Source organism: Rhododendron vialii, chromosome 7a, assembly GCF_030253575.1.
Source record: "Rhododendron vialii isolate Sample 1 chromosome 7a, ASM3025357v1".
NCBI lineage: Eukaryota > Viridiplantae > Streptophyta > Magnoliopsida > Ericales > Ericaceae > Rhododendron > Rhododendron vialii.
This window is the reverse complement of record NC_080563.1, coordinates 13,376,977-13,449,065: the sequence shown is the minus strand read 5'-3', so window position 1 is coordinate 13,449,065 and position 72,089 is coordinate 13,376,977. Positions and strand designations below refer to the sequence as shown.

Genomic DNA, 72,089 nt, shown 5'->3' with positions numbered 1-72,089 from the left:
CCTCCCCCCGCGTAGCTTGTTTATTTCCGCTATGTTGACCCAGTGATCCGGCCTTCCGCGATAGAATCATCCGTTTTGTCTGGCGTTCTTCTAGTGCAAATTAGAGCAAGGTAGCCGGTGTGTGGTGGTCAGCCTAGCAATGGACGTCGGTGCGGCTAATAAAGGGAGAGGTTCTTCTAGTGCAGATCAGAGCAAGGTAGCCGGTGTGTGGTGGTCAGCCTAGCGGTGGATGTCGGTGCGGCTAATAAAGGGAGAGGTGGATCGGGAAGTGAGTTTTTACTATTTTTTCTAGTTTTTCCTCCCAGCGGGTTTTCCTTGTCCGATGTCTGTACTAATCTAGTTTTTCCATTTTAGACTGTGTTTCACATCGCTCATTTAAGCCACCCAAGCTTAGTTAATATAATCTAGAGGTTACTCCACCTATAGTCAATTGGTTATAAGTTGAAACCCTCTGAGAAATTTAACATGGTATTAGAGCGCTATAAAGTTTAGGTCCTGTGGAATTTTCACTCTTGGCGAGCAGCCTAAATTTTTTCGCCATCCACCGGACACTCATAGTAATATGTAGTCGCTCAGGGTTATTTTTGGCTCTCCTTGCTTCTCCTGATTTCTCTTAGCTTAGCTTGGCGTGGCTGCTCCTGGTTTCTTTTTACTTGGATGTTCCTGGTTTCTATTGGGTTTTTTCAAACTCATGTTGGTAAACCTACTTGAGTTTGAAGGAGATGTTAATATTATGTTACCATGTTTTGTAGGGTCTATTATTCATGTTTCCTAGTTTGGTTGATTTCTTTATAATGTATGTTTTCTATTTGGTTTAAATTTCTTAGTGATCAAGAACATTATAGCATATATAAAGACATGTTAAAATTATGGTTTGACACAATTAATAATACATCTTTTCTCATATCTTCACATGGTATCAGAGAAGTTTTTAGTCAATTTACTGCAGTAGAATGACGGTAATTTGCTGAGAATAAACAAACAGTATTTTGACTGGTTTCTTATACCGTTTTAGCTTAAAAATTGCTACAACTTTACCTTCAATTATTAATTGATCTTTCAAAAACTTTATGTAACTTGTCAGAAGTGAAACTTAGTGCTATAATTGTACACTTATCGTATGTGTCAAGAAGGCAGGAGCGAAGTTGGTCCCGCAGTAATCTAATTCTTCTCAAAGGTAGTAATCTAATCCACCGCAGAATTTGTCAGCTCTCTCTGGTGGGATCAAGACTTTGAGTATGCTGATGTGGACGCTGAAGGCTCTGCAGGTGGATTGCTAGCTCCGTCTTACTCAAAGGTGTTTTCTTTGGTGCTGTTGCGATGGCCCACGGCGGTTCTCAGCGGCGTTTCTCTGCTGCGGGCTTCCATTGATCGTTTCTGGGGTCCAAATCGGCGGGTTCACGCGGCAGTCTTCTGAGGGATCCAGCTGTGTTTTGCGGTGGCGAGGGCCGCCGACAGGCTTCTTGCAGTTCCGCCTCCGTTGGTGGTAGAATAGTTTGGGTTTGGTTAGGGGGTTTGGACTTGACCCATGTCTTTTATGTGATGTGTCTGTAATGATTTGAATATGAGGGACAAACAATTGACCGTTAAAGTGTCAATAAACGGCTCAGATTCAGTGTGCAGTGCATCTGAGCCGTTCATGTACACTTTAAGGGTCAATTCTTTGTCTATTTTCTTTATACTTAGCATTTCTCTTTGAATATTTTAGACTCACATTGGGGGGATGGGCTTCGGCCTATTTAGATGGACTATGTTTTATATGGGTGTCCTTTGATTGGTTTCTTGTTAATCTTAGGTTTTGAATTTCGGACTGGGCATAAGTATTCTTTTGAATACGGATGTTATTTCCTTGTCCTATTAGTCATGTAACATCTTTAAGATTAATGAATTTTTTCACCTTTCACAAAAAAGAAATCTAATTCTTCTAACATACTAATTAACATCCTACAGTGTGACAAAAAAAGAGAGACAGAGAGAGGAGAGAGAGAGGGGCAAGTGTGAGTGCTAAAGGAATGGCACTTCATCACCTCTTCCACGTGGAAGATAAGGGTTCCGTTCTTGTCAAGAGCGTGAGTACTTGGTATAGTGGTAGATGCCCTTTGGATTTGGCCCACCCGTATGCAACTTTTTAGTACCCTTATGCCATCCCTTTAGAAATAGACTAGACATTTGGATTTGCCCCACCCGTATGGCACTTTGCGATACCTCATTTTCATCTCTTTAGAAGTAGGCTAGACATTTATTGAGAGGAAAAAGGAGAAGAAAGCTGGTGTGAATGAAGGGGTCTTTCAGAGCTTTATTTTTGCATTATGAATTTTGTCTTCTCAGCTGATAAGTGTTTGGCGACCACACTGAAATTGCATTTTATCCCAATTAAAATTTTCAAAACTAAGGCTCCGTTTGTTTTCATGTAAAATGTTTTACAATATAAAATGTTTTTCATGTAAAATATTTTTTCAAAAAATATACTTTAAACTTTTATTTTTTGGTGTTTGGTTGGCACTTAAAAAATATTTTTAGAAATCGACAAAATAGTGTAGAATTGCAGTGGAGAAATTTGAGAAAATTGGAATTGAACGTGAGTCAGGACTGACGATCGAGGAAACTGAGAAGTGAGAATTGCAGTAGAAGGCAACGGGTTCATTTCGGAAAATAACTTACAGAATATTTAAGGGTAATTCATTTTCATCCAATTAATGAAAAATATTTTACATGTAAAATGTTTTCCTCATTTTTACACTACCAAATACTAAAAAATAGGTAAAATATTTTACCGAAAAATATTTTACGCCCAAACAAATGGAGCCTAAAAGTAATAGGGCAACAATCCAAAAATCAAACCAGAGAAGAGTTTTTTGGATTCTCATTTTACATTCCAAAAGACAAAATTACTGTTACTCTTACATAATTGTTTTTTAACTTTGATCCAAATCTTGTAAAAATTAAGAGAAAACAACTAAGAAAATCATATTCAAAACCCTTAGAAAATTAGGTCAAACTCATCATCCTAAGGGACTTGGTTTTAGCACTCCACTTTTTGATGTTATCATTCTAATACTTTTCCGTGAATGTTCATGTTATGTGTATTTTTTATACTAGAAGAAAAAGTGAAATAATTTTTATACTTTCTTTTTTGATAAATACACTCTACTTCTTATCTTTTATTGAAAAAATATTGCACATAAAATTTTCACAAAATAACAAAAAATGGAGTGTATTTGGCAAAAAAGAATGTGAGGAATTCACTACCAAAGACAAATAATCTTTTTGTCTTAGATTATTAAAGACAAAAATTGGATCGCAGAAACTATTTTCCAACACATATACATATATATAGTAAGGGTCAAGATTCAATTCTAACAACATTTTAATGATGTTAATTAATTATACTCCAGCATTTGTTTAGGTTTGTGGACCCGTTTCCCTCCGTATGTTTAGAGATGCTATTAGTCAGAAGATGGGATGACGGCTGGCAGGTGAAAAAAGGGTCAAGAAGGTTCAATTTGATTCTATTGTGGGATTTCCATTTGTTTGTGGGTTTGGGATGAGGTGGGTTTTGGGAGATTTTATATACTGTATATATACCACGTGACCATATGGGCTTTCGTTTTTCTTCCAATGGAATCACTGCCACACAATGGAATCAGCAACATCCCCTACTATTTTCTGGTCCCATATGTTAGCAATTTCTTATGATCACACCAATTTTTTTTAAGCGGAAATTCTAATTGTAAGAAAGGTTTGCAGGGAACTATCCATAAAAAAATGCATTTGGATTTATTTCGGATCTCACAAAAATCTAGAAAAATATTCATAAATTTTTGAATATTATTTTATGGGGCCCTGTAAAAATCAGCTGCAACAGACATTGGTAAGTATTACTTTTAGATTCGTAACGGTGAAATTGTCCAATTCGCCCTTACGAATCCAAAAGTAATACTTATCGATGTCTGTTTGTGTTGATTTTTTACAGGACCCCATAAAATAATATTCAAGAAGATGGGATGACAGCAGGCAGGTGAAAAAAGGGTCAAGAAGGTTCAATTTGATTCTATTGTGGGATTTCCATTTGTTTGTGGGTTTGGGATTAGGTGGTTTTTGGGAGATTTTATATACTGTATGTATACCACGTGACCATATGGGTTTTCGTTTTTCTTCCAATGGAATCACTGCCACACAAGGGAATCAGCAACATCCCCTACTATTTTGTGGTCCCATATGTTAGCAATTTCTTATGATCACACCAATTTTTTTTAAGCGGAAATTCTAATTGTAAGAAAGATTTGCAGTGAAACACCCATAAAAAAACGCATTTGGATTTATTTCGGATCTCACAAAAATTTAGAAAAATATTTGTAAACTTTTGAATATTATTTTATGGAGCTCTGTAAAAAATCAACTACAACAGACATCGATAAGTATTACTTTTAGATTTGTAGCGGTGAAATTGCCCAGTTCGCCCTTACGAATCCAAAAGTAATACTTACCGATGTCTGTTGAAGCAGATTTTTTACAGGGTCCCATAAAATAATATTCAAAAATTTATGGAAATTTTTCTAGATTTTTGTGGAACCTAGAATGGATCCAAACGCGTTTTTTCTTGCGTGATTCCCTACAAATCTTCCTTGCGAATAATAGGGCTCGAGCAAAATCTGAACCATTAATTGCTCAATAGACAGTTTAGATTTTGACTGTCGCTTCCAGTTTATATTATATTAAGGACGGGAAATGATCACATTCCTTATATGAATTAAGTTGTGCAGGCTTTCTACCATCCTCTGTAAGCACAAACTATTTCCATCGGAATAATAGTAGCATTTTCTTTTACTTTCATCACTCACGATGCCGGCAAGGAAAAAAAAAAATGAAAAAATGAATACGTCCACTAAAATAGGGAGTGTGAGTTTTATTTATCTTGAAAGTTTCACATTTTCCTTAAAGCCAATTTTAATTAGAGGTCTTGTTTCAAAGTGGAAGAAAATATACACTTCTCCTACAGTTCTGATGAGTTGTTTGTTAAGGTTATGATATTTGTTGACAATTTGAGTTGCCTGCTCATTCTTAAAGTAAATTGGAGTATATTTTTGCACTTCTCTTTTTAGATTCACCCTCTTTCTCTTTGAATAAAAACCTCGGACTTAGACAACCCACCACCATAGAACAACATAAAATAAAATAACCTTTGTAATTCGACAAGAACAAAGAATTAGAAGCCCAACAAAAAAATAGGGCAACCCCAACTATGGCAGAAGTTTCTTTTTTCTTTTTTTTTGTATGACTTAAAAATAAAAGGGTAATCATGCTTGGAAATCGAACTTAGGCAACCCAAATATCAAAGCCGATACTGCTAACTAGAGATGCACTTGAAGCCGGACGAAAGTTCCATATGATCTAACCCTTGAGAATTGATAGCTCTTGAGCAGTTTCGAACTTAATACCATGAGGGGCAAATTTTTAAGTCTTAGACCTTAGACTAAGGGCTGTTTGATAAAACTGAAAACTGAAACTGAAAGCTGAAAAATTAAGTACTGAAAACTGAATGCTGAAATTTTTAAGCTGAAAAGCTGTTTGATAAATATATTAAGTACTGAATTAAAAAAATGATGAATTAATTTTGTTCCAATTTTATCTTAATTTAATAACGGTCACAATATACTTTTGGTAATGGTGGTGGAGTGGTGGGGGGGAAGTGGTGGAGGTAGTAGGAGTGCTGGTAGTGGTGGTGGTGGTGTAGTGATGGTAGTGGTGGTGGAGTGGGAGTGGTGGTGATGGTGGTGGAGTGGTGGAGGTGATGGTAGGAGCGGTGGTGTGTGGTGGTGTAATGATGGTAGTGGTGGAGTGGTGGTGGTGGTGGTGGTAGAGTGGTGGAGTTGGTGGTGGTGGTGTAGTGATGGTAGTGGTGGGGGAGTGGCGGTGGTGGTGATGGTGGTGGAGTGGTGGAGCGGTGGTGGTGGTGGTAGTGGTGGTGGTTGTGGTGGAGTTGTGGTGGTGGTGGAGTGGTGGAGCTGGTGGTGGTGGTAGTGGAGGAAGTGGTGGTGGTGATGTGGTGGTGGCGGTGGTGATGGAGGGAGTGGTGGTGGAGGTGATGTGGTGGAGGAGGAGTGGTGGTAGTGGAGGTGGTAGTGGTGGAGTGGTGGAGGTGGTGGTAGTGGTGGTGGTGGTGGTGGAGTGGTGGAAGTGTTGGTGGAAGTGGTTGTGGTGGTGGTATGACGATTGAATGTAAATACACAACAATTCAGCTAGAATTAAGTACCTCAAAACTACTTAATTTTTTTCAACTTTTTAGCCTATATTTTAAGTGGTACTTAATTTGTTAAGTAATATGAATTGTGGTTATCAAACCTGCTGAATCACTTATTACTTAATTGATTCAGTATTAAGTGCCGAATTTAAGTTATCAAACAAGCACATATCAACTCTTTTGGGATTAAAGAGAACGAAGAAGCGAATGCATAAATTACAAGAACAGTGGAAAAACTACCTCAGTAGATAAGCTATATCGGTAAATATCTGCTAGCTCAGATCGGAGACAACCCCACATACATTTGTACGTAAAAACAAAGTAAAAACAGAGAGGGTAAAGCAGGGGAGAAAAGGAAGAACAGAGAGGCATCTAAACAAAGCTACGACACATGACAAAATTATCAACTGCCTGAGTCTCTTACAGTGGGAGTAGGCCTCCCCTGTTCACAGGGGCGGGCATTACGATCGACCGCCGGTTGACCAACTGTGTTTCACGCAGAGGATCGGCGATCGTTTTCTGATGGATCCAGCTCCAGAACAATTCAATACAGGAGCACAATACCTCCCTGTTGAAAAACAGGACGTACAGAAAATACAGAGCAAATAAAACAGAGTTCTGGAAAAGAAGGGCGGCCAGAGATACCGATAGAATCGAACCAAACACCCCCATTCCAACCCGACCCAATTGGGCAAATCTCGGTTCGAGCTCGTACCAGAAGCAATACAAGAGCAAACTGGAAACTGCGACCCACATCGTTTTGCGGTGCGTTTGCAACGGAGAAACGCTGTCGTTCCCCTGGTACTGTAGGTCAAGGAAGTTAAACAAGACAGGAATGAGAAAGGCGAAGACCGTGTGACAGGAAGCGGGCACGGGCCGCCGTTGCGATATGGTGTATGATCTTACGTTGATGAACGCAACATTGATGTTTCCATTGAAGGTTGTACCAGTGTTTGGTCCGAACATTATTAGAAAGTTGCTCAGTCTATAGGAAGAAAGATGAATTGGGAATGAGAGAGTGAGAAGGAAGTGAAGGAGGTGGGTTGCTGTATTCCTGGGTGGATTATGCTATGCCTCTCCTTTATAGGAGTTGGGATGGTGGAAAAGTCATCATAGGAAATTGTATTGTATCTTCTGAATTGTGGGTTTTGTTTTTTTCAAGATGATGATGAAGTGGGTTTTGTAAAGGGGGGTTCATAAGGACTATTACAAAAGCAAAACCCCTAACGGCTTACTGGGTTTTGAGGCTATATCTTATTCTTCCAGAAATATAATTAATTTTAGTTGAAACAGTACTCCAGTGAAGTGGTATCACTATTAAGTATTAATATCAAATTCAGACAAGAAAACTTTCTGATAGAAAAGACTTTCCCCTTTCACGAAAGCGCATTGTATTTGCGTGATCTAAAAGTCTAAACACAGTATCCAAAAGATGGGAATGGGCCAATGGGGCGAAAAGGAGGAATAAAAAAATAAAGAAAGACATATCTGTGTATACAACTACAAAGAAAGACATAAGAGAATATCTATACAACTACAAGGAGAAATTTATTACTAGTACAATGTAGATCAATATTTGCTTAGTCTCAATAAAAATAATTCATAATTATTAACATCCTATAATTTCGTAAGTGGTCAAAAAAACTTTGTAACATACATGAACGTACCATACACAGCTATTCGTAAGTAACTACATAATCCGTGACAAACACCATAAAAAGTTTGACCATAAAAAATGCATGACACATGAATCGTGAAATCCGAAACCCAAAAGGTTAATTTGTCTGGTGGTCAAGGGCTGAGACTTAAGATTTCACTTACTCAGATTTCAGGTTAGGAACTTCACATGTGCTATCAACTCTTTTGGAACCAAGTCATACGGAACTTTATTATAAAATGTGAAGTCCTACTAGCTAGCTGCCCACATCCAAACACGAGTCGGCCTACATCAGAGTTCAGACAAACATGTAGGTCCGGAATCTGTTTATTTATTGAGAAGATTGGGGATGAGGAAAGGGATCAGAACTTTGGTCCAGAAGGTTCAATTTGGCTCGCTAATCTGTAGTAGAATTACTTGTGAGTGGGGGATGCCTTTTTTGCTGGTCGAGGTGATTTTGGATTGAAGGAATAAATAGGAAATTGTGGGATGTGGCTACTTTGACAAAAGGTGGGATTTTGTAGGAACCCATCAGAAAGGGAGGAAACCATGTGCAACTTGTTTACCTCTTTTGAAGTTTACAAAACATCCAAAGAGGGATCTCCATACAACTACAATATCGAGGGTAGCTCGAGTGGCAACAGGAAAGAACTGCACATTCAAATATTTTGAGTTCGAAACTTGACGATATCGGGTCTGACCGAAAGAGACAAATCTAGTGTGAATTCCCAAATTCCCGCATGAAAAGACCTGGGAGAGAAATAGTCGAGGTGTATGTAAGCTGACCCCGAACACCCGGTCATCAAACCAAAAAAAAAAGTTCGCAATTACAAAAAATTCTTATACCTTATCAAATTACTACAGAATTTCGTGGCGAAAATTACATATATATTATGACTTTTCTTATGGTACTTGTGCGTAATTACACAACAATTTGTGATATTTACCACAAATTCCACAACTTCGCTTTATACTCACTAGAAGCGATATCCTTTAGAATCAAAAGGAAACTCTCCACGTATCTAAAGATCACAACTTATATTTCCGTTTGACCCAAAAAATGAAAAAATCACAACTTATAGACTAAACGTGGGAACCGCCCCTTGAATACCTAAAGTAACACTGACACATAGTTACGAGATATAATCTCACACTGCTTGAGTATAAAATGACAAATCACGGTGTAATATTGGATTGCAACACCAAACCCTTAAAACTTTTTGAGTTGAATATGAAATTTTTAAATAGTATCCGAGCATGTTACATTCCACGGCACATTTTATAATAAGTTTACAAATCACAACTAGCTAAAATGACAGGCACAACAACAAGAAAGCACGATGATAGACTAACAAAGAGCTATACGTGTCAGATCTCAATAGCAAGTGTTACTGACATGCAAAGAATGTTACAAAATACAATCCCATATTGTTTGGATGTGAAGTAAGTGACCACTTGATATAATTTTAAAATCTATGTACCTAACGCCTACAACTTTTGGTTGGATATAAAATTTGTACATACTCCCTCTATCCCATTTTCTTCGGACTTTTTTGATATTCGTGTTGTTTTCAAACTCTTATAACTTCTAATATGAATCTTCAAATATATGCAATATGGATCTTGATTGTTAGTTTTCGATTATATCTATAATATAAAGTTTTTTAAATTATGAAAAATATTATAAATTGAGAAATATAATAGTTTGAAAAACGACACGAATATCGAAAAAAACCAAAGAAAATGGGAAGGAGGAAGTATATCTTTGAGTCATTTAAGTAATAACCCAGCATTTTATTTAATTTTCTGGGCCCCCTTTCTTGTGTTCGGCTGATAAGAATCACAGCATGAAATGAGAATTGAACACAAAAAGGAGGATTCAGAAGGCTCAATTTGCATCCATTAATGTTTGACCATGAGTTTTTCCTCCTTCGCAATCCAAAGTAATTACACGTGGAGGCTCCATATTCAGCAACATCGCCTATATATATATTGTGGTCCCATATGTTAACAAATTTTTTTTATGGGTAATAATTTTCACACTTTTTTTTTTTTTAAATAACAGCTTGTCTATGTCATTTTATCATTTGTATAATCATTTATATTTGAAAGGAAAGGACAACGCTGTATATTCTCATTGTAAGAGGACGGAAAAATGGAGCGTATTTGCACAAAAAGAAGTGTGAAAATCAATTACTACCTTTTTAATTTTTAGGAGCTTCGTGTCATATAATAATACATAAATATTGTCGAACAAAGTGTTAGATATTCAAGTTATACCCATTGATTTGTGATTGTTACCAACATAAGGTCATGCATTTGATTTGTCTTTAGGAGCACAAATTTTCAGTGGAAAGGGATCAGAACTTTGGTCCACAAGGTTCAATTTGGCTCTCTAATCTGTAGCAGAATTACTTCTGAGTGGGGGATGCCTTTTTTGGTGGTTGAGGTGATTTTGGATTGACGGAATCAGAAATTGTGGGATCACTGCTTTGACAAAAGGAGGGATTTTGTAGGAAACCATCAAAAAGGGAGCTAGAGGAAGCCATGTGCAACTTGTTTACCAATTTTGAAGTTTACAAAACATCCTTAGAGGGAGATCCATACAACTACAATATCGAGGGGTAACTCGTGTGGCAACATGAAAAAACTGTAAACCTAAATATTCTGAGTTCAAAATTTGACGACATCTTTAGAGTCCGACCGCAAGAGACAAATCTCTTGTGAATTCCCAAATCCCCGCATGAAAGGACCGGGGAGAGGAATAGCCAATGTGCATGTAAGCTGATCCTAGACACGATCATCGAACCAAAAAAAAAAAGTTCGCCATTACAAAAAATTCTTGTACCTTATCAATGTTACATAATTATGACTTTTCTTATGGTACTTGTGCATAATTACACAACAATTTGCGATATTTACCACAAATCCCAGAACTTTGCTTTAGAATAAAGGAAAAATCTAAAATCAGCCCACTGGACTGACAATAAGAAGTGTGAATGTGTATTAAAAAGTGTAAAAAAAAATAGAAATAAATGTTTTCCTTATTCTCTTGTGTGCTTATTGTCAACCCAGTGGGTTGACAATAGAAAGACCGTAGAAAAAAAAAGGAACTCTCTCATTTTTTTTTTTTGGATAAGGTGGAACTCGCTCTCTCAATCTTAATTTAATGGTACGTTAATTTACTCTAAGAAGATCGCAACTCATGGACTAAACGTGACACTTGATACATGTTACTTGAATATATCTAAAGTAACACTTGATACATAGTTACAAGATACAATTCCACGCTACTTAAATATAAAATGACAAATCACGGTGTAATATTGGATTACAACACCAAACACCTTAAAACTTTTGAGTTGAATATGAAATTTTTAAACAGTATCAGAGCAGAGCATGTTACATTCTCCGGCACATTAATTTTATAATAAATTTACGATTCACAACTCGCTAGAATGACAGGCACAACAACAAGAAAGCACAATGATAGACTAAAAAAGAGGGACGCGGGGGCTCTGTTGTGCCTGAGGCATAGCACCCCCTACCCACACCCAAAAAGGCCCAAAAACGGTACCGTTTTCTAAAGGAAAAAATTTTAAGTTTCCTATTTGCAATCCTATGGAGTAGAAACGTGATTATAAGAATCTTGGAGATAAAATTTAATTATGTCTCTTTAGAATAATTTGATCAGAATAATAAGATCTTCACACTGGTTCAAACGAATTGAAAATTGAAACAGATAATTTTTTAACTGTATTTTTAATGTATAAACAATCTAAATGTATTTTTAATGTATAAACAATCAAAAAATGTATAAACAATCTAAATGTATTTTTAATGTATAAACAATCAAAAAATGTATAAACAATCTAAATGTATTTTTAATGTACTCCCTCCGTCCCTTTTTAAATGTCCTGCTTCGTAACTCCAACTTATTAAAAAGACATCATCATTATATCTTTCACATCAACTTTTTCTTCCACTTTCCCAACTTACCCATCATCATTACATTTTTACTCACTTATTTTTCAAAAAAGAATCTACTTTTAGGGGCAATATAGACAATGTATCAACTTTTACCCACTAACTTTACAAAATGGACACTTATTAAGGGACAGCCCAAAATGGAATACTGGACTCTAAAAAAGGGACGGAGGGAGTATAAACAATCTAAAAAAATTAAGTACTCCAATTTTTAATCAATTTGAATATGTGCGAAGATCTTATTATTCTGAACATATTATTCTAAAAAGACATAATTAACTTTTGTCTTTAAGGCTCTAATAATAATGTTTCTGCTCCACAGGATCCTAAATAAAGAACAAATACTTAATTATGAGAGTCCTAGAGACAAAAGTTAATTATGATCCTTTAGAATAATATGTTCAGAATAATAAGATATTCGCACTTATTCAAACAGATTAAAAATTGGAATACTTAATTTTTTAGAATGTTTATATATTAAAAATACAGTTTAAAATTTATTTGTTCCCATTTTCAATCCGTTTGAACCAATGTGAAGATCTTATTATTCTGATCAAATTATTCTAAAGAAGCATAATTGAATTTTATCTCTAAGACTCTTATAATCACGTTTCTACTCCATAGGATTGCAAATAGAAAACTTAAAAAAAATTTCCTTAGAAAACGTTACCGTTTTTGGGCCTTTTTGGGAGTGGGTAGGGGTGCTGTGCCTCAGGCACAGCAGAGCCCCCGTGTCCAAAAAAGAGCTACACATGACAAAACTCAATCACAGGTGTACCTAACATGTAAATAATGTTACGGAATACAATCCCATATTATTTGGATGTGAAGTAAGTGATCACTTAATATAATTTTAAAATCTATATATGTACCAAACAGCCTACAACTTTTGGTTGGATATAAAGTTTGTACGTAAATCTTGGACTCATTTAGTAATAACCCAGCATTTTGTTTAATTTTGTGGGCCCCCTTTCTTGTGTTCGGTTGATAAGAATCACAGGATGCAAAGAGAATTGGTGAAGCACCAAAAGGAGGATTCAGAAGGCTCAATTTGCATCCATTAATTGTTTGACCAAATGAGTTTTTCCTCCTTTGTAATCCAAAGTAATTACACGTGGAGGCTCCATATTCAGCAACATCGCCGATACATATATATATTGTGGTCCCATTTGTTAAACAAATTCTTTTATGGATAATACCTTTCACACTCTCTTTTTTTGATAATAGCTTGTCTGTGTCATTTAATTATTTGTATATTCATTTACATTTGAAATTGAAAAGGCAATACCCTATATTCTCATTGTAAGATGACCAAAAAAGGTAGCGCATTTGCATAAAAAAAAATGTGAAAATCAATTAGTACCATTTAATTATAGGAGCTACATGTTGTATGATAGTAATATATAAGTAAATATTGTCGAACAAAGTGTTAGATAATTCAGGTTATACCCATTGATTTGTGACTGTTACCAATATAAGGTCATGCATTTGATTTGCCTTTAGGAGCACAAATTTTCAGTCATGTAATTCGTATAAAATTGTGCGGGTTAGTTTTATGATTTTATCGTTTAAAGACCATTCCTAAGGGTCTAATGAAATTTTGAGGGTGTTAAAGTTTTACACGTTGCGATATGCAAAATAATAATAATAATAATAATAATAATAATAGTTGGCGCAACACTTATAAATGTACAGTTAAGGTCATTACTTCAGGTCTTACCGTCCTACTGTAGGTCATTATTTTGCGAAACAAGTCTATAAAAAGATAAGAGTAGTGAACGTGATATATTCTGACATTCTTTTTTTTTTTTTCTTCGGAAAGGAATAGGACGTTATTCACGTCTACAATTATGGATCAATATCTTAATGATTTACCAATTAATGTTGGGTTGAAGATTTATCCTGAAGGAAAATTCTAACACCACACCCAATCACACATCCACACTCACAACAAGGGTGGGGCCCACACACACTGAATGTGTAGTGTGTGCGGGCTCCACCCTTGTTGTGAGTATGGATGTGTAAATAGGTGTAGTAGTAGAATGATTGTTATCCTGAAATCCATCACCATAATACGAAAAGAGAGACTTGCTTGCGGATTTGGCCAGTCAAAAAGGCCGCATAACGACAGAAACTTCTGGTTCCTGAAGGTTTCCAAAAAGGGCCGAAGGGCCAAAAGGAAAGGACGGGTTTATGACTTTGTGTTGCCTCGTGCGCTATGGATGTTGGCCATTGAATTTTTTTCTGAAATTCATGCACTAAACCCTTTTATATGTGTTTAACTTCATGCACTAAACCCTTTTATATGTGTATTATCTCGGCTTTTAGACCATAAGGTGTCTAGGCTTCAGCCTATTTAGATGGGCTTTGTCTCAATGGGTGTCCTTGATGGGTTTCTTGCCAATCGTAGGAATTGAGTTTTGGATTGGGCAGATAATTGCTCTTTGAGCATAATGTTTTTTCCCTACTCCTACTAGTCTTATATTGTAATAATTTTAAGATTAATGAATTTTTTTTTGCGCTTAAAAAAAATAACTTCGAGATTTGAAACAAGTACCGGATGGGTGGGTCGGAGAGTCCACCTCCTCTCCAATTCTTCAAATGGATTGGAGAGTAAAATTTCAGACCGGAAAAGGTTTTTCTGAGCACACTTCAATAAAACGTTCTTTTTTTCTTTTTTTTTTGAACTCATTAAAATCATCAAATATGCCAAAAGTCAAGATGATCGCATATCATTTGACATTATTTTGAAACACATTTAATCTAGGATAAATATTTGAAATGGGTTGTCATCTAGTGTTGCAATCTAATTTTCTTTAAGTTAAAGTCCAAAATATATCAAATGGTATCCAATCAACTTGATATTTGCTAGGCTTGATGTTCTCAACTAGCTAAACAAAATGAATGGTCTCAATCATTAAAGTTGGCTCGGTAAAAACTTTTTTCGAGTTGAAATCGCATTCTCCAATCCATTTGAAGGATTGGAGTGGAGCTGGACTTCATGAATAGTGTCGCTTCTCTTTAGTTATGGCAACGTAAAAGTTAAAGAGACTGTTGACCTCTTATTATAGAGTGGAAATTGATATTTGTGCCCTGCTTTTTACTGATGGCACTCTACTTTGTTCATGAAGTTACCACGTTAAAATTGAAACGCCATCAATAAAAAGTGAAGCGCAAAAATCAGTTCTCAATAAGGAATCTAACAAATTAGAGTAGCTTCGATTAATTGATGGTTGGAAGGTTTCGTAATAAACTTCTGCATAACACGTTTTAATGGTTTTAATCTGTTGTTCAATTAAACAGAATTTTTGAAAAACCCAAAAAAAAAAAACAGGGAACCCAATAGTAGCTACTATTCACTCTTTAGTGTTGTGGCACCCGTGCGAATCAAGAAAGTCCATCAATTTTCAAAACCAGCATACTCTTTTATCTCTCTATTTACTTTTAACTCTTTACTCCTACTCCCAAGTTACCACTAAAAAAAAACCCCTCAAATCCTATGTCTTGAGATATTCGTGTCCCATGATTCTTGGGTCGTTAGATTTTGTGAGAATTTTTTTACTTTATGAAATTCTTAATGTAATCCAATGGCTGGAAATACACCGGTATAGAGGAATTTCGGCACCGAACTCCTAAAAAAATCAGAGTCTTGCTAGCCGTACCAACCAAAGCCCATCGAAATCGTACCGACGTCCACCATCGGGCCGTCTCTGGCCACTGGACGGCCGATCCGAGCCGTCCAAAAATTATATAAAAAAAAAACAGAGGGGGCCCGCGTGAGAATCAACGGCATCCAATGTGTATAGGATGGTTGGATCAAGCATCCTATTTTTCATGTATTCGTGTATATACATATATACACGAAAAATTAGGTGCTTGATCCAACCACCATACACACATTGGATGCCGTTGATTCTCGCGGTGGCCCCCTCGGTTTTTTTTTATAAAATTTTTGGATGGCTCGGATCGGCCTTCCGGTGGCCGAAATGGCCCGACAGTGCCGTCAATACGATTTCGGTGGGCTTTGATCGGTCCTCATAGGATTTCTGAAAAAATCACCACGTAAACAGAGATGTTCAATCAGCATGCACATATTGATCTTTCATGCGGTAAAAATGAAAAAAAGGAAGAAGAATGTCAAATCACCACCATAGATAAAAGTATAATTTGAGATTGCCTTGTTCTTTTCCATTTTCAAAAAGAATTTTTCAAAAAATTTTCTCTAAATTCTCTCTAGATTTTCCCTATTTTTAACTTTTCTCTCTCTATCTCTCTCCACTTATTACCCTTACTATTTTTCAAAATTTTTTTCAAACTCTAATCCAAACAAAGATTTTTATAAATTGAAATCATTACATGATCCTCTCTCAATCTACATCCTGTAAAATCTTCAAATTTTTCCAAGTGCACTAGTCGAGATCAGATGCAACACAACGAGACTTTGGTGCATACACTAAAGGAAAAACACAAACAAGAGAGAGGGTAAAACAGGGGAGCAAATGATGAACAGGGGAATCTAAAGAACACAACAACAGATGACATACTTATTAGATTCACCCCTCTCTTTACTCCATCTCTCAAACTTTCTTACAGTGGGAGAATGTTTCCCCGGTTGGCGTAAGCGGGCCCTACGAACCACCGCCAATTGATCCAGCATATTGCTCGGTAAAGGAGGAGAACCATCCTCCGATGAACCCAGCTCCGCAGCACTTTAGTCTCGATGCACAACATCTCCCAATTCGCAAACAGGACGTACGAAAAGTACATAACAACCAAAACAGGGTTCCGGAAGAGGAGAGAGGCCAGTGACACGATGAGGATAGAACGGCACAACCCCATTCCACCACGACCCGCTCGTGCAAATCTCGGTTCGAGCTCGTATGAAATGCAGTACAAGAGAAGACTGGCAAATGCGATCCCCATGGTTACGGGACGTGCTTGGAATGGAGAAACAACGCCGTTTCCCTGGTAGTGCAAGCCGCGTAAGTTGAGGAGGCCCTTGAGCAGAAAGTCAAAAACGTCGTGCTCGAGATTGGGCATGGTGATGGGGTTGAGAGAGAGCTAGCAGAGAAGAAGATGGTAACATGTATACTCTAAATCGGGGTGGTTATGGCTCCTTTTATAAGAGTCTGACTCGAGCTGGATGGTGGAAAGAAGTCATCATGATTTAACTCTGGTTAAGCATGAAGATTTAACTCTGGTTAAGCGTGAAGATTTAACTTTTAACTCTGGTTAAGCTTTATAAGAGTCTGGACTCTGGATGGTGGAAAAAAGTCATCATGATTTAACTCTGGTTAAACTTGATGATTTAACTTTTAACTCTGGTTAAGCTTGAAGGATTTAACAGGTGGCATACTCTAACTTGAAGATTTACTTGTCAAAAAACTTGAAGATTTAACTCTGGTTAAGCTTTTTTAATCATGATTTTGTTTATTGGGTAGGGGATTTGGGGGTGGTTTTGAAGAAATCTTCTCCAAACTGGGCACGAGTGGCTTCGGTTCTGCTCGGCCTGTTTTTACGAGAAATGCTACGTACACTACCATTCATTCACTATACCATCTACTAAATCTTTTATGGGGCTTATTTCGGGTCTAAAAAAAATACAGAAAAATATCTATAAATTTTAGAATAATATTTTATGGGGTTCTGTAAAAAATCAACTCCAACGAATATCGATAAGTATTATTTCTTGATTTGTAATGACGAAACTGCTCAACTGTACAGTTTCGCCCCTACGAATCAAAAAATAATACTTACCGATATGTGTTGAAGTCGATTTTTTACAGGGCCCCATAATATATTATTTTAAAATTTATGAACATTTTTTTGTATTTTTTTGAAATCCGAGATGAGCCTTACAAAAAATGTAGTTAGTGATGTAGTGATTGGAGGTAGTGTACCTCTACTTATTGGTTTTTGATCTCATGTCATGTCTTCTTTTTCATAAGAGTCTGGACTCTGGAGTATGGATGGTGGAAAAAAGTCATCAATGGAAATTCAAGTTAACTCTAATTAGCTTTTTTAATCATGATTTTGTTTGTTGGGTTGTGGATTACGTGGGGGAGGTTTTGAAGGAATCTTTTCCAAACTGGGCACGAGCGGCTTCGGTTCTCCCATTAATTACATTAGAATAGCTTCGATTAATTGATGGTTGGAAGGTTTTGCAATAAACTTCTGCATAACAGAATTTAATGGTTTTTTTTTTTATTAATGTGCTGTTCAATTAAATGAATTTTGTGAAAAAACCCAGAAATAACTAGGAACCCAACATTAGTTACTATTCACTCTTTAGTGTCGTGGCACCCGTGCGACGGTGCGAGTCAAGAAAGTCGATCATACCAGCATATTCTTTTATCTCTCACTTCACTTTAACTCACTTTAACTCTTGCTCCCAAGTTACCCCTAAAAACAAGGAAGATTTAATTATAGGTCCATTATAGACATTTCATAAGTTCGGAAGTCCATTAAATAATTTTGTAAAGCCACAAAACCACGCAACCTAAATCCTTAGGTACCCTATAAAAGTAACTAAACCCTAAATCCTATGATAGGAAAGTGCACCCTAAAACCCTATAAAAGTGCTTAAACCCTAGGGTACCCTACGCGAGGGTACTCTACCATACCCTAAGGTACCGTATTCTATAATAAAAAGTGCAACCTAAAATCTAATGAAGGTGCCTAAACCCTAAGGTACCGTACTCTACTCTAGGGTACCCTAAAATGGACTTGAGACCTTACAAAATTAATGGGCAGACTTGTAGGCTTATGAAGTTCATATAATGGACCTAAGACTAATTTTCTATAAAAAAAAAAAAAAAACCCCCCTCAAATCCTTTGTATTGAGATATTCGTGTACCCATGAATATCGGGTCGTTAGATTGTGTGAAAACAAAATTTATTTTTTAAAATTCTTAATGAGATCCAACGGCCAAAAATCCACCAGTATAGAGGAATTTTGGTACCAAGAATTTGAACTCCTTAAAAAATCACCACATAGGCTAAACAGAGATGTTAGCACATATTGCCCTTTCATGCGGTAAAAATGAACAAATGGAAGAAGAATGCTGTGAGTTTTGATGAAGTGTTAGATATTGAGGTTATACTCATTGATTTTTTGTTACCAATATATGGTCACGCATTTGATTTGTCTTTTAGGCTCCGTTTGTTTTGATGTAAAATGTTTTATAATGTAAAAAATATTTTTCATGTAAAATATTTTTTCAAAAAACAAACTTCAAACTTTTATTTTTCGATGTTTGGTTGGCACTTGAAAATATTTTTAGAAATCAACAAAATAGTGTAGAGAGATATGGGGGAGCTTAAACGGTGGAGAGATTTGAGAATATTGGAATTGAACGTGGGTTAGGACTGACGATTGAGGAAACTGAGCAGTGAGAATTGCAGTAGAAGGTAGCGGGTTCATTTCGGAAAATAACTTACGGAAGATTTAAGGATAAGTCGTTTTCATCCAATTGATGGAAAATGTTTTACATGTAAAATACTTTTCTAATTTTTTACACAACCAAACACCGGAAAATAGGTAAAACATTTTACACCCAAACAAACAGAGCCTTAGGAGCACATATTTGTTGTAATGTTATTTGAATAAAAATGTGCGGGTTAGTTATAACGTGGAAAGACCATTGTAAAAGGTCTAATGAAATATTGATGATGTAAAGTTTAATGCAGTTAATATCGTCACTTCATGTCTTACCGTACTAGTAGATATGTTATCATTTTGCGAGACAAAGAATATGTGAAAATAGAAGAATAATAGACGTGAAATATGTCAACATATTTATGTGACGTTTTATCGTTTTTTTTCCTTTTTGTGCTTCGGAAAGAATACGACTTGCGTTACTTCGGTCAACAATTTTGGTTCAATTTCTGTAATGATTTAACAATTAATTTTTGAAGATTTATCTTGAAATCCATCACCATCGTCTAAAAGAAAATTTACTTGCAGATTTGGGCATAGCCATCCGACTAAGATTACTTTTTTTCTGGATTAAGGGCTTAAAAGTTTAAATATATTCTAATGGCTTGTCACTGTAAAAAAGACCACATAATGACGTTAAAAAACTTCTGGTTCCCTGAAGGCCGAGAAAATGACCCAAATTGTTGCGTATTCCAGAAAGGTCCAAAGGGCCAAAAGGCTAGGGCGGGTAATGTGTTGAGAGATGCGTTATGGATGTTGGCAGTTGAAAATTTTTCTATGATTTGTGTCCTAAACCCTTTTAGCATGTGTTTGACGTCCAGATTTTAAGAAGTGGATGGGTGGGTTATAAATTATAATAGCCCAGCTCCTCTTCAATTCTTCAAATTGATTGGAGAGTACAATTTTAGCCCGGAAAGAGGTTTTTTTCGTGCGCAATAATTGGGATTGTTCAATTTTTTTTACTCATTTAGAGTATCAAGCATGCCAAAAATAAAGTTGATCGCATATTGTTTCATATGATTTGACAACACATTTATGTTCCAAAAAATAGTTGAAATGGGTTTTGATCTAGTGTTTGCAATTTCTTTTTTCTGCAAAATAAATGTGTCCAAAAAATACTTAATGATATTCGATTAACTTGATATTCAGTATGCTTGATGTTCTCAACAAACTAAACAAAATGAACGATCTCAATCATTAAAATGGGCTCGGAAAATTTTTTTTTTCAACTGAAATTGCATTTTCCAATTCATTCGAAGGATTTGTGAGGAGCTGGACGTCATATTCCACATCTGTTACTCGATCTCTTTTTATAGAGTAGTCACCCTTGACCTCTCTAAGAGCATCTCCAGCAAGGTCGTCATTTCTTCCGGCGAGACAGATTCCCGAGCGAAACCATCAAAATCGAGTTCCCAGCAACCTCACCACGAACTCGCCAGTTGCTCCTCTCGCTCTAGCCCCTCGCTTGGCCAGACAGATCGGAGACGGTGGCTACTCTCCGTTTTCCGGCGACAGCAGCTTCAATGGAGACTTAATCCTAAAATCGTTTTGAGCCCAGAGGATTGAAGATACTGTCGAGACGATTCCAACGCCACCGATCCCGTCGGCAACTGAGGTCACCAGAGCTCTCACGCGCCGATCAAAGGCCGCGCGTGAGAGAGAGTGAGATCTACTCTCTCGCGTGTCCAACACGCGCCCGTCTGAATTTTTTTTTTTTTCACTTTGTTGAGGTTCTTATTGAGGCTGTTGGGTGGTGGACATGTTTTGTGGCTAGCCAAGAGAGAAATCCAATGGTAAATGGCTAGAATTATGCTTATATTGCTGGAGATGCTCTAATAAGAGAGTAAGGAATCTGGACAAATTAGACTAGCTTCGATTAATTGATGGTTCGATTTACGGTTTGATTTGTCGTTCAAGTAAATGGATTTGTGAAAACCCCCAAAAAAACATGAAGCCTGTCCAATTCTGGGGCATTTTTATCCATTGCTCACTTCACATAGGTCGAGTGTGCATAAAAAAATAAATAAGTATTTGTCCTCCATGAGGTCGCATGTACGAATTTACAGAAGCCAAACATTGAGTTTGTTCGATCGTTAACTTCAGAGTATCGAAATTAGTCGAGTTCAGAATCCATTCATTGTTCAAAACAGGCATACTCTTGTATTTGGAAAACCACCCATAGTCCACTTTAATCTCGCACTGCCAAGTTGCCACTGAAATAGAATCACCAGAAGATAGGCTAAACAGATGTGATAAAATTGTTCAATCAGCAGTGATTCAGCACTTATTGCCCTTTAATGCGGTAAATATGAACAAATGGAAAAAGAATGCTGTGAATCAGGATAAATATATAGATATATAAAAACGAAAACACTACAGCCACCGAACCCAAAAGCGGTGACCAGCCACCGCACGTGTGTGGGGTCCACTCGGGACCCCGCATGGATAATCCGAGCCATTCAATAATATTTTTTTAAAAAAACCGAGTGAGACTCTTAAGAAATCAACCCCGTCCAATACGTGTAAGTGCTCGATCCAAACTTCCGAAAATCAGATGATCTGAGCTGTTCAAAAGTGAAAGATTGAATCGAGCACATAAACGTATCGGACGGGGGTGATTTCTTAAATGTCCCACTCGGCTTTTTTTTTTAAAATTATTGAACGGCTCGAATTATCCGTGTGGGGCCCGAAGCGGGCCCCACACGTGCGGTGGCCGGTCACCGCTTTTGGGTTCGGTGGACGTAGCACTGCTCATATAAAAAAAGAAAAGAAAGTGTTGAAATTAGTACTCATAAATAAAGTGTAAATTAAAGCCTCGTTTCAGAATATCTTTTTAAAAAATAAATATTTATTTCATATTTTTAAACTCAAAATAATGTAAATAAAAAAAAAAAATTTGCCCCGTATAAAAGATCTTGATAAGATTATCAAATAAAATTCATATTGTTAGAAAAATTATTTGCGTAAACATATTATTTTTTAGCTTGAAATTACATTTTTTAAAAATAAGTACTTATTTTCAGTTCTGGAACAGGACCTAAGATGTATAGATTGATATTATTACATGACCCTCTCTCAATCGTACGACGTACATCCCCGTAAGAGTCATACTATGAGTACCGACCGGGAGGGGAATCGTACCGATCGGCCTTGCCGGGCAGTCTCCAGCCACCGGACGGCCGATCCGAGCTGTCCAACAATTCTATAAAAAAAAATCGATGGGTCCATGTGAGAATCGATAGTATCCGATGTGTGTATGGTGCTTGGCACGGCTGGTCAGTACGATTTCTCTCCCCGGGTCGGTACCTATATCATTAGTGTCCCTGTAAAATCTTCAAAATTTTCCGAGTGTACTAGACGAGATCAGATAGTACAACACAACAAGACTTTGGTACATACACTAAAAACACAAACAAGAGAGAGAGAGAGAGAGAGAGAGAGAGAGAGAGAGAGAGGATAAAACAGGGGAGGAAATGAAGAACAGGGGAATCTAAACGAACACAACAACAGATGACATACTTATTAGGTTCGCCCTCCTCTCTTTACTCCATCTCTCAAACTTTCTTACAGTGGGAGAATGTTTCCCCTATTGGCGTAGACGGGCGCTACGAACCACCGCCAATTGATCCAACATATGGCTCGATAAAGGAGGAGAACCATCCTCTGATGGACCCAGCTCCGCAGCACTTCAATCACCGAGCACAACATCTCCCAATTCGCAAACAGGATGTACGAAAAGTACAGAACAACCCAAACAGGGTTTCGGAAAAGAAGAGAGGCCAGGGATACAAAGAGGATCGAACGGAACAACCCCATTCCACCACGACCCACTTGTGTAAATCTCGGTTCGAGCTCATATGAAATGCAGTACAAGAGAAGACTGGCAGATGCAATCCCCATGGTTACGGGACGTGCTTGGAACGGAGAAGCAATACCGTTTCCCTGGTAGTACAAGCCGAGTAAGTTGAGGAGGGCCTTGAGCAGAAAGTCGAAAACGTCGTGCTCGAGATTGGGCATGGTGATGGGGTTGAGAGAGAGCAGAGAAGAAGATAGTAGTAAGTAGTAACAGGTTTACTCTAAAACGAGATCGGTTAGGGCTCCTTTTATAAAGAGTCTGGACTCTGGATGGCGGAAAAAAGTCATCAATGGAAATTGTAAGATGGTCAAAGATCATCCACGTCAGGTGAGGCAAAAACCCCACCGCGCTACTTTTTTAACAGGGAGGCAAAAACTCCACTGCGCTACTTTTTTAACAAGGTGGCACTTTTTTAACAAGAGGCAAAAACTCCACTGCGCTACTTTTTCAACGAGGATGCAAAAACCCCACTACGCTACTTTTCAACAAGGATGCAAAAACCCCACTGCGCTAAGAAGGATGCAAAAACCCCACTGCCCTACTTTTTCAACAAGGATGCAAAAACCCCAATGAGCAAAGGATGCAAAAACCCCACTGCGCTACTTTTTCACTACTTTTTCAACAAGGATGCAGATGCAAAAACCCCAATGAGCTAAGGATGCAAAAACCCCACTGCGCTACTTTTTCACTACTTTTTCAACAAGGATGCAAAAACCCCAATGAGCTAAGGATGCAAAAACCCCACTGCGCTACTTTTTCACTACTTTTTCAACAAGGATGCAAAAACCCCAATGAGCTAAGGATGCAAAAACCCCACTGCGCTACTTTTTCAACAAGGATGCAAAAACCCCGGTGCGCTACTTTTTAATAAGGAAAATGCTGAAAAGTCAGCAACATCAGACTCCCTTACATCATCGTTACTTTGCAAAATTTTCATTTTTGCTACAGTTACTCGCTGCTTTACACGAGTCACTATTCACAAGTTACATACTCCTATATTTTACTATTTTGTTATGATGTTGTTCCTACCTTCTCTTCTTTTATTGGTTTGCTGCCTCTCTCTTTTTTTCTCTAAGAATAAATAAGCAATATTTTTAATATGATAGTTCTAATATAAAAAGTCTGATGTAGCAGATATTTTAAAAGTGAATAACTAAAGTAATAAAGTGACTTTTTAAAATATAATTTGATCTAAAATGTAAAAAGAGTGATGTGAATGCTCTAAACGGGTTCAAAGGGTTGACAAGCTGTGGCGGGATAGAGAGCGGTGAGGGTTTTGGCCAATGACTTCTTTTCAGAAATGTAGTTTTTGAATCTGGTTGAAAATTCCATCTGGTTTTTGTTCTATAGTACTCCGTATATGCAAAGGGCAGACGTCGGCTTTCCATAAAACTTCTCGAGAATATAATTAAGGGAGACTTAAATATTCATCCTCAATCTCTTTCCTACTTATGTTTCCATCCTGTTCAATTTGAACATTTAAGTTTTCTTCCTCTCTCTTTTTTAATCTCGATAATGCCCTTATATATATATATCATAAATTTTTGGGATGAAATCAAAAGTCCAGAGTCCTGTCTGTTATTATAAGATATCATATCCCATAATAAACGTCTTCCAATAATGATCGACTGTTAAAAAAAAAAAACAATTTTCAATTACAAAAAGGCAAACATTTACCTCTAACTGAAACCCATATTGGAAAGCAACCCTTTTTACATCTTCCAAACTTAGCTCAATAGACATCTCCTACGAAAATGCGAAGGAGATTCACAACAGAAAACAACCATATCAGTCTGTCAATCCAGTGCACATTGCAAAATTACAAACATCTGTGTACAAGGAAGTGAAGCTTACATCCTCTTGACTATACACATCCGCAAAGTGATAAAGTAGAGGCCCCAAGTTTATCCAGACCTGTAAACCAACCATTTTAAGTTACACATTTAAATGACACAAATTCACTGTCCTCCACAAAAATACAGACCTCAAACAGAGACCGTCCTCTCGCCGATCGCGAAAACACAAACCTCTCTCCACCAACCATTACTCCTCCTTCTCGTCGTCGTCCTCCATCGCCCAACCCGGCTCCCCTCACCGTACATCGTCGTCGTCGCCGTCCTCCTCGTCGTTGTCGTTCTCCATCGCCAAGACCCATTTCGAAACCTCCATCCGTCCTCTGCTACTTATACGATCAATCGGCAGCGCAAGGAGGAGGAGTAAACTCTTTGCCGCAGAGCCCTCGCTCAAGGTTTCTTGATACTGGAGGAAACCCACGACAGGGCCAGCCAGTACAAGTCGACACATTACTGGTGAGGATAATCCTTGAATTTGTGATCATGTTTTTTACCACAAGAAGAATTTGTCGTGTTTTTTTTTTTTAAAAACTACGTTTGAATGAAAACATGGTTTGGATGAAAACAAGAAGGAAATCTTGGGTACAACATGATTTATATACATATGGCAGGCTCATATTGGTTTTTTTAAAACTATGATTAAATCAATTTTTTTTAAAACGACGACGAGGCAAATTTGGGATACACCATTTTTTTTTGGGAAATTTTTATAAATGGTCCCTCTAGTTTGCATGAATTTTTATTTTCGCCCCTCTAGTATTAATTGTGTTACTTTTAGTCTTATAATTTGCATTCTGTCTCAATTTCGTCCCTCTCGCTTACGGCGTCAAAGAAACAAACGGAATTGGAGGACAAAATTGTCATTTCTCCTCACAGAGAGACTAAATTGAGATTTCATGCAAACTAGAGAGACTATTTCTATAATTTTATTTTTTACTTTTGTTTTTTAGATAAATTTAAAATACATCATATATAATATATTTCTCATCTCATTTTATATTGAATAAAAAAAATATGTTGAAATTTTTTAAAGTTTTTATTATATACATCACAAAAAATATGAGAAAATTCAAAAAACAACCCTTATGTTAATTGTCTTGGTCTTGTATTTTTTTTTCAATTGAATTTTCACTATCGTTATTCTTTTTGTCACATGATTAAAAAGAAAAAGTTATTCAGTAGTATTTAGAAATCTTGTAATTGTGTTTAATTAAGCAATGAAACACTATTAAATATTAAGAGATCAAATACATTAAAATATGGGTATAAGTGTATTTATTTTGGAACTTACTCATAAGATCACTCATATAACAAATAAACACGGATTTTAAATATTTTTTTATTGGGTGAAAAAATAAGAAGATTATAAGAACATGATACAAAGACATTAGCTAAGGGGTTGATTTGTGCATTTTCTAATATTTTTGTAATGTGTAATGAAATATAAATTTTTCAATATAATTTGATTACCCAATAAAAAATAATTCTGTTGTCAAATACATTACTTGTGGTCTTTTTTATTTTATTTGCAAAAAACGAAAGGAAAATGTAAAATTTTAAAAATAATCCCTCTGATTTGCATAAAATTTCAATTTGGTCCCTCTGTGAGAGAAAATGACAATTTTGCCCTTCAATTCCGTTTGTTTCATGGACGGTTTCAGGGAGAAGGACGAAATTGAGATTGAATGAAAACTATAGGGTTAAAATTGATACAATTAATAGTAGAGGGACGAAAATGAGAACTCGTGCAAACTAGAGGGACCATTTTTAAAAATTTCCCTTTTTTTTTTTTGTATACGAATCTGAGCCATGATTTGTATACATATGTATTCCTCTTGTCATGTTTTTTTTAGGTACATGGTAATTTTGCAAAAAATAATTCATGATAAGCATGGTCAATTTAAGTACATGATTTGAATAATTTTGTGCTAAATATGTCAAGATATCACATGGTAGCTTTGGAAAAACAATCATTCAATTTTTCATGTTTTTATACAGTCAAACAATTTAAATAGGAATACATCAATTATTGCAAGGTATGCGGCTCCAGCTTGAGGAGATTGAGGTGGAGGTGGTGGTAGAAAAGGATGAAGGGGAGAACGAATGCGGCGGGAGGAGATGGAGGTGATTGCGAAGGAGGAGTGCAAGGAGGAGGAGTAAATTCTTCGCCGCAGAGCTCTCGCTCAAGGTTTCTCGATACTAGAGGAAATCAACAACGGGGCCAGCACGTCACTGGTGAGGATAATCCTTCAATTTGTGTGTTTTTTACCACACAAAGAATTTGTCATTTTTTTTTTTTAAACTATGTTTGAATGAAAACATGGTTTGGATGAAAACAACGAGGAAATCTGAGATACACCATGATTTGTATACATATGGCAGGCTCATATTGGTTTTTTTAGAGGGGCGGAGAGCAGTGGGCAGGTTACGATGACACGGTGGGTTCCACCGCCAAATGGGTGGTTGAAGCTGAATGTTGATGATGCATGGGTGAAAGGGCAGAGTGCTGTAGGCAAGGCAGGTGCAGGTTGTACAAAGGCCAATGGGTGGGTTCGTAGCAGCTAGACCAATGTTTTTGGGATGGCGGACTTGGCCCTTTGTGTGGAAGCTATGGCAATAAGGACAGCTCTTGATTTGGCTGGGACATTGAACATGCTCAAAAACAAACATATTTGGCAAATCATTTGCAAGAAGATGGTCAATATTGCATGTATAATTTGTTCATCGACATTATGGTAGATTATTTGTAATAGTTACCATGATATATGTTTGTTTTTTCATGTTAAATTATTTCAACAGTTTATCATGAATCAAATCATAGCTCAAGCAGTTTGGTTTTTTAGTGGTTTTTGAATTCATGGTAGATTATTTGGACAGTCTACCATGAAATAGTTTGTTCGAATCATGGCTTACGTAACCATGTATTACCATATCCAAATAATGGAATTTTCCAATGAATGTGTAAACATGACCATATTGCCATGATTTCTGGGGAGAGATTTGAATGTTTGATTAACATAGTCATTTTGTTTATGGAAACAAAAATCAGTGGAAAAAAATCTGATCATTAATTTAAAATTTTGAAACCATCCTATTATATCTCACTTAATTGATTGATATTCATCCCAATTCCCAATCCCCTTAATATAGGAAACTTTAGAACGTATGTATATATCATCATAAAAGGGTAGTAATGGTAATTCACATGTTAAAAGGATGAAAACATAAGCATGAAAAAAGGGCGGGATGAATTCTTACATGGCATGGATAAAGATGATGGATATTTAAATAGTCCTATAATTAAATAATAAAATCTTTTTTACGGAGAGAGCACTCAATCGTAACCGTCCAAAACACTTAACCGTCTAAAAGTATTTTGGACTGTCAAAATGTTAATAAAACTTTTTCGAGGAAGAGTTAATTGTGACCGATCATAATTGAAAATGAATCTCAGCTATTGATTGCGTGAATAAACGGCTGTAATTTGTTGATGTTGTAAACAGGATGTTTATAGACTTACAGCACCTCCTTAAATAAGACAGTCTCTAATTTAATTTAGTGGCAGAGATTCACCTCCAGATATTAGGCTGAAACACGTAAAAGACTCATCACTTGTCCTAATTATTTTAATATAAAAGATTTAACAGAAAGTTGAAAAAAATGAAATTTAATTGTGTGAAAATTAACTAGTGCAGGAACACGATTTTTGTAAGTTTTTGAGAGAAAGCTAGTACTAGTGAGGAAGTTAAAGATGTTGGTCGATCGGAATTAAATTTCTTTGTTAATTAAACATATGACAAATGCATAAAATTTAAATGGAGTATAATTTTACTTTCCTCTTTTTTCTATGACTTGGACCTAAGTAAATCTTAAATAACAATATCAAATTCGGAGAAGTTCTATGGGAAAACTTCATGATAGCCGGCCAAATCTTTCATTTTTACCAAGGAAATTGATATTCGCGCTTCATTTTTTACTGATGACGCTCCACTTTGTTCATGAAGTTACGTTACTAGTAACTTCACGTTAAAATTGAAGCATCATCAGTAAAAAGTGGAGCGCGAAAATCAGTTTCTTTTTACAAATTGGGCATCGTATGTTCTTCATTCAGAATATCTGAAAAAATGGGAATCGGGAGAAGCATGGAAATGAAAGGGAATACAAAAAGAACATACATACGTACAAAAAATAAAATGAAGACCTTAGAATTGGCCACATCAAAACACAAGTTTGTTTGTGTTTTTTTTAAATCAACAAACCCTTGTTAAGTTCACCTCCGTCAAAAAAACAAGCGGGTTCAAAATGAGTTTAGTATTTATCCATTTTGACATAGCCCCATGACCTTGTGTTTGGTAAATGAGATAACCAGATGAGAGGAGGCCAGAAGGGATCAGAAAGGATTCAATTTGCTCCACTTCACTCTTATGTACTTTTAATTGCTTGTGGCTTTGTGAGAGGGGATATCTATTTCTTGGTTGAGGTGATTTTGGTTTGAGGGAATCAGAAATAGCGGGATGTAGATATTATATCAGGTAATTGTCAAGAAAAAATTCAGTCCTGTTATAAAGTGTCTCAAATCAACTTGCACCCGTCTCAGACCTAAGATTTGAACTGAGTGGGGTACCTAGTATTAAGAGTCTTTAAGGAAAAATTAAAAAATTAAGCACTACTATTTGATTTTGAAAAATCTGAATTCATAATCATATGCCAAGCAATACAGGAGCAAACTAGTGATGGGAATCCATAGGGTCTTTGGGCGTGTTTGGAATGGCGATTTTTTTTTTCCTTGGTACTGCAAGGGAAAAGTCGATCCCTTATACCGGAACATGAAAGGCGAAATACTTGCCAAAAAGAAAAAAAAAACAAGAAAGGCGAAAATGGCGAGGCTAGGAGTGGTAGTTGGAACAAGTTCATGTGCTGATAAATGCAACATTGATCCCTGCTGAAGCCATTGGATTAGTAGTGTTTCTTTATCTGACACAAGAAAGGTGATATGCATAAGTAGGAGTGCAAACGGTCGATTCGGACCAGTTTAGATACTTTTTACACCAAATCAGATACTTTGATTGGGACATTTTATGAACCAAACCAAATATTCATGGTTCGGTTTGGTTCGGCCTTGTCTTGTTTGACCAGTTTATTCCGATTTTGAGTTCGTTACTTGTGCTTTATTTTATAATATAGCAAAATAATAACCATTATAGACTTCCATCATTTTAATTTCCATATTAAACTACTCAAACATCATAAGTGACAAAATTGAGTAAAAAACTAAATTAAACGAAAAAAATATCTTACAAATCAAGTACAAAAATGCAAAACTTAAAATGTATTACCTTCTTCAAGATTTTCCACTTCATCTAGTTGCTTTCTAAGAGACATTTGAGACGGATGCCTCAATTATTTTTGTACGCAAATATCCTATCAATACTTTAATTTTTATATGTATATATATATAGGTCCACTTCTAATAAGGGCGCCCTTACCATATTACGATAAGGGCTTTCCCTTTTCTCCCATTTTCTGACCAAATTTTGATGATCCGAGCCGCTCAATGTGTTCAGAACGTAATTTTAAGGGTACTCGCGAGAAATCAGCAAAAAAAAAGACTAGAAGGGGCTTCATTCGAGCAGTTTTTATTTGAACCATTCGATAAAAAACAAACAAAAACTGCTCGGATCAAGCCTTTCCCGATCATTTTTTTTGCTGATTTCTCGCGAGTACCCTTGAAAGTACCCTTAAAATCATGTTCTAAAGACATTGAGCGGCTCGGATCATCGAAATTCGATCGGAAAATGGAAGGTCCTTACCTTAACAAGGTAAGGGCGCCCTTATCTGATTGAAACTATATATATATATATATAAATCTAGTCCGGTCCAGTTTATTCCGGATTTGAGGGAGGGAAACTAGACTGAACCGACTTTTTCGGTTTGGCAAAAACTCAAACCTAACTAAATCATTTACAATCAAACTATTGAAACTAAATCACCAGTTTGGTCCGGTTTCTGTTTGCATGTTTGCATCATAGCATGCAGCTTCCTTTCAAGGGTGGAAAGTTTCTCAAGTTTTCAATAGTTAACCGAATTCGAAAGGTCCTAAAGCCTATGTTTAAGAAACATTGGGGAGGCGTTTTGGGTCAAAGGGTTGAGGGCTCAATAGTCTAAAGTACATAGGAGTATGTTGTAAAGCTAAGTGTAGAGTTTTCTCAAGCACCATTTTCATTAGTCAATGAGAGACTCCAATCTTTATACTTACGGTGGACCAAATTTAAAAATATGTTTTTATTCGTCCACGTGTGTGGTCAATATACAGAGAAAAAAATCAAAAAAGAAGAAGAAGAAGAAAGTATACAGGAGTATTAATAAGATTGAAGGCAATTTAAAAGATCTTGCATATGAGGACGGGATGTATGATCTTAATCTTGTACAAGCAATTAAAAAATTTGTAAAAATTAAACACTTAAATTTGGGAGGGCAAACCTATGGTATTTAGAACATTTTAGTAATATAATTCTATCGTAATACCAATGTTTTTTTTAGAACAATTTGATGTGGACAATTGCCAGTCACTAATACGGTAATATCCAATCCGCCCTTGTGTCCCTGACTTCCTGCACAATATAGTTGGTTGCTAATTTTGTACAGGATCAAAAGTCTTATGAAGCTGTTTTAGTGGGACATTTAACTGCATCGAAGTTAAGGCGTTGGGGCTCTCTCTCTCTCTCTACCTTATCTCTCTCGCTCTACCTTATCTCCAGACTCCAGAGCTAAACCGAAGCCCGATCCTTTTGGCCGGGGGGAGGGGGGCCGCCGCCCCCTCCTTTCCCCTCCTCCCCCTCCCGGCTCCCCCCCTCCCCATTTCCCTCCTCTCCCTCTCCTCCACTCCTCTCCGTTTTCCTGTTTGAACCCTCTCCGTTTTGGGTCTGCCTTGTGTTGTGCTCCGGCAGATGAGTCTCCGGCCGGCGGCCTGTGTACTCATTTTGTTTCCGGCTCCTCCTTGGTTTCCTGATCTGGTTGCTGTGGCCGGCGGGTTGCGGGCGGTGGTTGTGGGTTGATAATAAGGTGTTATGGGGTTTGGGGGTTTTTTTTTTTTTATTTTCTGTTCTTCCGGAGTATCCGGTTCTTTTCCGACTGGTTTCCCTAGTTCGGTTGTGTTCCAGTTCGGGTTTTCCCCGGATCTGGAGGGTAGAGGAGGTGGGTGAATAACATCGCCGGGGTTCGGTCTCCTCGAAGCACTGTCGGTATGAGGCTTCCTCAGATTCGCCGGTGTGCGGCGGTGGAATAAGTTCGTGGTGTGTTCAGCTTCAGTGACTCGATCCGACAGAGGAGCGTGCAGATCTTCAAGCGCCATGGGTGAATCAACTGTTGGTTCGCTCCGGCAGGAGAGCTGTTTTTCTCTTTTGTTGTTTCTTAGCTGTTGTTGCTTTTTCAGATTTCAGTTGTGCTTTATTTTCTGCTAGTTGCTGGTTTGAGCTGGGAGTCCGTTAGGATTCTCTACTACCTGGACCTAGATTGGTTCCTAATCTAGGCGTTTTGTCGGTCCTGCTTGCAGGGGGTGCCTGTGTCGAAGTCTTGGTAGTTTCGGTTCTTTCCTGTACATTTTGATGAAATCTGTATTGCCTTCGGGCTCTGAAATGAAATTGACAGTTTCAAAAAAAAAAAAATGAAGCTGTTTTAGCAAATCCTAGTCTTCAAATTAGATTGGATGGTGTCGATTTTGATATTTTTCAGACAAAAGTCCTGAAATCAATTTGATTCATTACTAGGAGGGACAAACTATCTTGTGAATAACTTTCAAAAAGAAATCTCTCTCTCTCTCTCTTAAAATAGTGAACAAGAAGTTTGATTTTATTTTTAAATTTTGTACATGCAGAGGGTTCATAAAAAGTTATTTAGGCACCATGAAGCAATTTTTAATAGGTACGATGAACTAATTTTCTCCGTATTACTGCACGAAATGCAATAATAATGAGTCTTGGCTTCAATGAAGTTAAAAGAGGGGGGAAAATTTTAACATACTCCCAACCTTTACTCTAAATTTCAATTAGACTTCCAATCTTTTAAAAAAATCAATTTTACTCCCAATGTTATCTTTCGCTAAACAAAATGCCCCCTTCCATCCAAATGACTAACGGATTTCATTAAAGGCTCCATTAAATAGCGTCTCAATCGAATTTCGATGATCCAAGTTGCTCAATGTGATCAGAACGTGATTTTAAGGGTACTCGAGAAATCAGGAAAAAAAAAATGACTGAGAAGGGCTTGATTTGAGCAGTTTTTATTGAACTGTTCAATAAAAAACTATTCAGATGAAATCCCTCCCGGTCCTTTTTTTGTTAATTTCTCGCTAGTACCCTTAAAATCACATTTTGATCACATTGAACGGCTCGGATCAACGAAAGGGGAGGTGCGGACCGAAGCAAAATCTGGATGTCCTAACTTGAACAAAATCCAGATCGGTCCGCACCTCCTCTTTCCCGATTGGGCCTCTGGCCCCTCTTTGAGTTCGTAATAATAATTCTCTTTCGTGAGTTTTAAAAAAGAAGAAGTTAAAAGCTAAGGCTAGTTCAAGCTGAAACATGCTGAAAAGAAAAACTTTAGGTTACTCATTTAACAGTCACTTCGTTCTTTAAATTTGAAAATAGTCAATTACTATTAATTAGTTGATCAAAGTCATGTAATTTTATTTAATTTGGAAAGCTGAAATGATCTTGTTCGTTTACTTTTAATTGACAACCCGTTAGAGCATCTCCAACCCTACTCTTTACTTTACTTAGCAAAAAGTACAACAACAAAAAAAGATACTCCCTCCGTCCCATTTTTATTATCTATTTTTGAATTGCGTGATATTTTTTAATTACTTATATCTTTCAATCTATAATATTTTTCATAATTTTGAAAATTTTGTATTATACAACTAATCGAGATCTATCAAACAAGATCCATATTGCATATTTTTCATGATCCATACTAAAAGATATAGAAAAAAGACAAAAGAATAATGGACAATGAAAATGGAACGGAGGGAGTACATCTTTATTTTGTTTATTCATTTTTTCATCTATGTATTCCAACCATACTCTCTATCTTGACTATCTATTCAAACTATATATTTTATAGTTTGTTCATCTGTACCAATATATTTTATGGTTGAAGCTAAAAATATCACTTAAATAAAGCAAAAAATTACTCCAAAAAATATCTCAAGCAATAGCAAATCATAAATTTCCAGTAAATGACACCAAATAGGTGGAAGATAATAAGATAAATGAAGGACTGAAATTCAAGAAAAAAATTAGTAGTAATTACGTAACCTAATGTCCAACCAAAAGACAAGGGAGGAGAGAGATGTTTTGGTGGGAGTTCCTAATGTGGCGAGGGGGAAAGGCTTGGCTAGTACCAGCCAGTCAAAATGGACCTAAGCAAGCCTGATAGCTAGTGAGTCGGAGGAGGAAAATACATTTGGGCTAGCCATTGTTGCTAAGAGGGCCCAAGTAGCAAGTGGGTTGGAGATGCTCTTATAACATGGAATTGAGATCTCCATTTCACAAGAGTATGTAAACCCCAAGAAAATGAGTGCAATGGCAGAATAGAGGGCGTGAATATTTTTTTCTTGCATGCGAAGGAGGTTTTATCAAGATAATTCTACTAAACGAGCCCATTGTGGGTCTTACTGAGCATTCAATGTAATAATCTGAGCCGTTCATCTTAGAGCATCTCCAATCCAATACTCTATTCGAGAGTATCAAAATACTCTATTTTATTCATAAAGTGATTTTAGAGGAAATCACTATTCATATTTACTCCAACCACAAACCCTCTATTTATTCATAAAGTGATTTTAGAGGAGATCCTCCATATTTTCTCTCATCCTCTAAATATGGAGGATCAAAATCTCATCCTCTCAAATAGAGGAGGCTTGAGAGGATGGATTGAAAGAGTTCCATACTCTCAAATGGAGGAATAGAGCATGGATTGGAGATGCTCTTATAGAGCCCATAAACTAATACATCAATGCAAAAAGTCAGCTTAATCGGCCCATCAATAACAATATCAAAAATTGAATTCCAGCTTACAAAACGTATGCCCTAATTTTGTCACTAGTTTTTTATATTTAATTGTCCATGACCGTCTATTTCATAAATTAGAATTTAATTTTTGATATAAGTATTGATGTCAAGTTGATTTTTTTTTTTTTTACATGAGCATACTACTTTTGAGGGCCTTACAAAATGAACGATTTAGATTACTACAATGAATCGTCAATAAAGGCCACAATGGGTGGGGGGAAACCATGATGTTTCAAAAGAATTTAAACTCTTTTGTATCAATATGGCTTACTTGATACTTTCTTTATTTTCGCTTTATCCCTGTGCAAATGTCATATAACCCTTTCATTTGTTAAAAATGAACAACCGAAGAAGAATGTTGTAAATCCAACTAAGTGGAGAAAAATAAATAATAATAATATAACGCAATAAACTGTGAAAATTACTACCCATAAGGCCATAAATAAAGCTCTATCATATATGGAAATCCAATAAAAATAAAAATAAAAATAACCCCATAAACATAAGGGAATACATACTCTCTTATCAACACTAATCACATACTCATTAAAAATTTTCCAATTGTATTATTAGCTGAGATCAGATCAGATCAGATTGACACAACAAGCCTTCGGTACATGAAACAGAACAAATACAAAAAAAGAGAGAAGATAAAACACGGGGGAGAACAAGTACTAGTAAAACAAAGAGTCATTGCGAGTCATCTAAACAAGACTGGGGTTCAACTCTTCTCCTTCGACTCTGAAAATTTATTATTATTGGGTTCAATCAACTCTTCTCCTTCGACTCCCAAAAAAGCAAGTGGTTTTATAGCAAGCATGCACCCGCACTCTTTACAGTGGGAGAAGGCCTCCCCTGTTTGTAGAGACGGGAGCTGCGAAGCACCGCCAGTTGATTGAGCGTGTTACTCGAAAACGATTTGCAACCATTCTCTGTTGGATCCAGCTCCAGAACACTTCAAATCCGGAGCACAACATCTCCCTGTTCGAAAATAGGACGTACAGAAAATACAGAGCAAGAGAAACAGAGTTATGGAAAAGAACAGAGGCCAGTGATACAGAGAGGATCGAACCAAACAACCCCATTCCACCGCGACCCATTTGTATAAAGCTTGGTTTGAGCTCGTACGCAATGCAATACAAGAGCAAACTGAAAAGTGCAACCCACATGGTTGTGGGGTGTGTTTGGAATGGAGAATCGGCACCTTGATATCGTAGTTGAAGGAAGTTAAAGAGGGCCGAAATCAGAAAGGCGAAGACAGTGTGGCGGGTTGAGGGCACGGGACGTTGTTGCAAGATGTTGTAGGATGTTATGTTGATGAATGCAACATTGATACTTCCATTGAAGGTCCTACTTGTGCTTTGTCTGAACATCATCAGAGAGTTGTCCGGTCTATATGTAGAAAGGTGGATGAGATGGGGTGGGAATGAGAGAGAGAAGTAGAGAATGTGAGATTTGTATAGCTGAAACGGGGTTGATTATGCTTTATGTAGTAAGAGTTAAATCGTGCAAAAGTCGAATCGTTTCTAAGTCGTCATATTAAATTCTACTGCATCTTCTGAATGTATAAAAGGTGGAGCCCAGGAGCAACCATAAATACATATTGTTTGATGAAGAGCAGAAGTGCAAATTGCTCCCACATCGGAAGTTTGGGTTTGTGTGTGTGTTTAAAGGGTTCACTCTATCTCTCCCAAGTCAGCAATTGCCTAGGTGAGTTTGGTAGGTGAAATTATCCTCTTGCCCTCCTTAAAAAAAAAAAAAAAACTGCTTTGCACTTCTTTGTTTTTGAAAGCAGAAATGCTTTGCCCTTCTTTGTTTTTTAAAGCAGAAATGCAGAAAATCCACAGATTTGTTGTGGGAACCACTTGTGGATTTTACACTAATGATTTGAGCCATTTACACTAATGATTTGAGCCGTTCATTAAATGTAAAACATTTTTTCAAGAATCCATGTAGAAAATCAACTTAATACAATACTTATAGGTGCTCGATTTAATCATCTAACTTTTCATTCGGATTTCAAGATAATAAAGAATTAGATGATTGAATCGAGCACCTATAGGTATTGAATTGAGCTAATTTTTTGGGAGGGCCTTTAAAAAAATATTTTAGATTTAATTAACGGCTCGGATTATTGTGTGTGGGACTTAAAGTAGACCCCACATGGATCTGTGCGTGATCTGTGTAAACAGACTTACTGTTTTGCAGGTCGGTATTTTTTAATTTATTTTTTATCCGGCAAGTCGGTATTGCTCTTCGAAAGGTATGGCAACCAACCCTTCACAAACGGATAAAAAAAAAAAACCAACCCTTCACAAAATACTGAAACAGTATTCATTCAATAGTCCGGGAGTACCACATTTTACACCACATGATATTTCGGACAACTTTAAAACATATATTTCTGTAGGATCCGTACATTTAGAGATGAACTCCAAAAAAATGTATAATTGTAAAGTGGTCTGCAGTACCACGTTACAATACTCTTGGATCATTATATAATTTCACTTTCACAACAAATTCTTCACTTTCACTACAAACTCAGCACGTGGCAAACTATGGCAAGAAAAGAGAAATGATAAAATATGAGGACTTTAACTGTAATCTATTCATCCCTAAATTCAATATTCGTGCTAAAATAAAGGGAATTGACTTATACACTTCTCTTTTTTATCACATACATTCTTTTTTTTGTCTGTATTTATGTAAATTTACTTTTTTACCCTTTCATAATTTCACTTTTTTACACATTAAGAGGCAATAGAGTAAATTCACACCAAATAAAAACAAAAAAAGAAGAAGGAATGTATGTGGTAAAAATGAAAGTTTAGAAGTCAATTTCCTAAAAGAAATTCCTCTAGTGTTTTTCCTTAAGCAAAACGCTAACTTCTTTATGTAAACTTAGGCTGCGTTCTTGTAAACTTAATTGTCCAGAACTCATTTTGGTTTTTTTTTTTCTTTTTGTTACTTTTTTATTTAGTTTTTCGTTGTAATTTTTTGGAGTTAATCGTTTGTCTCAACGAGACAACGAGACAAATCGAAAAATATAAAATATTGGCCGCTGCTGAAAAAAGTTCATTTAAGATGACAATCTAGCTTTTCTTACTATTTGATACTTTTTTCGTTTTTTGTGAATTTTTTCTTTTGCTTTTGGTCATAATTTTTTACTTGTCAAACTCATTTCATCAAAACGGATGATTAATTCCAATAATATAATGCAAATCTAACAAAAATTAAAAACAATGAAAAACACTAGAAAAAAAAATAAGTTCACTACCTTACTCCTTTGTGTATGATATAGTTGTTGTTTTTGATTAATCATTTTGCATTGTAAGGAAATTTTACCAGAGTCAAATTTTACTACAGAATTTTTCATTTTTCGGAAGCCTCGTTCCAGTTTCCGAAATAAGCACTTAAAAAATAAGTATCTATTTTCAAATTTAAAAATAATGAGCTTACTGAATTCAAAAAATATGTAATATGAATCTTAGTTGATAGGTCTCAATAAAATTTTTTAAACTATATAAAACAATTTAAAAATTAAATTTCATAAATAAATTTCATAAATAAATTATTTTTAATTTTAAAAATTAAAAATAAATACTTATTTTCTAAGATGGAAAAGTGGAACGGGGAGCAAGTCTACAGTTCCTCATCCAGAAGGAATTGGAATTCGGTCATGAACCCCAGGCTCGGCTGCTTCTCACCAGGCCCCACACTTGGCAACTTCAATAAACTGTGTCCCGATCCTCGTACGCAACCATTTCAAACGTGTCAGCTTTAAAATTTAAAGATAATATTATGTTCAGAAAGTCTACCCTTCCTGACCCAAATTTCCGATCGGAATTTCGACGTCCCTCCGGGCACATTTCGGCCACCGGAAGGTTGATCTGAGCCGTCCAAAAATTCTAAAAAAAAAACCGAGTGGGCTTGCTCTAGAATAAACGGCATCCGACGTGTGTAGATGGCCGATCCAAACAATCCATTTTTGTGTTTGGATCGGTCAAAAATGGAGTGCTTGGATCGGCTATCTACGCATGTCGGATGTCGTTTATTCTCTTGGAAGCCCACTCGGTTTTTTTTTTTTTAATTTTTGGACGACTCGGATCGACCGTCCGGTGGACGGAATGTACCCGGTGAGGCGTCGGTATTCCAATCGGGATTACTCCCGTCGGGAACTGTAGCTTCACTGAGATGTTTATGTTTTCACACTTTGAAATGGCGTTCAATTTCAAAGTGCATTTTTCTCGTATATATGTTGTATTTGACAAAATCTTCTTTACGGAGTGTGCTGTAAAAAAGATTTACAGTGCTAACTGCTAAATCACACACGTCTAAAAGTATTTTAGACGGTTCGGATTAAAAACCAATTGTAACTGGTAACAATTATTTTTGACCGGTCAAAATTAAAAACACATCTTATTTATTGATTGCGCGAAATGGACGGGTGAAATTGCACATATGGAATGGTAAATAAATTTCTCTCGTGGTATTTAGTCCCACATATAGTACATAATTATCCGACCTAAGACGGATTGGGACTTCACGGGCTTCCAGCAAGAGAGGAATCAATCTGTTCTCTTTTTTCTTTTTTTTTTTTGAAAGACTCAATCTGTTCTCTTTCTTCCATAAATCCCTCCAAAGATCCAAGATCCAAACTAAACCAATTTTACTTGAGATCATTTCATTTGGGAATTAGTTTTCGAACAGTTTGGTCTGAAAAATATCTTAGGGGGTGTTTGGGAGGCAACTTTTTGGCTTTTCATTTTCCACTTTTTGGCTTTTGAGATTATGATCAGAATGTATTTTGTATTTGGTAGAGTGTTTGGATGATATGTGCAGAATGCATTTTGCAGTAGGAGTATTGTTTGGAAGATATGGAATAAAAATGAATTATGGATTGATTTTTTACTATGTTGCCCCCGGTTATTAATAATGGTGTATAATGTATATAAATAATGTTTTAATTAATTTTTTTAAAATGTACTTCCGAAATTGGACTGGTGCATGAACTGAAATTGGACCGGTGTATAAAGTACATTTTTTTTAAAATGTATTTCCGAAATTGGACAGTTGATATTTTCAAGGGCAAAGTGGAGATTATTCCAAAAGGGAGAGGATAGGGTGGTCTTTTTGGCATGCTAGAATTCCAAAATGGGAAAATGACAATGCAAAAAGCTCCTTTTCCCTCATTCTCTGTTTTATTTTAGAAACATCAAAACCCAAAACCCATTTTCCTCAAAACCCATTTTCCTTCTTCTTGCCAAACACCCAAAATCCAAAAATTAGAATTGGAAAATGTAAAAATAGCCCATCCAAACACCCCCTTACTAAAAACAGATTTATTCCATGAGATCTTACCCACAATTTAAGGTGCCTAAATTTAGTGGAAAACTAATGGAGTTTTTAAATATCCATCCCTATTAGTCATGCCATGTAAGTTTCCATCCACCCCATTTTTTGTGCTTATGTTCCCATCCTTTCAATGGATGAATTACCCTTATTATCCTTTTTAATGATATATACGTAGATATTTGTAGACATATATTGTGTGTATATATATAGACGTACTTATTTCTTCTTTGATTCCTAAATTAAAGGGATTCCTTCAAATTTGAAATCCTCCTATTATTTCTCACCTAATTGGAGTGTGATGATTTTCCTCCTAAATTAAAGGGATTCCTTCCAAAATTTCGAGTGTGAAGATTTTCCCAGTGATTTCTATTTCCATTTATTATGGGAGGAGTCCTTGTGAGGTGAGAAATAATAGGAGGATTCCAAAATTTCGAAAGAGAAAATTACCAAACCCCAATGATTCATATTTCTATTTACTTCTTCATTGATATGTTGGTCGAATCATTTGCAGTAGAAGGCCAACCATTTGCATGCATAATTGTTCATCGAATCATGGTCGATTCATGGTGTATCAAGTCCAAACAAAGCGAGAAGCGAGTCGAGTTCAGAATATGTTTCAAACTAATCGAGTTTAGAATATGTTTTGAACTAATTGAGTTCAGAATATGTCATGTTTTAGAAACATGAACAAAACTATGACTTGCCGAAAACATGACCCGTTGAAATATCTATTACATGACCAAACTTGCAGAAAACAATAAGACATGATGTATTTAGAACTAATCGAGTCTCATAGTTGGAAAATGAATTCACGAACTTATGAAATCTGCCACATTCATGACGTATTTTTGAAAATATGAATCAATTTTATGAACAAGACATATTTTGTAAAAAATAACTTCAAATATCGTGGCATATTCATGCATCCAGCCGATTACCCCCACTGAATTATGACATATTGCGGCAAACAACAATAAAGGGAGTAGAATCAAAAAGTTAATGTAATCATCAACATGACATTTACAAATATGAATTGATGAAATCAGTCACATACTCATGACGTATTTCCGAACGAATAACAAACGAATCTAACCATCATTTATCACAAACACCCGAATCAATTTTTTGTTCTTTTTTTGATTCACAATACGAAGACATAAAAAAAAAAAAAAGAATCAAATACCTGAATCAATTTCATGAACATGGGACCCTTTTTGCTGAATACAAAGACACACACATAAAAAAAGAATCAAATACGTCGTTCCACTGCTGTCGACTCTCGGAGCAGCCGCAGCGGCCCAGATCCGATCGAGCAAAGCGATCACCCTCTCGAAACACCTGGTTTTGGCCGCCGCTCGCCGCTCTCCGCTCTCGTCGATGTTGGGCTGGATGAGTTGGGGCGACAGAAGTGGTCAGTGGCAGAAGAAAGGGAGCGTGGATGATGGCGTCGCACGATCGAAACCTCTCGGAGCAGCCATGGTGGCCCACATCCGGTGGAGCAAAGCGACCAAACTCTCACAAAACACCTGGTTTTTCCCGCCGCTAGCCGCTCTCGTCGACGGTGGGTCGGATGAGTTGGACAATGGCAGTGGTGGGCGGCAGATGAATGGGAGCGTGGACGACGGCGGAGGGTGGATTGGTTTTGGGGATTTCTCAGTCAAATGGGAAGGATGGAATGTTTATGTGGTGGGAGATATTTTCGGGATTGGAATGGCAGATTTAATGGGGAAGGAGGCCGGATTATTTGGGGGAGGACCGGAGATGTTATGTTATCGTCCCAATTTTCTCGACTATATATATATATATATATATATAGAGTAATTTTCAAGTGAGGGATCCCTCATTTTAACAAAATGAGGGACTTTCATTTTCCGATCAAAATTTGAAAATCCGAACCGTTCAATGTGTGCAGAACGTAATTTTAAGGGTTCTCGCGAAAAATCAGCAAAAAAAATGACCGGGAAGGGCGTCATTCGAGCAGTTTTTTTTGAACCGTTCAATGAAAATTGCTCGGATGAAGCCCTTCCCGGTCTTTTTTTTTGCTGATTTCTCGCGGAGACCCTTAAAATCACGTTCTGATAACTTTGAGCGGCTCGGATCATCGAAATTCAATCGGGAAGGGGAGTCCCGCATTTTAATAAAATGAGAGATCCCTTACCGGAACCTAACTCTATATATATATATATATATATATATTATATATATATAGTATATGGTATAGTGGAGGGCAAACCTGGTATTAAAAAAGAAGGAGGATGGAAACATAATGGGCTAAAAACACCCGGATGGAAACTTACGGAAGGTGGGTGATGAAGACTAATCTTTAAGTACCCCCGGGTTTAATTTTAAATAAATGGGTCGGGTAGGGTATGGGTATGGGTCATTAACTTCATAACTAATGGGTTCTAAATAGGTTAATGACCCATTAGAGATCCCACCCACTTACAACTTACCTAATTTGGCCCAAACCTGTTGATTTGATGCCCTTACTTTAAACCAGTAAAGCCCCGATTTTTCAAATAGATTTCGGAGGCATTAAATATTAATTTCTGAAAATTTTACTTTATTAACGATCAAAATCCAAAAACAGATAATTCAACATAAGAATTTATTTATTACAACCCTATGTAGAAATACTAAATAGTCCTTGTGGTAATGAAATAGACAAAACACACAACGGACTCCTAGACTTGATACAGGTCCCAAGCATACTCTGGCTCAACTCCCATCTCCGGATTCTCCTCTAGATAATAATGCTCGCCTTCAGGATTATGCGTCTCTTCTTGGTTTTTTGCAAAATTTGGCACGGATGCTAGACAATCCGAACCTGAGTGATAGAGTTCACCCAATAAAATAATCCAACTCAGCTACCTTTCTTACTTTACAACTAGCATGTAACAAGATAATATTGATGCAAATAAGTAAAACAGAGATTTTACATATAAATCAGTTTATTACTATGTATTAGCCTAACGTGTGATCTAAGATCTCATTCGTGAGATCTTTCCTCCCTAACCGCTAGTCATGTCATGTCTCATGAGATCACTTCCTTTTGCTGTCACAGATACACCTAAGTTACAGTATATACCAAGTGTGCATCCTAATAACTATAAACAAAGGAAAAGCTATGCCATGACATAACTAGGGTTCGCCTATCTTAATCATCGTTTTACAATCATCACTGGACTCTCGCTAGTTTCAAATCATCACTGGACTCTCTACCAGCTTGGAGACTGGACATTCGTTAGCACTCATCTCAATTCGCATATCAAAATTCGCCTGCAGTCAATCTCTAACATCATAAAACTTTTCAATTTATCCATTACCAAGTATCGTCTAAGTGAACTCTATTCGAATACCACCCTATGTCTCTAAGGTCCATTCTAACATATCAATCAAGAGTTTGAATAATATACAAATAATCAAAAATAATAATTATAATAAACAATAATCGTAGAAATCACATAACTTTTTAAAAACAATAATCGTAATAAACAATAATCGTTTTGTTTTCTGATGGATCTAGCTCCAGAACAATTCAATATAGGAGCACAATACCTCCCTATTGGAAAACAGGACGTACAGAAAATACAGAGCAAATAAAACAGAGTTCTGGCAAAGAAGGGCGGCCAGAGATACCGATAGAATCGAACCAAACACCCACATTCCAACCCGACCCAATTGGGCAAATCTCGGTTCGAGCTCGTACGAGAAGCAATACAAGAGCAAATTGGAAACTGCGACCCACATGGTTTTGCGGTGCGTTTGCAATGGAGAAACGCTGTCATTCTCTTGGTACTGCAGGTCAAGGAAGTTAAACAAGGCAGGAATGAGAAAGGCGAAGACCGTGTGACGGGAAGCGGGCACGGGCTGTTGTTGCGATATGGTGTATGACCTTACGTTGATGAACGCAACATTGATGCTTCCATTGAAGGTTGTACCAGTGTTTGGACTGAACATTATTAGAAAGTTGCTTAGTCTATATGAAGAAAGATGGATTGGGCATGAGAGAGAAAGAAGTGAAGGAGGTGGGTTGCTGTATTCCTGGGTCGATTATGCTATGCCTCTCCTTTATAGGAGTTGGGATGGTGGAAAAGTCATCATAGGAAATTGTATTGTATCTTCTGAATTGTGGGTTTTGTTTTTTTCAAGATGATGAGAGAAATGGGTTTGTAAAGGGGGGGGGGGGGGGGGGGTGTTCATAAGTGAAGGAAAATACGATAAGATCAAGATTCAGTTTATTTCTCATTAACCCAACAGTAAGTGGAGGAGCTACCACTTATATACATCAACTAATCAAGATCCAGAATACACCTAACTACCTTTACAACTAATCCTATTTTAACAGAGATCTAATCCTCTACACCAAAGTCCACAGTGTGCTCACCTCCCTCATCCAACAACCTTTGTTGAGATGGCTTAGTCACAGAATCTGATGACGACAAATCCAATGGTGGCCCTTTCTCTATATCACGAACATTCCCCCTCAAACTAGTGGGTGAGGAACGAACCACTAGCTTGTCTCGCAAATAATGAAAACGAGAAACAGATAAGGGCTTAGTAAAGACATCAGCAAGTTGATCCATGGAGGGCACATGTCTGAGCACAAGCTATTTGGCAGTAACCTTTTCACGAATAAAATGGTAATCAATAGCAATATGTTTGGAGCGGGCATGAAAAACAGGATTTGAAGCCAAAGCCAAGGCACCAAGATTGTCACACCAGAGGACGGGCAAAGAATGAAGCACAATAGAAAAGTCACGAAGCAACATTTGTAACCAACTTAGCTCAGCCACTGTATGAGCCAAAGCCCTGTATTCGGCTTCGGTAGACGACCGTGAGACAGTGGGCTGCTTTTTAGCAGACCAAGAAATAAGGTTGTGCCCCAAGAAAATACAGAAACCAGAGGTAGAACGACAATCAAGGGCATCCCCAGCCCAGTCAGAGTCAAAATAAGCCTGCAAAGTGAAGGGACCTGGACTAAAGAATAAACCATGGTCCAAGGTACCTTGAACAGAACGAAGAAGACGTTTAACAGCAGTAAAATGGGCGACAGTAGGAGCAACCATGTGCTGACAAGCGTGATTCACAGCATATGCCAAATCTGGTCGAGTGATAGTCAGATACTGTAGAGCACCCACAATGCTTCTATAAAGAGTTGGTTGACTAAAAGGAAGAGAATCAATGGAAGAGTGAGATGGTGTAATAGAAATAGGAGATGCACAGGGCTTACAATTCACCATCCCAGCTTTAGCCAAGATGTCACAAGCATACTTACACTGAGACAAAAGATACCCAGCACCTTTGGATTGAATAGAAATGCCAAGAAAGTAGGAAACTGAACTAAGATCCTTCCTAGAAAAGGCATTCTGCATTTGGTGAACCAGTTGAGTAATGAAAGAATGAGCATTACCAGTGATGAGGATGTCATCCACATACACAAGCACAACAAGAATTACAGTAGAAGTCTTATAAAGAAATAGAGAGGAATCACTACAACAAAAAGCACATTCGGTGACATGCAAAAATGTCACCAAAAGTCCAAATTTTGTCACCTATTATCTTTGGTGACACAAGAAGAGGTGTCACTGTATCCATGACACTGAAAGTCAAGGGTGACAAAATTGTGTAATTGTCACGGAATGTTGTCAACAGTGACAAGAATTTGATGTCACCGAAGACAAATTTTCCGTGACACAGTTGTCACCAAAAGTAACAGTGACAACAATATGGTGTCACGAAAGATAGATTTTCTACGACAAAAGTGATTATGTCACGGAAAGTAACGATGACAGCACCATATTGTCACCGAAAAGAGATTTTTCTGTGACAAAAGTTGTCACTAAAAGTACCTACCATGACAACAAATTGTGTGTCACCAATAACCTATCGTAATAATTAGACACACAACAGTGACAACCTCTTTTGTCACCAAAAATAAGACTTTAGTAGCAATACACACTTCATTCCATATATTATTTTCACCTGCTTACAACGTTTCAGATTTTTTTGTATCTTATGATTCAACTTAGCAAAACTTAAATTGCGAAGAAGCAAAATACCATTCAAATCAAATATCCAATAAGTCAACATTCATTATCCAACTTCAAAACCTTTTAAAACATTCATCCTCCAACAATAACCACTTCAAACTTAATAACATTACCGAAACTACAAAACATCCATATCCAAAAAGAACTCAAAACAAGTGTTTCATTTAACTACCAAAAAGTCTTCAACTCCATCTTGGTTAACTGCCAAAAAGCAACTCCATCTCCTTACTTACCTGTACAAAATTGCCAAAAAAAAAAGTAATTATGTAACATGTCAATCCTACGAAAAGGTTCTGAAAAAGAAAGATTTTGCTTCAAGTTATTATATAACGAATTATAGCATGACTCATGAGTGATTAAGCGAGCTACCCAATCTAGATTTTGATGTCATTCTACATAATATCGATGATATGCAACCTACGTAGCAACAAAACTACGCCATAATCGACACATGAACAACATTAATTCAAGCTTTGTCACAATTTTAAAACTACTAGTAAAAAAGCACGTGCAGCTTGGCCAAGTAAAATATCATAGAATCTCAGTATCATTCAACCTTGGTGTGAGAATATAACTCACAAATGCCGACACCATAGAATACCAAGTAGATCGAGTCCAGCGATGAATCACAGTGTCCTTAAAGCAGCTTTCGCCCTCGCCAAGGTGTCCTTAAAGTAGATCGAGTCCAGCGATGTATGTGTGCTCTCTGAATTTTGGATGCATGAAATGGCTAGATGCAATCTATTTAAATAGGCAGACAAGTGACTATCCGAACAGGTACGACTTGGTTCACACAGGGTCACGCTTGAACTGTTGCACTGGTTCATAAACCGAGTGTTGCAGTGGTTCAAAACTCGCATTGGTTCGGTTTGCTTCCGAAAAACCATGTAAAAACCATGCTAGGGATATTTGTGGAAAGCAAAAAGTAGGAAAAATCTTCATACATTTAAAAGTAGTATAGATCAGAAGATAACAGTTTACAAGAATAAGGCAAGAATAATGTAATTAAGGCATTGATATACTCACAGTGGTTGCTAGAATTTATATGCATTTCGGCTTGCAAGTACGCTTTCACGGCCTCAATTCAAGCCCTAAGAATTTACCAACATACAAACAACTGTCAATAAGCTATATCTAGTAACAAAGTGCTCTAAGTGTAAGCTTAACTATCACTATTGAACTCAATCGCCCGCCTATATGACATTAGACACGCTGTAAAAGGTACAACTCAGATTCAGATCTTACTAAATGAGGACTTCCTGTGCCTTCTCCGAAAAGAGTAGGATCCTTAGACTGCTGCCTAAATGACGAGAAAACTACAAAATGAAGCTAACAAGTGAGTCTCGCAGCACTACTCCAAAATCAAGCAAGCAGCCCTGTCTGCTTTATATGAAGTAATACAAGAAAAATTAAGTTTTTGAGTGCTGCAAAGCATAGGAACAAGAATTTTTTATTTTTTTCAAGGAACTCAAACGGAACCAACTTGGCACCATTTCTTCTCAAGTGGTGGTTGAATTTGAGCCATTATGTGCATTTCAACATACCATCCTGCCACCATAATTTTCAATGTCTTCTATATTTTAAGACAAGAATGATAAGAACTATGCCAAATTGATGCGAAGCAAGATAACTAGAAATGGGCAAAACAGATATTGCACAGGTGCACTAGCGACCTTATGTACTCAACCGTATATTTAGAAGTTAGTAGACCTCGGGTTCTGGTAAATTTATGAACACTTGTTTTGTTTAATGGTTGATAATCTGAGTTTGAGTCTTTCTGATCCTAAGTAAACAGTAAGGGTGAATCCCTCCTTCGAAATAGAAATTAAAAGGCATAGGGTATACTTTTGTATAGGTTAAATACGGTTTGTTGTTAAGGGAATTTCCCACTAGCTTTATTTATGTTTTTGTTTCATTGTTCTGGATGATCTTGGTATGGGTTTGAGTTTCCTACTCGTATGGGAATTATGATAATTTGTGTTTGGCATTTCTAGTCATTATGATAATTTGTGTCTGGCATTTCTAGTCATCCTCCTCCTGCTGCTTCTTCTCGTTCATCAAAAGCAAACAACCAACTCTTCAACTTCCAAACAAACCCAATTTACCCCCAAAAGCATTGATGGCTGGCATCAAACTCTAACCAAGCCCTGCCTCTAAACATCAAATAAAACTCAAAAAACTGTTTGTTTGATACTTCTACTATCAGGATTCTGAAATTCTAACAAATTGCCTTTTTGGAACCAAATCCAATGGTAGCCCCTCCAACTAATCAGCCCCTCCTATTATTCCTCTTCCAATTTTAAATGGACTCTTTGATATTTGCAAAATACCCTTTTCATGTCAGGCATTGGACACTTGAATAAGGATACGATTGTATGTGTCCAGCATGTCTAGCTGAAAATACGGAAATTATGTCCAACTAAGAAAGGTAACTGCCAGTACCTCATACAATGTTTCACCAAGTTGTGGAGCATATGCTTCCCTGTAAGAAACAGCTTTCCTTCGGCGCTTCCCTTTACCCAGAGCAGCTTCCTCCTCAGTCTGATGTTTCTCCCACCTACATGACCAGAGAATAAAAAACTTAACAAGATATGAGGAAAAGAATCCAAATTGACTTCACAAGGAATTCACGTTTCCCTTCTTACAAAGAGTGTTTTGCTTTAGGGGTCAGGACTATAGTACATAGATTCTTATGTACACACATTCATGTTCCTGAATTTCATTATGTTGCCCAAGTAGTCAAATTAGGTTAGCATTAAGGAATTCTTCCCCCTCTTTACTGCATTTTGTCTGCAAATAAATCAAGCAAATGAAGTTAAGAAGCCAGAGCAAGCGCATGTGAAAGTTCCTCTGATATGAAAAGAAGACTTGAACATGAGTCTCTTTGTCGGGGATGTGCAACCAAAGCTCCCTCAATGCAATAAACAAGTTGTTGCTAAGCCAACTATTATGGTTAATCACATAAAAACAGTAGAAAACAGTTGATTCCAGGAACAATTGGGCAAGGACAAAGCTAGAATAACCTGTCAAAGGGGAAACTAGGAAATCTATACAATATAAAAAAGTTCACTGCTACACTTATGCATATTACAAAAGGCAGTCATTAATATTTAATTAGGTATAGATTTTTTTTATACCATCTTGCTATCAGCATGGATAACAGAGTTGAACAACAGTGAATGACGTTTCTTCTTTGAAATCTTTTGAAGTCATGGAGAAAAATAGGACCTTACAAATGGAAACTCAAAGATGTTTACTCCAATTTGATGGGAATATAATTGAAGTTGGAAAAAAAAGAGAGTTGGATTTTGAAATAAGTGTAAGTACACTGTTGCAAGTTATATCTCAATTGATTATTTTTGTTAATAGCATTCAGGATGTTACATTGAATTTCTAGAAGCCAGGGCTCACCCTTGACCACTCGGCAATATGTGCAGAAACAAACTCAAACTATACACTGTAACACTGAACAATCCGTTATTAAGAATGGAACCCATGACCTCCCCACTGAACAATACAATCTATGACATGAAGTAGTTTTAGTCCCAATGATAGTAAGGCAATCAGGGGGCTGTTTGTAAAAGCGTTAATCACAGCCATCCCCACTCCCACCCAAGAAATTAGAGCTCTTATGATATATACCAACTGACCCAAAGACTCAAGTTGTTAGGAAATGGGACCAACAACAATATATCAAGCCTGTGGAAACCTTTTAATGAAACAGGAAACGAGGGAAAAACATAACAGCGACAGAGACTTCCATGGCATATTAATACTTGTATAAAGTTACATGTGGAAGAAAAAAAGACTTCTCCAGTAACAGAGACTTCAAAGACTTCTCCATGACTCCATACATTTTTTCATTCTGAGGTCAAGGAAATTTTAACAATCTTGTCTACTATTGAAGTAATCTGATTTCTTTCCCTCACCGAAAGCCCTAATTTTCGAGCAACCATAATTTCAGATTTGGGGGTTTTCAAAAATTAGGGAAAACCAAATTTTTATTAGGATCAAAGTAACGTAGGAAGAAACGAAAAAAATAGGGAAGATTATTAGGGTGAAAACGAGTGATTTACCAGTTTCGTTCGTGGGCAGATTAAAAAAAAGAAAAGCCAAGGACCAAAGCCTATTGGAACACCGCCATTCTACAAAAGCAGCCAAAGACCAGATATCTTACCAATAGTGGCCCTCATTGTTCTAAAATTTCAGAAATAAGTAATAAATTTCAGCACATTTAACCTCGTTCTTCCAAAATAAATGGTCAGCCGAAACCCATACTGAAAACGAAATCTTCAAGATCGAACATCTCAAATAAAACAGATACATTTGATTTTGACTATCGTGAGGATACCTTAGCTTCCGATTCAAACTTTAAATCTACAAAATCAAATAAAAAACTCACATGCAAAACAAAAAATCCATGAAATCGGAAGAATGGAGAGTGGAGGAATACCAGAAATCACAGAGTGTGGTGGTGGTGCTGGCGAGTTCGGGCCGGCGAGGAAGGGAGCGGAGATGAAGTGTGCTGCCTTTTCAGTGAAAATAGAATCAAAAAAGAAAAAACGTTTAGCTAGACGAAGTTAAGCGAGAGATCGAGAGAGACAGAGACACATTTCGTGATCGAGAGAGAGAACGACAGGGCGAAATACTGAGAGGGACAAAATAAGACCTGGGCTGATCGGAGTGACGGCCGCCGGTTTGTTGTCAGGGTCACCGTTCGCTGCTGATGGAAGTCTTCAGAGTGACTGGAGCGTGGAGAGAGACAGAGTAAAAGTGAAGGGAGGCAGCGTGAAAAAGATAAATTAGGGCTTGTTTTTGGTGACAAAACAAAACGGATGAAACGACGTCATTTTGACTTAAAAAAAATTATTTTACTTTTTATAAGCGCGGCAAAATGAATTGGAGCCCGGGTGAGCGAAAATTTAGAACTTTCGGTGACAAATTTATACTTGTCATCGAAATTTGTCTTCGGTGACAAATTTTTTGTCACCAAATCTTCTCATTATTTAGCCGGGTTACCCAAAGGTTTTTGGTGACAAACAGTAAAATTGCTTGTCACCGTTGAGTATATTCCGTGTCAACACCAATTTTTTGTCACCAAAAAGCGCCAAAAGGTGTCACCATTGGTGTTTTTTGTTGTAGTGAATCACAATGACTATTCTGAAACTCATGAGAGAGAAGAAAGGAGGAGAAAGTAGAATACCAAGCCCTGGGAGCCTGTTTAAGGCCATAGAGAGCCTTCTTGAGTTTGCAAACAAGAGTAGAAGAATTGGAATCCACAAAACCAGGAGGTTGGGTCATGCAAACTTCCTCTTCAAGAGTGCCATGAAGAAAAGCATTGAAAATATCAAGTTGTCTAATGCACCAGTTGTAAGATAAAGCTAGACTAAGGAGAATCCGAATTGTGGGTTGTTTAGCAACTGGACTGAAGGTCTTGAAATAATCAATACCTGCCTCTTGAAGATAACCCTTAGCCACCAAACAAGCCTTATATCTTGCAATGGAACCATCAGAGTTTCTCTTGAGTTTAAACACCCATTTACAACCAATGGCTTGTTTATGAGCAGACAGATGTACTAAAGACCAAGTCCCTTGATGTTGTAATGTTTGTAATTCTTCAAGCATAGCTTGAGACCATTGAGGAGATTGTAAAGCCTCTTTAACAGAGAGGGGTTCTGCAGGTTCTGAGGGAATATATATGAGGAGATAGCAGTGAGACAAACAGGTTTTTTAGAGGGAAGAGCACCTGTTTTGGATCTAGTAAGCATGGAGTGAACAACTAGAACAACAGGAGGTTGTGTAATACCCCTGATTCTTTAATTATATTTAGAGTTGATCATGTGTTATGTTTGGGGTTAATTATGTGAGTTAGGAACATGTTATACTTGTTAAATAGAATTGGAGTACATGGTACTGTATGGACTAGGCCACACACAAGTATTTATCCACCTAGCTTCTACATTATTCTTGTTCCACCTCTATCTTCCACTTAGAGAGAGAGAGAGAGAGAGAGAGAGAGGAAGAATCGGTGGAAAAGAAGAAGAAGAAGAGAAAGGAAAAAAAATTGGAAAAAACCTTGCTTGGCTTGGAATTGAAGATTTAACTTGGTAATACATGTTTCTTTTACTTGATTCTATGATTTGTATGTTAAATTTCATATCTTAGGGTTTGAATTCATGCTTTAGATGTTTGATTTAAGTGGAATTTGAGTTTTAGGGTTGAATTCTTAAGGAACTCAAGAGCCAAATTTGAAATCCCTTGGATTGAGTGTTTAAAATATGTTTTGATGCATGAAATTGATGTTCTTGGAGTAGCTCTTCTATATCTATGAGGTTGAGCATGATTAGTGAGGTTTTAATATGAGTTAGAAGTAGTTTGGATGAGTTTAAGAGTTGAAAATCGCAGGAAGAACAAGAGGTAATTTTCTGAAAATCTGTAGAGTAGAAATTTCGTATCTGTCCTGATTTTGTGGATTTTTTTTTGAGGCAGTTCCTAAGCTCCAAAAATTATGAGAGATTTTTACTGAGAGTTCCTCTATGAGTTTTCTATCTATGGTAAGAATTTCGGGATCAGAATCAAAGTATTGAATTCTGTAAAAATTCGTGACCTTGCAGCGCACAGTTTCGGACTGTGCTGACTGCACAGACACATGTTAGGAAAACGGTCATATTTTTTAGCTCGAGCGATGGAATCGCAATCTGATTTCTGATTTTGAAACTAGATTCATAAACCTTGAAAAGTATGTGGAGTTTAAGGGTCATCATCGGGCCGGGCCAACCGGGCTTTTTCTTTTTGGCAAGCCGGGCGGGCCGGGCTACCTACCATAAATTGAAGCCCAAGCCCGGCCCACGGGCTAGCCCAATTGGCTGGCCGGCGGGCCAAAAGCCGGGCGGGCTTAAATTTCCTTGGGTAAAATTAAATCAAGGGAAAAAAAAAAGGATTTTGTGGGATTTTGGGCTAATAGGAGGGCCCGTTGGCGGGCTTTTGGACGGGTACCACGGGCGGGCTCACGGGCCGGGCCGAGTAAAAATTCATAGGCCCGAGCCCGCCCATTACAAACTACGGGCCGGGCTAGCCCGCCCATTACAAACTACGGGCCGGGCTAGCCCGCCCGTTTTACGGGCTCGGGCCGGGTAAAAGCCCGGCGGGCCGGGTGGGTCACGGGCCTTCGGGCTAAATGATGACCCTTAGTGGAGTTTGTACCTTAGTTATTTCTATGCAAAGTCAGATTTTAAGTTGAAGTTGATGAAATTGTAGATTTTTAAATTATTTCTTGAGATTGGTTGTTTAACTCCATATGTCTACCTTAGGACCTTATGTTCATAAAAATAGACTTGTTTAGCATTTTCTAATCATGTTTTTATTGCCTAATTGTTTTAGGAAGCTCGGGTGGTTCGTAGAGCCAAGGTGAGTGATTTAATACCTAAACATATAGTTTTGAACTTGTTTTCCTTATCGAGCTTATTTGAACTTGTTTTATAAATTATGTACTCTATGGATAACAATGAAAGATGGACCTATTTGTGAAATATTTGCGAATCTATTTAATGGCATTCCCAACATCCGGTCTTGTTAGGGGATGGCTTAATGGCTAGCAAGAGTGTTTGAGGTTGATGTGTGTTTTGGGATAATGCGTAGACGTCTGGCATATCCACTACCGGGGACGCCTGGTAGCTTTTGAATTTTGAATAGCAGAATGTGCATTATATTTGGCTTGTGGATTTGAGTTCTTTGTTTTGAGATACTATCAAATTATTTTGCATTGTCCATGGAAGGCATGTGAGTTAAATATTAATCATTCACACGAGCTTGGCTTATGTATTTTCTTTTCCACCTTTCAGGAAGCGACGCGTAGTGTGGTGGCATGTTTACTTTTGGGACGTGTTGTATTTTTTGTTGGAAACTTGTAGAAATGAAGTTTTGCTTTTAGACACTTAGCTTTGTATATGGTTTGCTAGCTTTTGGGTTTGTAAGTAAGCACAGCTCTGAGAGGTTTACTTTTTGGTTTGTAAAACTTATGTAAGATTTTGATATGTTATCAATAAAAGTTGACTTTTGCTTCCGCTATTATGTTTAGTCCCTTTTGGTTATCACTTGTTTAAGTGATATTTAATTTGTGATTTGGCCTTGGTGAGAAATCAGTGGCATTTGTCATGATTAAGACCTCAAGTGGCGGGTCAGGGTCGTGACAGGTTGAGAGCAAGGTAAGGCTATAGACAAGGAGCCAATGGGAATGTGCCCTGGTGGAAGAGGAGGTACATTGGAAGAGGTAGAGGAAGTACTTGGAGAAATTGCAGGGCTATGAGTAGTAGCAACTGTAGTATGAGTGGGAGAAAGGGAGATTGAAGTATGAGCTAGGGAGAGCAGACTGAGGATCAGAGAGAGAACAAGAAGGTACTGAAGAGGGAAAAGAAGGCCAGAAAATAGAAGTTAAAGAAGAAGTAGAATGGTCTGAAGAGGAATTCTGGAAAGGGAAGATATGCTCATGAAAAACTACATGCCTAAACAGATAGATTTTTCCAGAAGTAGGATCTAAGCATCTGTAGCCCTTACCTGTGGGCTGATAACCAATGAAAACACAAGGGACAGACTTGGGTTGAAGTTTGTGGGATGTGTAGGGCTATAACCAAGGAAAACATTGGCAGCCAAAGACTCTAAATAGTCTGGTGAATGATGAAAAAGAACTTCATAGGGACTGAGATTCTGAAGAATAAGACTAGGCATGCAGATTGATGAAGTAATGCTATAGCAGTATTAGTGATGTGTCTGTGTTTTCGTTCAGCAACACCATTCTAAGAAAAGGTAGAAGGGCAACTATATTGGTGAACAACACCCTGAGAGGCAAGATATTGTTGCATTCTGTGATTGATAAACTCTGTACCACCATCAGTTCTTAGAAAGTGCCACCATTGGATTTGTCGTCATCAGATTCTGTGACTAAGCCATCTCAACAAAGGTTGTTGGATAAGGGAGGTGAGCACACTGTGGACTTTGGTGCAGAAGATTAGATCTCTGTTAAAACAGAATTAGTTGTAAAAGTAGTTAGGCGTATTCTGGATCTTGATTAGTCGATGTATATAAGTGGTAGCTCCACCACTTACTGTTGGGTTAATGAGAAATAAACTAAATCTTGATCTTATCGTATTTTTCTTCAATAAGGACTACTACAAAAGCAAAACACCTAACGCATTACTGGGTTTGGGGGCTATATCTTATTCTTCCAGAAATATAATTAATTTTAGTTGAAACAGTAATCCAGTGAAGTGGTATCACTATCAAGTACAAGAAAACTTTCTGATAGAAAAGACTTTCCCCTTTCACGACAGCGCATTGTATTTGTGTGATCTAGTAAAAGTCACAGTATCCAAAAGATGGGAATGGGGCGAAAAGGAGGAATAAAAAAATAAAGAAAGACGTATCTTTTTTTTTGGTCAAGGAAAATCAAGAAAGACAGATTCTGTACAACTACAAAGAAAGACAAAAGAGAATATATTTATACAACTACGAGGAGAAATTTATTAGTACAATGTAGATCAATAGTATTTGCTTAGTCTCAATAAAAATAATTCATAATTATTAACTTCCTATAATTTTGTAAGTGGTCAAAAAAAACTTTGTAACATACATGAACGTACAATACACAGCTATTTGTAAGTAACTACATAATTCATGACAAACACCATAAAAAGTTTGACCATAAGAAATGCATGGCACGTGAACCGTGAAATCCGAAACCCAAATGATTAATTGGCCTGATGGTCAAGGCCGGCCCGAGACTTAAGATTTCACTTACTCAGATTTCAGGTTAGGAACTTCACATGTGCTATCAACTTTTTGGGGGCCAAATCATACGGAGCAAGTGATCGGCTTTATTATAAAATGTGAAGTCCTACTAGCTAGCTACCCACATCAAAACACGAGTCGGCCTACATCAGAGTTCAGACAAACATGTAGGTCCGGAATCTGTTTATTTATTGAGAAGATGGGAGATGAGGAAAGAAATCAGAACTTTGGTCCACAAGGTTCAATTTGGCTCTCTAATCTGTAGTAGAATTACTTGTGAGTGTGGGGATGCCTTTTTGGCTGGTTGAGGTGATTTTGGATTTGACGGAATAATGGGAAATTGTGGGATGTGGCTACCTTGACAAAAGGAGGGATTTTGTAGGAACCCATCAGAAAGGGAGGAAGCCATGTGCAAATTGTGGGATGTGGCTACTTTGACAAAAGGAGGGATTTTGTAGGAACCCTCAGAAAGGGAGGAAGCCATGTGCAACTTGTTTACCACTTTTGAAGTTTACAAAACATCCTAAGAGCGATCTCCATACAACTACAATAGCTAGCATGGCTCGAGTGGCAACAAGAAAGAACTGTAAACCCAAATATTTTGATTTCGAAATTTGACGACATCGGGTTCGATCGCAAGAGACAAATCTAGTGTGAATTCCCAAATTCCCGCATGAAAGGACCTGGGAGAGAAATAGTTGAGGTGCATGTAAGACGACCCCGGACACCTGATCGTCAACCCAAAAAAAAAAAAGTTCGCAATTACAAAAAATTCTTATACCTTATCAAATTACTACAAATTTCTCGTGGCGAAAATTACATAATTATGACTTTTCTTATGTGGTACTTGTGCATAATTACACAACAATTTGTGATATTTACAACAACTCCCACAACTTTGCTTTATACTCACTAGAAGAGATCCTTTAGAATCAAAAGGAAACTCTCCACGTATCTAAAGATCACAACTTATATTTTCAAATAGTATCCGAGCAAACGTGGGAACCGCTTATAGACTAAAGATCACAGCTTATAGACTAAACGTGGGAACCGCCCCTTGAATACCTAAAGTAACACTGATACATACTTACGAGATACAATTCCACACTGCTTGAACATAAAATGATAAATCACGGTGTAATATTAGATTGCAACACCAAACCCTTTAAAACTTTTGAGTTGAGTATGAAAATTTTAAATAATATCCGAGCATGTTACATTCCACGGCACATTTTATAATAAGTTTACAAATCACAACTAGCTAGAATGACAGGCACAACAACAAAAAATCATGATGATAGACTAAAAAAGAGCTACACGTGTCAGATCTGAATCGCAAATGTACTTGACATGCAAAGAATGTTACGGAATACAATCTCATATTGTTTGGATGTGAAGTGACCACTTGATATAATTTTAAAATCTCTATACCTAACGCCTACAACTTTTGGTTGGATATAACGTTTGTACATATATCTTTGAGTCATTTAAGTAACGGGTAGTTCCGGAGATATCTATAAAAATATCTAAAAAAATATCTCATAATTCCTGATCAAATTTTAATGATCTGAGCCGCTCAATGTGATCATAACATGATTTTTCAAGTGTATCCACCAGAAATCAGCAAAAAAAAAATTACCGACAAGGGCTTGATCAGAACAGTTCTGAATAGTTTTTTATTGAACGGTTCAAATAAAAACTGCTCAAATCAAGCATTTTTCAGTCATTTTTTTTGCTAATTTATCACGGGCACCCTTAAAATCACATTCTGCACATATTGAATGATTCAGATCATAAAAATTTGATTAGAAACTATGAGATTTTGATTTGAGATGTTTTTATAGATGTTCCCGGAACCGCCCGTAATAACCCAACATTTTATTTAATTTTGTGGGCCCCCTTTCTTGTGTTCGGTTGATAAGAATCACAGGATGAAATGAGAATTGAACACCAATAAAGGAGGATTCAGAAGGCTCAATTTGCATCCACTAATGTTTGACCACATGAGTTTTTCCTCCTTTGTAAGCCAAAGTAATTACACGTGGAGGCTCCATATTCAGCAACATCACCGATATATATATATATATATATATATATATATATATATATATATATATATATATATAGTAAGCTTCTAATGCGGACCTCCGCATCCAAGTAAAGTGCGGATCACCCCATTTCTCCCCTTTTCCGATTGAATTTTGATGATCCGAGCCGTTCAATGTGTTCAGAACGTGATTTTAAAGGTAGCTACGAGAAATCGGCAAAACAAATGATTGGGAAGGGCTTGATTTGAGCAGTTTTTATTTGAACCGTTCAATAAAAAATAAACAAAAACTGCTCGGATGAAGCTCTTCCCAGTTTTTTTTTTCCTGATTTCCCGTGAGTACCCTTAAAATCACGTTTTGAACACATTGAGCAACTCTGATCATCGAAATTCGATCAGGAAAGGGGAGGTCCGCACTTTGCATGAATGCGGAGGTCCGCATTAGAAGCTTACTCTATATATATATATTGTGGTCCCATATGTTAACAATTTTTTTTATGGGTAATAATTTTCACAGGTTTTTTTTTTTTTTAAATAACGGCTTGTCTCTGTCATTTTATCATTTGTATAATCATTTATATTTGAAAGGACAACGCTGTTTATTCTCATTGTAAGATGATAAAAAAAGGGAGCGCATTTGCACAAAAAGAAGTGTGAAAATCAATTACTACCTTTTTAATTATAGGAGCTACATGTTACTCCCTCCGTCCCCTTATTATAGTCCAGTATTTCATTTTGGGCTGTCCCTTAATAAGTGTCCATTTGGTAAAGTTAGTGGGTAAAAGTTGGTACATTGTCTATTTAATTCCTAAAAGTAGATTCCATTTTGAAAAGTTAGTGAGTAAAAAGTGTAATGATGATGGGTAAGTAAGGAAAGTGGAGGAAAAAGTTAATGTGAAAGGTATAATGATAATGTTTTTTTAATAAGTTGGAGTTACGAAGTAGGACATTTAAAAAGGGACGGAGGGAGTATATAATAATACATAATATTGTCGAACAAAGTGTTAGATATTCAAGTTATACCCATTGATTTGTGATTGTTACTAATATAAGGTCATGCATTTGATTTGTCTTTAAAAAGCTTCAGTCGCGTGGCAATGGAGGAGTCTTCGTCGGAGGTGGGCCCAGTGGAGGTGGTTCAGGCATATTTGGAGTTCTTGCTCTCTCCGTTTTTTATTTTTATTTTTTGTAAATTGTAATTTGTTCAATAAATAGTGCATCAGTTTGTGCTCATACAATTTAGAATTTATGTTAAGGTTCAGTTTCTTAGTGTGAATTCTGCATTTACGAGTACGAATTATGTAATTTGGGGGAAAGACTACAATACACACCCCTTATTTGGGTGTGTATCATATGCACACTCTAAAATGTTATGAATTATAGAAAAAATGTTACGAATCGTATTGCAAAAAAGTTACGAATCGTATAAAGGTTACGAGATAAACCAAAATGTTATGAATCATAATGAAAATGTTACGAATCGTACTTCTGAAAAGTTATGAATTCTAGAACAAAAATTATGAAACACTCTAAAATGTTATGAATGAACCACAAAATAAATGCATATGGTAGACCTTTTTAAGGGATGTGTATTGTAGACTTTCCTGTAATTTTGGGGGTGTGAATTGTATAGATGAGATATGAATTCTGCAAAATTCACATCAAGATTGCAAAGATCAAGTGTGAATTCTAGGAGTGAAAAAATGGGACTGGCTTGTCATCTCCCGAAGAATCTAACAAATTAGAATAGCTTCGATTAAATGACGGTTGGAAGGTTTTGCAATAAACTTCTGTATAACAGAATTTAATGGTTTTAATCTGTTGTTCAATTAAATGGATTTTGTGAAAAACCCAGAAATAGCAGGGAACCCAATACTAGTTAGTACTCCTACTATTCGGCTCCTTAGCACCCATGCGACGGTACGAGTCAAGAAAGTCGATCATTTTTCAAAACAAACACTTTTTTATCTCTCACTTCGCTTTAACTCTTACTCCCAAGTTACCACTAAAAGAACCCCTCAAATTCTATGTATTGATATACTCGTGTACCCATGATTCTTGGATTGTCAGATTGTGTGAGAATTTTTTTATTTTTTAAAATTCTTAACGCAATTCAACGGCTTGGAAATCCACTGGTATAGAGGAATTTCGGTGCTGAGGATTTGAACTCCTAAAAAAATCTCCACATAGGCTAAACAGAGATTTTCAATCAGCACATATTGCCCTTTCATGCGGTAAAAATGAACAGATGGAAGAAGAATCCTGTGAATTAAGATAAAGTGTTAGATATTGAGGTTATACTCATTGATTTGTAATTGTTACCAACATACGGTCACGCATTTGATTTGTCTTTAGGAGCACATATTTGTAATCATGTTATTTGAATAGAATTGTGCGGGTTAGTTATAACGTGGAAATACCATTGAAAAAGGTCTAATGAAATATTGATGATGTGTGGAAATTGATAGTGCCAAAACCCGTTTTGTTTTTGCCAAAATTCATTCATTGCTTGACTTAATTGTCCTTTACTACACCACTTACTTTACAAAAATATCCAAAGAATATATAAAAAGAGAAGAGTGATAGACATTAAGTATGAGTCATTTATGTGACGTGTTATCATTGTTTTTTTTCTTTTTGTGCTTCGGAAGGAATATGACGTTATTTCGGTCAACAATTTTGGTTCAATTTCTGTAATGATCTAACAATTCATTTTTGGTAGAAGATTTATCTTGAAATCCATTACCATAGTCTCGAAGAAAAATTTACTTGCAGATTTGGGCATAGCCATCCGATTAAGATTAATTTTTTCTGGATTTTTTTTTGTCATTCGTTAAACCTAATCTATTCTATCCTAGAGAACTTGGGGAGAGGGATGAGTGCTTACAGGGATCGAATCATGCCCATGTGCATGAAAGTATAAGGGAGACACCAACTACATTTCACTCCACTGACTACTTCTTTCTGGATTTTAAGGGCTTAAAAGTTTCGATATATTCTAAATGGCTTGTCACTGTAAAAAATGGATTGGGAGATGCTGCCAAGCAGAGGTGCTTGGCAGCGGTGCCGAGCGCATCTCGGCCGTCCAAAAGTGTTTTGGATGGCCCGGATGTAAAGGTACCGAACGGATTTAAAAAAAAAGAAAAAGAAAAGGAAAAAGATGTTTCGATTCGGGCCGTTGATTCCGAGATGAACGGCCGGATTGGCCGCTCGGCACCCGCTCGGCAGGGGTGCCGCTCGGCAGGGTCCCCGGGTCCGTAAAAAAGACCGCATAATGTCATTAAAAAAACTTCTGGTTCCCTGCAGAAGGTTGAGAAAATGACCCAATTTGTTATTCGAAAAAAGGGCCAAAAGGGCTGTTAGGGGTGCAGACAACCTTCAGCAGTGATTTAGCCCGGGGGTGTGGAGGTGGAGCCCCCACGGCAGCGAAAACGATTTTTGAAGGACTTGGGGTACAATTTCTGTATAGGATCCAACCTATTTTACACTGCAGTTTGTATGTAATTAGGTTAACGTGTTTTTAAAGAAAAACAGAGAGAGGCGAGAGAAAACGCAGGTTTCAGAGAGATTGGGAGAAGACTTGTACTCTTGATTCGATTTCATAGTGGACTGGTGTGGCTCCCGTGGTTTTTTCCTTACGTTGAGGTTTTCCACGTATATCTTGTGTTCTTTCTTCTTTTTTTCCGTTATGCACTATTATTTCTGTCTGCTTGCAATTTCTGTGATTATAGTTTTCAAGATCCGTAGGACGTTGTGAGTTAAACAAGGAGTTCAATTCCTAACAAGGGCGGGTTAATGTGTGAGTGATGCGTTACGGATGTTGGCAGTTGAAATTTTTTCTATGATTTTCTGTCCTAAACCCTTTTAGCATGTGTTTGACGTCGAGATTTTAAAGAAGTGGATGGGTGGGTACGTTTATTGTCCAGCTTTGCTCCTCTTCCGAATTGATCGGAGGGTACCATTTTAGCCTGAAAAAAATCACGCGCAATGATTGAGATTGTTCAATTTTTTGAACTCATTTAGAGCATCAAGCATGCCAAAAATGAAGTTGATCACATATTGTTTGATATATTATTTGACAGCACATTTTTTTGTTGCAAAAAATAGGAGCAGTTGAAATGGATTTTGATCTAGTGTTTGCAATTTCATTTTTTTGTAAAATAAATGTGTCCGAAAAATACCAAATGATATTCGATTAACTTGATATTCAGTATGCTTGATGTTCTCGGCAAACTAAACAAAATGAACGATCTCGATCATTAAAGTGGGCTCAAAAAAAATCTAATATATTTTGAGCTGAAATTGCATTTTCCAATTCATTCGAAGGATTGGAGAGGAGCTTGACTTTATAAGCCGTGCCACTTCTCTTTAGAAAAGATAATGTAAACATAATTAAACCCTTGACCTAAAAAAAAAAAGCGAAAAAAACGTCATATTCCACATTTAATATTAGATCTCTTTTTATAGACTAATCTCACAAAACCCTTCACCTCTCTAATAAGAGGGTAAGGAATCTGAACAAATTAGACTAGCTTCGATTAATTGATGGTTTGAAGGTTGTACGATAAACTTCCGCAGAATAGAATTTAATGGTTTAATAAAATGGATTTGGGAAAAACCCAAAAATAACGTGAAACTCGTCTATTTCAGGGGCATTTTTATCCAATGCTCACTTCACGTGGGCCAAGTGCGCATAAAAAAGCCAAATAAGTGTTTGTTCTTTATGAGGTTGCATATTTGAATTCACAGAAGCCAAACATTCCAAACATTAAATTTGTTCGGTCGTTAACTTCAAAACACCGGAATTAATCCCGTTGCGCAAAGGGTGAGCTTGACATCTTGTTTGCAGAATGGAATCATTGTTCAAAACAGGCATACTCTTTTATTTGGAAAACCGACCATAGTCCACTTTAATCTCACACTCTCAAGTTGCCACTGAAATAGAAAAAGAATGCTGTGATTTAGTACTTATTGCCCTCTAAATGCGGTAAAAATGAACAAATGGAAAAAGAATGCTGTGAACAGGATAAATAGATACTGTCAAAAAAAAAAAAGAAGGATAAATAGATATATAAAAAACAAAACAAAACAAAACAAAAGAAAGTGTTGAAAATCAGTACTCATAAATAAAGTGTAAATTAAGATTTATAAAATGAAATCACTACATGATCCTCTCTCAATCTACATCCCCGTAAAATCTTCAAAATTTTCCAAAAGTGTACAGATGAGATCAGAATAGTAAAACACAAGAAGACTTGGGAACAAACACTAAAGGAAAAACACAAACAAGAGAGAGGGTAAAACAGGGGAGGAAATGAAAGAACAGGGGAATCTAAACAACACAACAACAGAAGACAAACTTATTAGTTTCAGCCCCTCTCTTTACTCCATCTCTCAAACTTTCTTATAGTGGGAGAATGTTTCCCCGGTTGGGGTAGACGGGCGCTACGAACCACCGCCAATTGATCCAGCATATTGCTTGATAAGGGAGGAAAACCATCCTCTGATGGACCCAGCTCCGCACCACTTCAATCACCGAGCACAACATCTCCCAATTCGCAAACAAGATGTACGAAAAGTACAGAACAACCCAAACAGGGTTTTGGAAAAGAAGAGAGGCCAGGGATACAAAGAGGGTCGAACGGAACAGCCCCATTCCACCACTACCCACTTGTGTAAATCTCGGTTTGAGCTCGTACGAAATGCAGTACAAGAGAAGACTGGCAGATGCAATCCCCATGGTTACGGGACGTGCTTGGAATGGAGAAACAATACCGTTTCCCTGGTAGTGCAAGCCGAGTAAGTTGAGGAGGGCCTTAAGCAGAAAGTCGAAAACGTCGTGCTCGAGATTGGACATGATGATGGGGTTGAGAGAGAGCTAGCAGAGAAGAAGATGGTATTCTCTAAATCGGGGTTGGTCATGGCTCCCCTTAACAACAGCCTTTTATAGTACTGTGCCCCGTCACCTACAAGGCATAAGTAAATACCCCGTCTCCTATACCTCCAATTTCCGAGTCACAAAGTCTCCTGTACATTCAATTTTATATTATTGATTGATTATTTTTTATGAGTTTCATTTCGGGTCTACAAAGATAATTCAAATCGCTAATTAGTTTTAAAATACTTTTCATTGGTTTCTAATTAAAAAAATTAGCTCATTAATTCAATATCGGTAAGGACTTTCTCAAAATTCGTATGACCTCTATAAATGCTAAAAAAATCCTTACGGATATCGAATTGAGATAATTTTTTACAATAATTCATAAAATCATTTTAAGAATAACTCAGGGTTTGAATTATTTTTTTAGACCTGAGCCCTTGGACTCCAATCACTTGTCCTTTAATATTAAAGATTCAAGAGAAAGTTGGGAAAAAATTATAATTTAATGGTGTGAAAACTAGTGCGGAAACACAATTTTGGTAATGTTTTGAGAGAAAGCTAGTACTGGTGAGGAAGTTAAAGACGTTGTTCGATCGGAATTAAATTTCTTTGCTAACTAACTAAATACATGAAATTTAAATGGAGTATGAATTTACTTTCCTCTTTTTTCTTTGACTACGATCTAAGTTAATCTTAAATAATAATATCGAATTTGGAAAAGTTACACGGGAAACTTTTTTTTTTTTTTGAAGATTTCTCTGACTAGGATCTAAGTAAATCTTCAATAATAATATCGAATTTGGAAAAGTTAAACGGGAAACTTTTTTTTTTTTTTTTGACGATGACACGGGAAACTTCGTGATAGCCAAATCTTTCAGTTTTACAAATAGGGCATCGGCTGCTTCCTCCTCCCTCTCTCTCTCCCTCAACCCTAGCCACCACAACTCCTCAATCTTCTCCCTTTCCCTCCCCTCCGTGGGTTCCATATCCGTGTGCGGCGGCGGGAGGGGGAGGTCATGGTATTATCGACTCCCTTTCTTTGTTTTTCTTTCCCTTCCGTCTCTCCAGATCTACGACTTGTCGTTTGATCTGTGAGAGTTTTGTCTCTCGTTCAACGAGAGTTTTTTGTTTCGTCTTTGGACGAATTTTGTCTATAAATCGGGTTCTCTTAATCGAGATTGCTTCACAACGATATATGTGCTTCAGCGTTCTATCCCTACACGATGTCTTTGGCAAGGCAACCCGTGGCGTCTTGGCAGATCTATAGTCCTTGGGAGTTTATTGGTGCGTTCATACTTGGGAGGAGTCCATCTGATCGTCTGGGTATTTTGTGTATTTTGTCCTTAACTTTGCACTTTTTCTCGTTTGAAACTCCTAATTAGATGTTAGGCAGTTTAAAAGTGTCACTATTAAGTCATGCTGCCATGTCTGAGTTAGGATGAAAGACGTCGATTGCCTTGTGATTTACTTGTTTTGTATTTGTTAGATGATTAGTTTGGTTTTGTCCAAGTTCTTTTTAATAATCTCCGTTTTATAAGTGCCGTTGAGCGTTTATCGATGTAATCTTCTCACTTTTATAAAAAAAACAAAAAAAAAAAACAAATAGCGCATCGTGGAAAAGTCGTCATACGAAATTCTACTGCATCTTCTGAATGTACAGTATAAAAGTTGGAACCCAGGAGTAACCTACCACATGGTATCGGATAAAAAAAATAGAAATAAAAAACCAATCACTTGGTATTGCTCTTCTTTTTTTTGAAAGTCGGCATTGCTTTCGAAAAGGTTGCCGGGGTAAATTCCACTTGACCCTTTGATTCCTTTGATTTTGAGGAAACTGCGCAAGTCTGATGAAAATAGGTTGCTGTGCTCGATTGGAATATTTCCCAAGGTATCTTTGAGCTAGGCATAGTGTGTTTGGATGGGAATTTCCGACACGATACGAACTTGACACAAAGTTAGTGGATTTGGGTCAGTTATTTCTGATACGAAATACGAATATGATAAGATATGATAACACGAAAAGTTAAACAGGTCGGGTTAGGATTGGAAGAATTCTAACACAAATACGAGATGAAATGACACGGTGCCTGTAACGACCTGGATTTTTGCCCTATTTTTTTTAAATACAAATTTAAAATGTTAAATACTAATTCAATAATTAGTTTAATTAATTAATTAAAATACATTATTGTGTGGATAATTAATGTTACTTAGAAAATCGTATACGAAATATATTATACTTTAGAGATATACATTTATCCATACTCATCCTTTATCATCTCAAACCAAAAATTCTATCAAAACAAATCATCCACTTCCCTCCTACACTCCATCACCTCCACCCTTATCCTCCCACACTCCCACCTCTCTATGTTACTCCCCTAAAAGAAATCAAAACCTCTCTCCATTTTATTTTATTTTTTTCGGCAGAGAACAAGTGTGTGTGTTTGTGAGAGAGAGAGAGAGAGTGAGTGAGTGAGTGGTCATCACCATCAACCTCCACTATCTTATTCTTTTCTTTTCTTTTTCTTTTTTAATTTTGCCAAGAGAGAGGTTGCTGGAGGAAGAGGATAAAGAAGAAGGAAAAAGAAGGAAGGAGAATGGAGAGAAGAAGAAGCAGGACAACATTTCCGTCGACCTCCTCTACTTTCGAAATCACCATTTTCATTCATCCTAGCTCTTCAAGGACTAAAATAGATTTTTCTTTACCCCTTAACTCTAGGTGTAATGTATTATTTAGACTTGATTTGGTTGCTTTAAGAAAGCCCGATTGGAAAAAAACGTGAAACTAGTAAAAACATACTCGAACCAATCTTTAACTCACGTCCGTCCCCATGTCCCTACGGACGCCGCCTCTAGACCATGCGTATGTAACCCTTACATATCTCATTCGCGAACTCGATCCAGATCAGAACCTAGATTTTTGTTTTGAACTTGATTTACTCTGGTTGTTTCGTTTTTGTTACTGAATGTATGCGCTAGAATAATGTTATATATAATGGCTTTGTACAAATTACCCTTGAACACTACACTAACATTTTTAATACTTAAATTGCCATTTATGTTAAGAGTATACAAATGAACCTCTGTTTTAGTTCGAAATCACTTTGACCCCTTACTGCTCCATTATTACTACTGTTGGAAGGTATATCACTGCTATTAGAAAATCTTGAACTTTAGATTAGTTTGCTTACTTATAATACTACGTGCATTAGAATGTGTGTGGTTAGTTAAAAAGAATTCTTAGAGGAGAATAAGACATCTTAAAATATGAAGTGTAGTATGTTTAAGTAAAGGTATTGCTACTTAATTTTTTTTATATGAATACGTAGCCAAAAAGAATAAGTAACTGTCAGAAGAAAAATTAGTAAAATGAAGAATCTATTCAGATAACACTATGCAAATTAGTTGGTTAGTAATGACTAGAACCGGCATTTTTTTTTTTACGTATATAAAAAAAAGTACTTTTTCTCTCTAGGAATATAATTTTTGTTTGATTGAATGAATAAAAAGGTTTTGTAAGTAAAAGAAATATTGCTTTTACTAATGTAAGATCCGTGTTTTCGAGTGAGACCGTAATAATATTATTTGAAAATGCCTAAGAGTACTAAAATTACTAAGTACCCCTAAGACTTATGAAATAACTATTCAATCCTCAGATAATGGAAATTACGAAAATGAACCTATGTGCAAAATCCTAATGAAACCCAAAAGTCATAAAGACAAATCTAAATACTTGATGTGAAATATTCTTTTGTCTTTTAAACTATCGATAATGTATTGTTTCAGTGACTCTTTATGAACTGTTGTTATTATTGATCCACTTGCAAATACTTTGGTGTTGAAACATGCTGTGAAGTTAGTTTGAACTTAAGCACATTGGATATGGGTGTACGGTGGTTCAGTTATCCTGTGTATGTGGTGATATTATTATCTATTTACTCGCCAATTTAAATTATTGTTTTATTGATTGAACCGAGAACGTAGAAATGACATTATGGACATTGGATGATTCGTGGGCTTAGAGAAAGTATATAGATGTTCTGGTTAACGGAAAAAGGAAACAGATGAAAGGTTTGTGGGCTTAGCAGGACCTCGGGGGTGGCCTGACAGGACCTCGTGTTATCGGGGGTAGCCCGGTAGGACCTCGAGGGCAGCCTGAAAGACCCAGTGTAGCTAGGATGGCCAAGCAGGACCTCGGGGATAGCCTGACAGGACCTCAGGTATTAAGGGTAGCCTAGCAGGACCTTGAGGGTAGCCTGATGGACCTAGAATTGTGAGAGTAGCCTACTAGGACCTCGGAATGTTGAGGGTAGCCTAGTAGGGCCCGTAAAGTATGTCAAGTGAAATTCTGAGTTTTGAACGTGGTGAATACTGCAGTGTTGGAATGATTATAGAAGTTGAGATTTTGGAATATACTTAAGTTGATGGTTATATAATGAAATAATGGAAAAAAAATGAAATAGTCCATGTAGTTACGTATTTGTGTTAATTTGGTCCCTGTAGTTATAATTGGCTCGATTTACACTCTGTACTTTTCATTTTGTTTCAATGTGGTCTAATTACTAACTTCCGTTAGTCCGCTGTTAGTCCTTTAAACTACAAAATCATATGGCCCATTTTTTTGGGGTTAAAATAGACTCATTCAGCTAAATAAGCCAACTGGCTTATTTTTTTTATCCTTATTGAATTTTTTTTTGTATTTGTTAGTTTTTCGTCAATTTTTTTGAGGTTATTGCATCGTTATGATGAAAGGAATCTAAAAAGTAAAAAATTATGATCGAAATCTATTTTTTTTTAATAAAGACGAAAAAATTGGCTCATTGGCTTATTTTTGTCTTTATTCAAAAAAAATAGGTTTCGATCGTAATTTTTTACTTTTTAGATTCCTCTTGTTATGATGATACAATAATTTTCAAAAAATGACGAAAAACTAACAAATACGAAAAAAATTGAATAAGGACAAAAAAATAAACCAGTTGGCTTATTTAGCTGAATAGGGTTACTCATTCCCCTCTTGCCCTAATATACCTCCGAACCAAAACACAGCTCAATTTTTCATTCTCCATTGATAAGGAGGCACTTGGGAAGAAAGTTGGTTATAATTTTCTACAAAAAGTTGCCATCGAATTCAACATTTTCATGATCAGCCATGAGGCATCATAACCACTGATATTGTCTACATGTTCAACTTGTGGACAAATACTGAGATGCCTTATTTTTCTGCATAGTACTGAAAATGCATATAGAACCATGTCCAAAAGTCACAACATGATATAGATCTAAAAGTCACAACATGATAAATAGCCATGTCCAAAAGTCAGAATATTATATAAACTCAGTTCCAAATTTACCATGTCATAACCTAATACATAGACATAACAAACCACTCAACTAGGTTACAATAAACCTAACTTAACAGCCCAAGTGGTTACAAAAAATAGTGCCCTGTCATTTCATTCATTTTCCTACACTTGGCCCATGCACTGATTCTTGACTGGGAATATTGAAAAATAAACCTAAGCCAATTTTTTCGTCTTTATTAAAAAAAATTGAATTTCGATAATAATTTTTTACTTTTTAGATTCTTTTCGTCATGACGATGCAATAACCCCCAAAAAATTGACGAAAAACTAAAAAATACGAAAAAAAATTTGAATAAGGACAAAAAATAAGAAAATTAGCTTATTTAGCCGAACGAGTCTGTTTTAATCCCAAAAAAGGGGGCCATATGATTTTGTTATTTAAATGACTAACGGCGGACTAACAGAAGTTAGTAATTGGACCGAATTGAAACAAAATGAAAAGTACAGAGTGTAAATCGAGCTAATTATAACTACAGGGACCAAATTGACACGAAAACTTAACTACAATGACTATTACAGTTTTTTTCCCATGAAATAAGTTTTGTACTCTTCGATTCTTAACTTCTTTTATTATAAATGTGATTGCTTGTAGAGTAAGAGTTAATGGGTAAGATTTATCTACTGAGTTTCAAAATTTATTATAGTGCCGTTGGGCTGGCGTTTCATGCCAGGTAATCAAGAGACTGAAGAACAGAATCCTCTAGAAGATGATCAGTACCAGGGTGAGGACCTCCCAGCTGAGGAAGTGGAGTTTGTCGAGCCTTGGATGTCTTACCCTTAGAAACTCTGTTAATTTGGAGTAATGTTATTTGAATTCCAAAAGTGTTATCACATATATCAAACTTTGTTTTATTTTTGTTAAATTGTAAGACCATTAAGTAGCTAGTTTTGAATTTAGTATTTAAGATTTTCGCTACTAAACTCTGTTTAATAAAATTTTATTTTTTAAATCAGTTTTATGAATTATTAAATCAATTAAAAATGATTTAATTAACATGTCCAAAATCGGGGCGTTACAGTGCCCGCCCCTAATCTGTATAGGAGTTATGGTTGCCTGCTTGGGCATTGATTCATGTTTCTTTGTTTTCTTTGTGTATTGATCAGTTTTGTTTGGCCGTGGGTTTAAGTTTTGGTTTTTTGAGGGATGCTCCTTTGCACCTGTAATTGGTTTATTTCAATAAAAATTTTAATTACCTCCAAAAAAGAAAACTACAAAACAATTTGATCTAACATCTGCTATCTACTAGGATCGTTCCCTCATGCAAAGCACGATGAGGGAGCACCATATGATCAGTGATGGATCCAGAAATTATCTACAGATGGGTCACCCCTTTAGGACGAGCCTTATTTATTTGAAAGTCATAGGCAAACTCACTCAATTTTTATTATTAATTCGAAATGAGTTTATATATACATCAAATATTTTTCTTGTTAGTGTTAGTTAATTTTGAGCTTGTAGAAAAAAATGTTAAAGAAAGTAAGTATTTTTTTTTAATTTTAAATGGAATTTATAGTTATAGGACTTGATTTGTTTGGCAAATGACATAATTGTAATGACTTTGTGGTACCAATACTCCAGGAGTTAGTTTATGTGTGGGTCTGAGTCTCAACCCATTCAAAAATTTGAACTCATGTCTCATACAGGGAAGCGAGGCGTCTTATCACCGGAACCATCAAGCAAAGTCAAAAGATTATGAGATATTATATATACACTACCCATCTAATCCAGATGCCCTTATTGAGCAAAAATGCGGACTTCGTTCTATGGCCGTTGGATCTCATCCAACGACTGCGATAAAAGGGGAGTAATTCATGGGTTTAAACAGGCATGGGTCGGGTAAATGTGTTCCCGGGTCACCCAATACAGGCCAAAAAAAAACCCCTCTCTCCTCATTCAGACGCACATTCCACAGACGCACGAAGAGAGAGAGAGAGAGAGAGAGAGAGAGAGAGAGAGAGAGAGAGAGACGATCGATCAAGAAGAACACGATAGCCAACGATGAACGAAGATTTTCCAGAATAAAACCAAGGTCTCTCTCTCTCTCTCTCTCTCTCTCTCTCTCTCTCTCTCTCTCTCTCTCTCTCTCTCTCCCCTTTTGATTTTCCTCTAGCAAGCAGAAACTCGAAATGCTAATGTTAGGATTTTTTCCTATGTTTTTTCTGTTAACACAAAGCAGATCCACGAAAAAGAAACCACGATCGGAGAACAACCAAAAACCACAAGATTAGGATTCCATTTCAAGGTATCTTAGGGTTCCATTTCAGATCGACGAACGAAGAAGAGGATGACGAAAATCAGAATGACTGAAGGTATCTCTCTCTGACTTCGAATCTGTATTTTTTTTTCCAAAATAGGGAGTGCAGGAAAAAGAAAAAAAAAAAAAGAAACCATAAATTAGAACTGCCAAAATTTGATAGGGTTTGTGAAAAACCCTTATTTCAAAAAACCCTAATTTTTGAATTAGTAGGACATCCTAAAAGTTAGGATTTTTGAATTAGGGT

General features: G+C 36.8%; 1 protein-coding gene across 1 annotated transcript; it reads right to left on the bottom strand.

Annotated features, from left to right (window-relative positions):
* Positions 1-45,067: 45,067 nt before the first annotated feature.
* LOC131332671 (uncharacterized mitochondrial protein AtMg00810-like) lies at positions 45,068-47,452 on the bottom strand. Its single transcript, XM_058366970.1, has 3 exons — positions 47,306-47,452; positions 46,256-46,309; positions 45,068-45,925 (listed from the first exon to the last, which is right to left on the bottom strand). The coding sequence occupies exons 1-3, from the start codon at positions 47,450-47,452 to the stop codon at positions 45,068-45,070; spliced, it is 1,059 nt and encodes a 352-aa protein (XP_058222953.1).
* Positions 47,453-72,089: the final 24,637 nt, after the last annotated feature.

Coding starts and splice junctions, on each gene's coding strand:
- LOC131332671 (XM_058366970.1), bottom strand. CDS start 47,452: ATGAAGATTTTTCCTACTTTTTGCTTTCCACAAATATCCCTAGCATGG. Junction 46,310..47,305: donor AACAGTTCAAGCGTGACCCT/GTGTGAACCAAG, acceptor TTGTCATGGTAG/GTACTTTTAGTGACAACTTT. Junction 45,926..46,255: donor CTCTTTTCGGTGACAATATG/GTGCTGTCATCG, acceptor TTTCTTTATAAG/ACTTCTACTGTAATTCTTGT.